General features: G+C 37.7%; 2 protein-coding genes across 2 annotated transcripts; both read left to right on the top strand.

The window, feature by feature from the left end:
- Positions 1-25,466: 25,466 nt before the first annotated feature.
- On the top strand, positions 25,467-30,393 carry LOC127872170 (sodium-dependent phosphate transport protein 2B-like). Its single transcript, XM_052415503.1, has 7 exons — positions 25,467-25,590; positions 25,962-26,093; positions 26,470-26,616; positions 27,014-27,223; positions 27,654-27,772; positions 28,127-28,208; positions 28,833-30,393. Exons 1-7 carry the CDS (start codon positions 25,467-25,469, stop codon positions 29,819-29,821), a joined length of 1,803 nt encoding a protein of 600 aa, XP_052271463.1. The 3' UTR covers positions 29,822-30,393.
- A 6,780-nt stretch (positions 30,394-37,173) lies between these two features.
- On the top strand, positions 37,174-63,322 carry LOC127873857 (sodium-dependent phosphate transport protein 2B-like). Its single transcript, XM_052417912.1, has 8 exons — positions 37,174-37,237; positions 58,335-58,422; positions 58,802-58,933; positions 59,341-59,487; positions 59,917-60,126; positions 60,559-60,677; positions 61,045-61,126; positions 61,735-63,322. Exons 1-8 carry the CDS (start codon positions 37,214-37,216, stop codon positions 62,721-62,723), a joined length of 1,791 nt encoding a protein of 596 aa, XP_052273872.1. The 5' UTR covers positions 37,174-37,213; the 3' UTR covers positions 62,724-63,322.
- The last annotated feature ends 424 nt before the right edge of the window (positions 63,323-63,746 follow it).

The following is a 63,746-nucleotide window of genomic DNA, read 5'->3' as shown; positions in this document are numbered from 1 at the left end:
GAAACCATTTTGTCTGTTTCCAACCTCCGCGCAGAGATTTGACTAGAACCAGCATGACTTCCGCCTCAAAGTATCCAGGAATACCCATTCCCCCTCCTTGCTCAGGTGAAACCCGTCACGTACCCAATGACCCTCCTCTTTGACATGAAACATGTAAGCCAGTGAGAATTTCTTGGCAACAAATTTGTGTATGGACGCTGCCACGTTGGCAAACTACGTAGCGTCCAGAGCCGCCTCTCTAAATTCCCACCACCTGCAAATGCCTGCAACCACAATGTGAGGCACGCCCCGATCTCTAATTTGCCGACATAACTGGACAATGTTCCTAGCTATCTTCTTTGGTCTCTTCGTTTTTGGGATGTCATCCCCCCCCCCCCCCCCCCAAAAAAAAAACCACCACAACCACTATCTCCGGTGCCCACTGAATCATTTCTTCCAGTAAGTTTTCTCTCACCCGCATCCCTACCTTCCCGAAAAAAAAACGATAACACCCGGGCATCTACAATACGATAAAAGTAAAAATAAGTGGGCCAGTGGTCTCACTAGAATTTTAAAACAGATGTCCTAGGATGGCAAGTAAGAGAAGTGCAGTGACTAAGAACCATAACTCTATCTTCCTTAGTTTTTTAATTATCTCCCATTATTTAATTTCAAAGTAAATTTTTGTCCGGAGCATAACTCTAAATATACTGAAGGGATTTACTTGAAATTTAAAATATAAACAAATGGCAAGCAGAAGAAGTGCAGCGACTAAGAACCATAGCTCTATCTACCTTAGTTGTTGAATTATCTTATTCAAGATATGTTTTAATAAAACTTATATTAGGTTATGATTCAATTGAATAACTTTAACATGTAACTTCGATAAAACACTTATCACATGGTCAAAAACAAAAAGCTGTGTCATAAACAAACTATGTTTAAAGTAGGTAACAGGTTCTTATTGCCATGTGTTGTCATAGTGTCAATTGCAAGAAACATGCATATATACTCAACTGTATTCATAAACCGCTAAAAACAATGACTTATAGCATTGGAGTGCTCAGGAAAGTGCTTAATATAATTACATACACACTACGACCAACCCTAACAAATACATTCTTATTCTTTTTTATTGAATTACTTTTTTCTTTGAAAAATTACAACAAGTACCTTGCAATCATATTTTCAGTTGAATCACAAATCAAACCAGTTAAATACAATGTACACACGTCAATTGCTACATTTTTTCTGTAGGGGGAAGTCATATAATCAATGTGAGTCACTTAAAGCCACGCACCTTGCCTCTGACTTTGAAATGATATACATGTTAATAAAAACATATAGATTCAATTTGAAAGTGTGCATAATTGTCATTAAATCTATAGCCTAGTTAGCAAGTAATTTATTACTTTTTAAACGGTGCCGCTTTTAAAACCGAAAGTAGGATTTCTAGACGTAAACGTCCATTCATTTCGACAAACGCGATTATTTTTTAATTTTAAAGCGTAAAAAAGAAGGATTTCTAACGTGTAACCACAAGATATATTCTAATTGACATAGTTTAAATTAAATCTCTAGTATAATTAGCAAGTAATTTATTATTTTTCAAAATGCTACCGCTTTTAAAACCAAACGTAAGATTTCTACACGTATACCTACATTCATTTCGACAAACACGATTATTTTTAAGTATTAAAGCGCAAAAAGACGGATTTCTACCTTGTTATCACCAGATATATTCAAAAATTGACTGCCTCGTAAGTTGTTTATTCTATTCTGGTGACATTATGTGACTATATAAAAACAATGGACAAATGTACACAGCTGAGTCTATACATTTTTAATCTAAACATCACCAGAACTTTTATCTAGCAGTGAATTTGAATACTTTGTATTTTTCATCTTTTTTTCTAAAAAAAGGCGCCATTTTGTCTCTTTGTTATGACATTTGTTAAATGACGTCATGTATCGTTCTAATTTCTTGGTCATTATTTTTGGTCAGTCTCGTGACTGACCAATTTTGGCCATTGGTGCCCAGAATTCTGGTCATTAATGACCAGAATCTTGGTTGCTGCCCAGAATCTTGGTCACTGACCAATTTTGGTCATCAGTATTGAACAATAAGTCAAAATAGTTGACAGGGTAGCTTACATGTAAGTCAAGATCTAGGATAGACGTAATTCTTGTCGAGAGACAGTTATTCATTTTTCAAAGTAAATACCTTTAAGTCGTAATCACATAAGTTTGATATTAATAATTCATTGATATGAAGATTGTTTACATTAAGTAACACTGCTTTTGGAAGCGTTTTTAACACTTTTATTGTATTATTTACATGATTTCTGAACGAACGCAGAACTGACTGATTGCGCGTCACATGTGAAAATCCTTGTAAACACTACCCTAGTATAATTACCGGGAAGCTGGCGGTTAGGAATAACTTACATTGTGTCGCTCTCTAACGGGTTGTTTATTGCGGTTATTGTCTTCGCACGAATAAATTATCGTTTTTAGCATTTTTTCGACTTTTTGTGTCGTATTTTGAAAACGGATGGAACTATCGTAACACTTTATTAACAGCTACTTGAAAGCTAAAAGTAATCAAGTATTTCAAACGGTATACCTCAAAGGAGAGGTCCGTAACAATATAATTAGGTAAATAACTGTAGCTTTCTGTCTACTGAGTAATTCCACATTGTTGTCGGATACGTGACAGAACTAGTTGTTAGTAAGGGCTTATCTGCTGAGTAAACCTTGGTGGAAAAGCGACAGTCTATATCTAACGCTAACAGTTTAAGCTTTTACGTTCGTCTAAGCCAATAGGTTCAGACTACGCTCATCCATAGTCTCAGACCAGGCTCATCCATAGTTTCAGACTAGGCTCATCCATAGTCTCAGACCAGGCTTATCCATAGTTTCAGACTAGGCTCATCCATAGTCTCAGACCAGGCTCATCCATAGTTTCAGACTAGGCTCATCCATAGTCTCAGACCAGGCTCATCCATAGTTTCAGACTAGGCTCATCCATAGTCTCAGACCAGGCTCATCCATAGTTTCAGACTAGGCTCATCCATAGTCTCAGACCAGGCTCATCCATAGTTTCAGACTAGGCTCATCCATAGTCTCAGACCAGGCTCATCCATAGTTTCAAACTAGGCTCATACATAGTCTCAGACCAGGCTCATCCATAGTTTCAGACTAGGCTCATCCATAGTTCAGACCAGGCTCATCCAAAGTCTTAGACCTGGCTCGTCCGTTGTTCTTGTTGATAAATGTGTTACATTGACCCGGTTTTATTGATTTCTACTGTGTTTAAGTATATTCACCAATCCTCTTTTCCAAATCCTTTGTTTCTAATCACACTGGGAAAGCAGCCAGACAAAAATATTATATATCCTTAGCCAGCGTGAATCCCAGTCTGGTTAAAGTCACCTTTGCACGTTACAAAATTTATGAATGTTTTAAAGTAACGCATACAAATACAAAAATAACACGAATCAACACATCTTATGGAGGATAAGGGGTTGAGATTAGTGTTAATTTTGACACAATAAGTTGTTTTAACAATCCGATCAACAATCGCCAATATGTTTTTGATCGGACAGAACAGCTCATGTGATCCTTAACTCTAAAATAATTGGACACTTTTTTTTTTCATGTTTAAACAGAAAAAAATACATGTTATGGTACCATAACAGAACATTAATAATTTAGAAACCGTACTTTGACATGTAAAATATTCTAGGTGGTAATGAAAAGATCATACACAGGACGGACTCGTATGCCGTGAAGTAAAGATCAAATACATTATTAATATTATATTATTGATTGAAATAGGCATTTATTACAAAATGCATTAAAGTAGATAAAATGGAAAATATTCTTTCCTGAATGGCATAATGGGTGGTAAAATGCACACCACAAAGGGAACCGGAACTGCAAGCCAGCAGCCCATATCACGTGTAAAGGAATCAGGCCCGTACGCACGGGGAAGGGGGAGCATGGGGACCGGCCCCCACCCCCAGCTGGCTTTCAAGTTAGGATTATTTTTATAATAAGTTCAGTGCAATTTTACTCTCATGAAAGGGCACTCTTCCCCTCAATACAAAAGAGGAGATTTGTTTTATTGTCCCTGATTACCAAGGGCATTAGCGTGGACATAAGCCCATATGCCATGTTTTTTTATGGCCTTGTACATAAATCTCTTATTAGTCAATTCCCCCTTGTGATCATGAATGCTTCATCTATCGATAGTTGATGTAACACTTTTTTGATTGGCTAAGGAAAGAGAAGAAGCGAATGGAAGCAAACAATACAGGAGGTCGTAGGCCTAAATATTGCTGACGTTTATAATTTGTGACAAAACAAATGATGTTGGAAGCAATTAGAGAAGTGATATGGAAAATTATTCATTACTTTGAACCAACAAGTTTCTTTATCAAAATCCAAGGCCCATAGCTTCGCTAAAAATGGACCGGAACGAAAGTCATACTTCATCCGAAAGTCTTGTAGGTAGACTCACACACCAAATCGGGTCAATATCTTAAAGCGTTTTGAAAAAAAGTCTGGATTATGAAATGCCGAGAGACGGACGGCCAGTCCAACTGCCATATGCCACCCTACCGGAGGCATAATAATCAGCTTAATATCTGAAAGAGTTGCGAAAAAAACTCAGGAAAACGGTTATTTTAGTGAAAGTCCGAAGCCCATAACTTCCCAAATATCAATAGGCCGGAACGAATTTCACACTTTATCTTTGGGTCATGTAGGTAGACTCGCGTACCAAAAATCAGTTCAATATCTGATATAGTTCCGTGAAAACAAAATACGGAAAACAATTATAATAAATAAGGTTCAAGGTCCAATCTAATCTCACAGTTGTTGACAATTTTGATGGTTTGTTCATGTTGTTCACACCAATAATTAAAGCTTTATACTTTAGAAAGGTGCTGATTTACTTGTTATATTCCATACATTAATATTACGTGTACAATGTTTTTTGTTAAGCATTGAAACTCACCTTGAAAAGTGCAAAATTAACAAGGGAAGACCCCTCCCGCACACTCTCTGGTTGGGCCCCAGTAAAAAAATTACTGCGTACGGCCCTGGGAATATCAGAGAAAACTGCGTTTATACTAAAAAATATAGACATAATCCGGGTCTCGCAGCCGTATAGTAGCTTGGAGACTACGAAGTACATGTAGAGCCTGTCTCCGGTGGGGAAGCTGATGGAACTGCTTGTCCACAACCAGCTAGGTCAGGCCATCGCTGTGGTCGTCTTGTCAATTATTATTTGGTTCTCAGCGGTACTAGTACGATTAGATTAGCCTGTGAAGTCCCAACAGGCTAATCAGGGACGGCACTTTCAGCTTTTATTATACTTTTCGTTTAAAGAAAGTCTCTTTGTAGCAAAAGTCTAGTTTAAGCGGAAAGTGTCGTCCCTGTTCAGCCTATGCGGACTATACAGGCGAATATGGGACGACACTTTGCGCACATACATTAAACCCCCTTTTCAAAGAGCACGGCTCATATGAAAGTGTCAAAATCAGTGGAAAATACACATCCATCAGCAAAACTGAATATTCAAAACAATACATACGCAAACCTCTTGAGTCTTTTCCAGCATTCGATTAACACTTAAGAAGAAAATCCACCAAAAGAAAATACGTTTTAAAACATCTGATTAAACTACAAATATGATTTGTGTAAGGATAGGTACCAAGAAGATCATAAAATCCCATTTAAATTATAATATACAGGAAAACATCTGCACACAGGACTATTTAGCCTTCCATAAGATTTATGCCAGACTTGTATTAAATACAATGGAAAGAAGGAAACTAAATTAATACTCTGCTGAAGATGACGAAAACATTCATTCAAGGTTCCATATTTGTCACAACATTTATTTGATACCTGTTTATTTCTTCCACATGTACAATGCTATATTTTGGATGAAATGCACGGACAGCGTTTTTGACGATGCTGTTTCAGCATCGTCTTAGTTATGATACCATGAAAAAAAAACTTCACAATGGCAACCTATGTAAAAGACCGTGCCAGTCCGATTGAGATAATGCTCGGTTCGAGAAATACCGAAATCCCCGTAATTACCGAAATTATATATTTTAGTTTTTCACTATCAAACTTGGATAAAAACAATGTTTCATAAGTGATTTTATTGTATTTTACAATATTCTATATTAATATCCGCAGTATTTTGATAAATAATCAATATTAAGGGGGATTTCGGAAGATATCTGGGGTTTTCGGGGGATTTCGGTAATTACGGGGATTTCGGTATTTCTACACACACCTCAAGGTCATACAACAATGGCGGCGCCCATGAATTTTCACACTCGTGTCAAAACTTTCTTACAGCATACATCGGCTTGTTTGGCTATTTAGAAACTGTCATTTAGGATATATGAGTTACTATTAACTAAATCTCCGCTAATGTCAACAATGGATTGAATTCGAAGTGTTGTAGATACTGTGATTTGACTTCCGCGTACTAATATAACACACAGATCAAGATATACCCGGTAACAATACTTTAATAATTATAATGCAACAGCTAATTTAAATGAATGTTCTTTCGTGGCGTCCCATCCCGGTCTGCACATTCTCCTTCCCGCGCTTCCGGTAGGTCACACACCACACTCCAGGTCAGCCACAACACTCCCCCGTCTTTATCGTTCTGGACCGCTCCCTGGAACCACCGCCGGAAACGATAAACTGCAAATTGTCGGAATATGGTTCCTCGTGTCCATCCTAGATTGCCAAACTGGCATACATAGGGGGCCATCCATTACCTCAGTCAATCTACAGGGCAACCTGCCCCATAGGGATCGCACAAAACAGGTTAAAGGCGTTCCTTGTGGTGATCTCAAGAATGTGCCGCGTTGTCACCTTCTCTTAAGTTCCGCCAACAACGCAGCCACACCCTTAACTTCCGATGGCGCCGAAAACAACCGAGAGAACGGCTCGGCCCCCGTGATCCCAGGGATATGAATCGAGCTGACCAGCCACGGTCTGGGGACAAGAAAACTGCTCAATCCAATAGCTTCGATATATGGGTTTCAGTAAGGCCGCCAACAGGTACAGGACTCTCCAATGTAACAGTCCTGCGACACTGTTTACGGGCGCTATTTTAAACTCCGCATGGTCTGGTTCCTTCGAGTATCTGCAAAACTCTTCCAAGGAAAACCAAGAGGATGACCTCGGATGAACCGTCTCGTAAGACTCCGCCCAGCAACCTGCCACGGTCTCCGATTCTCTGGATTTACTGAGCGACCCTTTCGGCTTACCCAACTCCACCTGGCAACCTGCCATGGTCTCCGGTTCTCTGGTCGACCTTTTCGGCCAAACCGACTCCACCTGGCAACCTGCCACGGTCTCCGGTTCTCTGGATTTACTGGTCGACCCAGCACAGGACATTCCCAACGGATTTCTATTATATTCCGCTGTTGAGCAGTGGTCCACCCCAGCTACGGTTTGTACCTTGATGCCATCACCTAACGTCACTCGGATATCGCCTCCCTGAAGAACCTCTTCAAATTCATAGGCGTTACCCACTACCACGTTTTTTTGATAGTCTTAAACTAGTCAGATGGGTTCACCAAACACACCACTGGAACTTCATTAGCTTCCCGAATAACTTTTGGCATCAATACCTTCAAGTTATTCACTGGTTCCATGTAATGTGCCCCTAACCTTCCTTCCAATGTACAGGGGACTCTTACAACCGAATTTGGAGGTACCACTGTCCTTGCAACCACCGGTTTGTCTCTGAATGTCGTATTCAAAGGTATACTTTTGCCATTGACCAATAGGCAGTCTGAGTGCAAATCAATCAATGCCTTGAAGTGACACAGCAGGTCATGTCCAAGCAACATCTCATCGCTGATTGGCGCAACGCATATCCCTTCCCTGGAAGATTGTTTTCCCAGCTGTACATGGATAGGCTGTGTCACAAATCCCTTCAGAATAGAATTCTTATCAGCAAGCTGCATGTTGATCTCCTTGACCTTGCCTGGTTTCCGCTTTAACCGGTCATAAACTTCTGAAGACAGTATGGATATATCCGCTCGAGAGTCTACCCGAGCCCTAACCTGCCGGTCTCCCACCAACATATTCACATAAGACGACCCTGCCGTCACGACCTTGACTGGTATCATCTCCCCTCCACTTGCTGACACGGATTTGCCCTCTTCTATTTCCGCCACCAATCGAGATGAAGTATCCTGTCGCATATCAACCGGCGCTAACAAATGACCTCTATCTATATCGGGCTGCGGTGCCTGGCCTACACCACCGGCCCCTTGGAGTTTAAAGGCTTCTGTGGACTCCTTTCAACCACTTGACCTCCAGACTTTTGTTTAAGGGATTCCTGATACTCCCTACAGTCTCTTTTCATATGGCCCCTGCCATTACAATGAAAACATCTAAAGGTCTTCTGTGGGAACTTCATGTCCTTGTTATTTGTTGAACTGTTACTGGTCTCGGGTAGTTCCTTGGAACCAAAGCGCCCTTCCATCTTTCTCATAATGTCGCGGAAAGAAAAACTTTCCCCCATGCGGGTCTCGATGGTAAAGTAGTCCAGAGCCTTTCCTTCTAAACACCAGTTGAGGTAATCCCGGCACTCATGGTCGGACCATTTGTACACCTTTCTGTAGCTGTCAAACTTCTGTTTGAATGACAGCCAACTGGTACGTCCATCATAACGTAGTTTCTTCGGCATCTTCTTGGGATCACCATGGACTTAAAAGTGGTAATCATCCTACCAGATTCTGAACTCGACCGATAGTAGAACCTGGATCCTGATGACCTTGACCTACGGCGACCATGCCCATGACGATGACTCCTCCTTGCTTTACCACCGTGTCTCGACCCCGATCTTGAACTTGAGTCGCTGGAGTGGATCCTGCGCTTTGACCTTCCACCCGACGGAGCATGACTATGGCGGGTATGTTTGCGAACCGACCGTCTGTCATCGCAGTTGCTGTCGTCGTCTTCCCTTGATAAACTATCATGGGAACGGCGACGCCTTAAATGACCAGATGTCCTGGATTGTTTACCTTTGGGCTGCCTTTCATTGCGCATGCGTAATAACCGTTTGTCATCACAGTCATTTCCGGAGCCGCTGCTGTCGTCTTCCCTTGATAAACTATCATGGGAACGACGACGCCTTAAATGGCCAGATGTCCTGGATTTTTTTCCTTTGGACTGTCTTTCATTGCGCTTGCGTAATGACCGTTTGTCATCACAGTCATTTCCGGAGCCGCTTCTGTCGTCTTCCCTTGATAAACTATCATGGGAACGACGACGCCTTAAATGGCCAGATGTCCTAGATTTTTCACCTTTATGCCATTTCTCTGCTCGCACCGTTGAATGACCCTCGGAGTCACTAATCTCGTGTTTCTTGTGTCGTGCACCGCTTTGTCGCTCCAAGGGCTTACAGGGTTTTTCATCTTTTTTCGGCTGCAAAAGCTCAATATTTTTCAGATTAGGCTTCTGTTCGACTTGCTGCTGGCCTTTCTCTAATTTGGCTGCAGCGAATGTGCTTTTAAGCCTTGCTGCAACATCCAGCTTTGCTGTACCTGGGGACTGGACCTGTACGCCTGCTGGTAGTGAGAGAACAAACTGCTCAACCTCTGCAAACTGCTCGCTAAGGTCATCTGAAACGACTAAATTAAGATCCTGCTCTGCCTCTGGAAACTCCACTAGGTCCAGCACATGCCTGGGGACGGTTCTTCCAAATGCTAACGACAATAACTCTGGTGTCATAGTCCCATGTTTTTCCCTTAATCGAACAATAACCTTCGCCGTCTTTTGTCCCTACCCCGGAACTGCACGTAACTCTGCCTCTGATGCAGTATTAACTTGAACAACCATTGTTATTTATTTTATGAACTAAATGAAACAAACACAGGTGTGTTGCAAGTCTATTTAAACTATATATAGTTGTGTTATGTATATATTGTACTCTTTAGTTTCAATCTGAAATTACCAAAATAGTCTACCGGTAAACAGTGTATTAAAACCAAGTTTTTTTTTATAACGATGGTAACAAATGTTCACTTAATTAATTGCAACAAAGGCCCACCATACTATACATACCAACCAAACTGGTTAGAAGTATGCGAGCAGCGAAGTTCCAAGCACCTCCCTCCTTCTTATCACTGCAGTAGAGCCCCTGGTTGCAAACTGCAACACCTCTGTGCACCTCCGCAGCCTGCGATTGCTAGAAGATTCCTTGCACAAACTGCGCTGCACCCCTGTGTACCACCGCAAACTGCGATAGTTCTAGTGCACCTGAATAGATACGCATAAACACGTGACGTCACAGCAACAATCGTTATTTTCAAGAAAAAACCGTCTCAAACAAATTTATTATGCCAAACTGGCTCAAATTTGCCTAAAACTAGTTGCAACTGATCGTTCTCCACCGACAAATGTACTCTAGAGGACCCACGCAGTGAAACCCACGTTTGCAAAAACTGGCAAAAGTTAAAAGTCGTTGTTTACCCTGAATTCTGGTGTTTGCCGCAATTTTCCTCGTCGCCAATGTTGTAGATACTGTGATTTGACTTCCGCGTACTAATTAAACACACAGACCAAGATATAACAATACTTTAATAATTATAATGCAACAGCTAATTTCAATGAATGTTCTTTCGCGGCGTCCCATCTCGGTCTGCGCATGCTCCTTCCCGCGCTTCCGGTAGGTCACACACCACACTCGAGGTCAGCCACAACAGAAGGATACATTCGATGTGAATGCAGGACTTCCTGGATCTTAAGACTTGACAGCTTGACTTGTATTTTTAGTTATTAATTTAAATACATTTTGCTTTGGAAATTGTATTCGAGCATTTTGCGACTTATTGAATGATTATGATACCCTATATCAACATATACATGGGATTTGTAGATCACCAAGATGTCCTGAAAACATTGATTACTAAGTGAGTAAGTCTTTGCTCATATTACGGGTTTGTATTATTTCTTCTTTCTATTTTAGTACAGTCGATTGGTGTATAGCAGATTTAAGTGAGTAACGGATAGGTTAAAAGTTTTTTGCTAAATACTTTTATTTTTATGTAAAGATTTATAGTGAATACAAAATGCCTATCATTGTTCAGTCGATTCATGTTTTAGTTGACGTGTATCAATGTTTAACTTGCAATTGTTTCTTTTTTCGAAAGCAAAACAACGTCATGTTATGTACCCACCATTTTTGTGACGAAAGGAAATGTGAAGACGTATGATTTCCTGAATTGTGCAGATTTTGTTTGGTAAACAGTATGCATTAATGTGATATTGTAGTATAATGTGTCCTTTCTAACAGTAAGAATGCTCATAAACCAAATTGATGCGTACCACATAAAATAAGCATGAGAGCTGCAACTCGTGATTAAGGGAATAATGGACATGTGTCGACACATATTCGGGAATGTGGGGATTGTCTCAAACTAAATGAAAACTCAATTGAAGTTGTCCAATACACATGTTGGCTGGCGCGTGGCTATGATATTTATTTGTAAAAACATCATTTTGAATGAAAAATAATACAATTATAACAGGTTTTTTTTATCTGATTTTGAGAAAGGACCATTGTCTTTTTTTTTGGGGGGGGGGGGGGGGGGGAAATCGCGCGAAATGCCGGATTTTGGGGGAAAAAACACGCGAAACGCCGGATTTTGGGGAAAATAACGAATGTTTTAAATAATCAATTCAACATATTTGGCTGTTTTTAAAACAAACTCAAGGCAACAGATAATTTAATTATGCAGTATGTTATATTCTCTACACTGGATCAGGTTAACTTATGTATTTAAAGTTTTTAAAAAAAGTATTTTTTTTAGGGGAAAAAATGAAGTCTGGGGAAAAAATTTACCTGCTGAGGGGAAAAACAATCCGAAAGAAAGGGCCGATTATCGGCGGGTCTCAAACAAGGAAAAAAGCCCTGTATAACAAAAAATCAATTTCTCTGAAAACATAGTTTTCACTATCAAATCTATATATATAACAAGGTATTCAACTCAAAACGACCCGACTACAGGGTGCATAGCTTTGAACAGCCATTACTTCTTCAATTGTGCAGCAATTTCCATGAACTCGGTCTTATTAAACGCAGACATGAAGTTCCTTTTCTGGAAATGTACATATCTTGCAATATATTTTACAAAAACTGGGTAAAATTTCAAGAATTAACACGATACACATGTAATCCGATAAAAACCTAAGCGATCCGGTAATTGCTGAATCAGTTTACCCGGAAATTTGCGCTGTAAACAAAAAAATATTTGGCGGAATGTTAAAACCGCTGGCATGTTTCAATAGAAAAGACATTTGTCTTTCGAGGTTTAAAGGTTTGATTACTGAATGCATGGTGTTTACGTTGAAATGAGTTTCGAAGTCCTTAGCTATCAGTTATACACCAATCGACTGTATTAAATATCATGTTTAAGTCAAATGAACTGTGTCACAGTAAAAGAGACATTAAGGCGATTGTGGCCAGTTTGGATCCAGATCAGCCTGCAGTTGCTTGAAAGCTGTTTGCTTAAAAGCGGTTTTCTGACAATAACAAAAAGTTTAATTGGATACTGATTAGACTGCCCTTTCCCTTTGACCTGGCTCAAATAATAGTATTGTCATTAATCAAATGATTTTATTTCGAACATTAATCAAGTGTTTATTTTTAGCTCCACTGGCCAGAGGCCAGCGGGGCTTATGTCATGGTCCTGTGTCCGTCGTGCGTGCGTCCGTGCGTTAACTTTTTAAAAACATATTCTTCTCCTAAACAACAAGTCCAATTCTAATAAAACTTCTCACAAATGTTCCTGTGGTCAACCTCTTTCAAATTTGTTCAAATTATGCCCCTGGGATCAAATTTGGCCCTGCCCCGGGGGTCACAAAAGTGAACATATGCTTATATAAAGCCTATTTTATGCAAACTTTAAAAACCTTCTTGTCCATAACCGTAGGGCCTAGGGCTACCAAATTCGGTATCTAGTGACATCTAAGAGTTTTCTACTTAGTTTGTTCAAATTATGCCCCTGAGGTCAAATTTGACTCTGCCCCGGGGGTCACAAAAATGAACATACGCTTAAATAAGGCCTATTTTGTGCAAACTTTAAAAACCTTATTGTCCATAACCGTATGGCATAGGGCTACCAAATTTGGTATGTAGTGACATCTAATAGTCCTCTACCAAATTTGTTCAAATTATGCCTCTGGGGTCAAATTTGACCCTGCCCCGGGTGTCACAAAAATGCACATATGCTTATATAAAGCCTATTTTGTGCAAACTTTAAAAACCTTCTTGTCCATAACCGTAGGGCCTAGGGCTACCAATTCAGTATGTAGTGACATCTAATAGTCCTCTCCCAAGTTTGTTCAAATTAAGCCCCTTGGATCAAATTTGATCGTTCCCCAGTGGTCACAATATTGAACATATGCTTACAAAATGGGCCTATTTTGTGCAAACTTTAAAATCTACTTGTCCATAACCATTAGGCCTATTTCTACCAAATTTGGTATGTATTAAAATCTTAAAGTTCTCTACCAAGTTTTTTCAAATTATGCCGCTAGGGTCAAATTTGATCCTGCCCCGGGGGTCACAAAAAAGAACATATGCTTAAATAAGGCCTATTTTGTGCAAACTTTAAAAATCTTTTTGTTCATAATTATAGAGCCTAGGGCTACTAAATTTGGTATGTAGTGACATCTAATAGTCCTCTACCAAATGTGTTCAAATTATTCCCCTGGGCTCAAATTTGACCCTTCCCCCGGGGGTCACAAAACTGAACATATGCTTATATAAAGCCTCTTTTGTGCAAACTTTAAAAATCTTCCTGTCCATAACCATTGGGCCTATGGCTACCAAATTTGGTATGTAGTGACGTCTTATAGTTTTATACCAAGTTTGTTCAAATATGCCCTTGGGGCCAAATTTATATATAAAAATGCTCACCCTTCCAACTTTAAGCGTCCAGTGGGACGAGGGATAGAAAGAGAAAGTCACATGCTTGAGTACATTTTAACCCATGCGCATTGCACGCTTTTTATGCCCCCCCCCTTCGAAGAAGAGGGGGTATATTGTTTTGCTCATGTCGATATGTCCGTCCATCCGTATGCCGTATGTCCGTCCACCAGATGGTTTCCGGATGATTACTCAAGAACGCTTAGGCCTAGGATCATGAAACTTCATAGGTACATTGATCATGACCCGCAGATGACCCCAATTGATTTTGAGGTCACTAGGTCACAGGTCAAGGTCACGGTGACCCGAAATAGTAAAATGGTTTCCGGATGATAACTCAAGAACGCTTATGCCTAGGATCATGAAACCTCATAGGTTCATTGATTATGACTCGCAGATGACCCCTATTGATTTTCAGATCACTAGGTCAAAGGTCAAGGTCACGGTGATCCGAAATAGTAAAATGGTTTCCGGATAATAACTCGAGAACGCTTAGGCCTAGGATCATGAAACTTCATAGGTACATTGATTATGACTCGCAGATGACCCCTATTGATTTTCAGGTCGCTAGGTCAAAGTCACGGTGCCCCGAAATAGTAAAAAGGTTTCCGGATGATAACTCAAGAACGCTTATGCCTAGGATCATGAAACTTCATAGGTACATTGATCATGACTCGCAGATGACCCCTAATGCTTTTCATGTCACTAGGTCAAAGGTCAAGGTCATGGTGACCCGAAATAGTAAAATGGTTATCGGATGATAACTCAAGAACGCTTATGCCTAGGACCATGAAACTTCATAGGTACATTGATCATGACTCGCAGATGACCCCTATTGATTTTCAGATCACTAGGTCACAGGTCAAAGTCACGTTGACCCGAAAAAGTAAATGGTTTCAGGATGATAACTCAAGAACGCTTAGGCCTAGGATCATGAAACTTCATAGGCACATTGATCATGACTCGCAGATGACCCCTATTGATTTTCAGGTCACTAGGTCGAAGGTCAAGGTAACGGTGACATGAAATAGTAAAATCGTTTCCGGATGATAACTCAAGAACGCGTATGCATAGGATCATGAAACTGTATAGGTACATTGATCATGACTCGCAGATGACCCGTTTAGAATTTCAGGTCACTAGGTCGAAGGTAAAGGTCACGGTGCCCCGAAATAGTAAAATGGTTTCCGGATGATAACTCAAGAATGCTTATGCCTAGGATCATGAAACTTCATAGGTACATTGATCATAACTCGCAGATGACCCATATTGATTTTCAGGTCACTAGGTCAAAGGTCAAGGTCACGGTGACTCAACTTAGAAAAATGGTTTCCGGATGATTACTCAAGAACGCTGACGCCTAGGATCATGAAGCTTCATAGGTGCATTGATCATGACTCGTAGATGATCCCTATCGACTTTCAGGTCTCTAGGTCAAAGGTCAAGGTCACGGTGACTTGACACAGTAAAATTGTGTTAAGATGATAACTCAAGAACGCTTACGCCTAGGATCATGAAACTTCATAGGTACATTGATCATGACTCGCAGATGACCACTATTGATTTTCAGGTCACTATGTCAAAGGTCAAGGTCACATTGCCAAAAAACGTATTCACACAATGGCTGCTACTACAACTGACGGTCCATATGGGGGGCATGCATGTTTTACAAACAGCCTTTGTTTCACATAAAAAAAACGGTGGAGCGATACAGGGCCATCATGGCCCTCTTGTTTCTGGTCCCTCGGGATCAATGACTCCAGCATTTTCTTATTGAGAATTGAATACCGGTACTGCTTAAGGCGATGCTAGGGGCGTGAGAGATATTGCATCTTCCATTATCTCTCATGAACTGACTCAATAATACAGAGTCAGCAATATGTGACTTAACTTTTGGTTTGGTTGCTCTGACGAGGGACCGAAACATTTCAGAATCTTCCTAAAAGCCTAGTGGTAGAGTGTCGTCTTTGATTGCAGGAGGATGTGCTGCGGGTTTGATCCCCAGAAGAGACATTGAAAACTAGCCAACTTATTATCTAAAACGCTGCTAAATCTGATATACATGTACTAAGATAATGTGAGTTTTCTCTCACATGATGATCATCAGTTATACTATATAAAAACTCACAGCAGTAGTAAACAATGGGACAATAATTAATGAACGCATCTTTCATTTGACTTTGACACTTTAAGTTTGACATGGCCTAGATTGAAATATGTGACTTGACTTTGGGTCAAGTTCTCCAGGGTATTTACTTCCCCGTACCCCCATTTTTTTCCGTACCAAAGTTGTTTCGTACCCAATTTTTTTCGTACCCAATTTTCATTTTGTTGCATACAATTTTTTATACCCAATTTTTTTCGTACCCAATTTTTTTCGTAACCAAATTTTTTTTTGGCATAATTTTTTTCGTTCCCAAAATTTGTGTACCAACATTTTTTTCGTACCCACATACACAATTGTGATGATGTAGATCAACTTAAATTGATGCTTGTATATATCCATCCTCTTCAAAAGCATCGTCACACCAGTACTGTCAGTACTTTGAATTTTTTCGTGTTTGTTATTAGTCTTGTTTAGTTTTTAGGACTAAAACGTAACAAAAAATGGACATACAATGGTAATGTTATTGAAGTTGTTGACAACTTTAATTAATTAGGCACAGTGTTTAATTATACTGGGAGTTTTAAACTAGTAACACAGGAGCGTTTGGTTGGTAAAGCCCTTAAAGCCATGAATACATTATTGTTTAAGTGCAATGAATTTGACATAAAACCAAAAATATTTTGTCAGTTGTTTAACTCATTTGTGGGTTCTATATTAAATTATGCTTCAGAAGTTTGGGGCTTCACGAAGTCGGATGATATAGAACGCATACATTTAAAATTTTGCAAACGATTGCTGCAGGTGAAAATAAATACATTTAATGTTGCTGTTTATGAAGAATTAGGAAGATACCCATTGTATGTAAACAGATTTGTTAAAATTATTAGATATTGGTTTTATATGTATATGCCGTTGTTGCACATATTTAAGAAAAAAATATATACCGGTAAATCGTATAGATTATATTAACCCATCAGTATATACATTCCAAAAGTTATTAATTTCATGTGAAAAATCAGTTATTTACAATGTATGTAAATATATCAAAGAAGCTCTTGTTATTAGAAATACGATTTTTAATAATACTGTTGAATAAATGTCATTACCGCCTTGATAGTTTATTAGTACTTGTACTCGTAAATGTGTATTTTATGTTATTTAATGTTATGTTGTTATACCTAGTTACGTGACAGAAAATAATGTGTATCCTTATGTATGAAGACGTTGTACTTGTGTACAAGTCTGAATAAACTTTATGTCTGTCTATCTGTCTGTCTTGCTTTGATGAAATGTTTAGCTTTACTTGAACTTCGCTCTGTGAAAAGAGGGTCTAATGCATGAGCGTAAAGTGTCGTTCCAGATGAGTCTTTTCAGTCCGCACAGGCTTGTCAGGAACGAGACTTTCCGCTTTATGATTCGTTAAAAAAGTCTCTTCTCAGAAAAAATATAGTTTGGGCGGAAAGTGTCGTTCCTGATTAGCCTGTGTGGACTACAAAGGCTAATCTGGGACGACACTTAACACACCTGCATTAAACCCCCTTTTATCAGATCTCTGCTCATTTAATTGAAATCCTAATGTTACATTTTTATTCTACCAAAAGGGCTCATTAGATTAATGTCCTTGTATGACCTTACTTGTAATAGTTTTCAATAGCTTTTAATGCATATACATAAAACTTGCAAATAAAACAAATATTTAACAATTGTATCTCTGTGCAAAATATTTCATCATTACTTTCAAAAGTGGATGTTCGGAAAGCATCTAAACTTAAGGACCCCTTTTCTCAATTCTTGTTGTTGAGCCCTTTTGTCATTTTATGTCATTTTGCCACGCTCAAGTTTTCAGTGTCATAATCATACGACCGACAATTGTTTTGCATGTTTCACGGTACGTTATGTTTTCATTCCTTTCAAATCAGGTTCACTTCGTTTCACATTAATCATTTTATTTCGGTAGTTGAGTCACAAACAGGAGGATAAAACACAATTGGCGTAGTTGATGCAAATATTTTTTAAACGAATTATTTCGGTAAATAAAAATCAAACATATATTAAGTAACTTTGTCGATAGGTTATGAAAAGGGGTTCGTAAATACAAAATTGGGCTGTGGTCTGTGAAAAGGGCGTTTAATGCATGTGCGTAAAGTGTCGTCCCAGATTAGCCTGTGCAGTCCGCACAGGCTAATCAGGGACGAAACTTTTCGCCTACACGGGACTTGTGCTAAGAAGATTCTATCTATAAACGAAAAATACAATAAAAGCGGAAAGTGTCGTCCCTTATTAGGGCAGTTCGCACAGGCTAATCTGAGACGACACTTAACGCACATGTATGCATTAAATTCCCTTTTCACAGAGCATAGCCCAAATAATGAACATAAAGACATTTCTAAAATGTACATCACGCGATTTTATTTTACAGTTTGATTGAACTTCGACATGACCCACACTCCGCTTCAAACAGGAATTAATGTTTGTGTGGATGTTTATTAATGTTTTTGTCGATGTTTGTGATTCGCTGAAAAGCGAATTGCCTTGTCATTTACTCACTTTTCGTAACGTTAAATCAGCATAGTAATAAATAAGTGACGAAATCATTGATTGCGATGTGCATATAATACTTGAAGACTGTATACTTTATAGATGATGGATATCAAAGAACTTGAGGTACGATTTATTAGAAAAATATAGTTTAGTAGATAGACATAACAACAGCGGTAAAACTGTAAAGAATTAATACAAAAAAGCTGTTTTGACATACAACAAATTTGAAACGATATAAGAAGTGTAAACATAAGAACAATTTAAGCAAAGAACGGGACACTATTAAGATGTTGTATGGCCATATGTTAAAGATTGTTATCCCATTTTTTGTTAAAGATAATGTTCTTCAAATGTGTGCCTGGACATTGGAATGTTAGTTTTTATACAGAACATTCAGTTTTATTTTCGACAGTTTCTGTGAAGTTAAGAGTAATTGTAAGCTATGCTATGAAGTTTGGGGTAATTGTTAGCTTTGCTATGAAGTTTCGGGTCATTGTTTGTTAAGCAGTCAAGTTTTGTGTCACTGTTAACTATGCTAAGTTTGGGTTATTGTTAGTTACCGGTATGCTTTGAAATTTGGGGTCATTGTTAGCTATGCTATAAAGTTTGAGGGGGTGGTCATTGTTAGCTATGCTGTGACGTTTGTGGTCATTGTTAGCTATGCTATGGCGTTTGGGGGTAATTGTTCGCTATGCTGTGAAGTTTGGGTTCATTGTTAGCTATGCTATGAAGTTTGTGTAATTGTTAGCTATGCTATGAAATCATACCATTCATTACGCACAGTCTGTTTGATGACATTTTATTATTTTACAGCTAAAATGTAACTTATCAAAACCATATATTTCCAATTATGTTAAAACGATATTTAGTAGCCGATATTTGAACCAAACATTTTATCTTATAAAAAAGCGAACATCGCCCGAGCGGGGGGTTGGGAGGGCGTGGTTTACCGTGGTGTTTATGAAATAATTGGAGACCTTTACCAAACATGTGCGTTTGGTTTCGTTTCGCTGCATAAATTTGCCGCTTCTGTATTCATCTCTTGTATATTCTGAATATCAAACTCCAATACTGTTCCTCCAAACTGGATATTTTTCCCTCACTGGCAACATAAGAACCCGGCTTTAATGCGGTTGTGGCATTTTAACTTGTAAGAAAACGTTCGCTTTAAGATGGCTAAACGCATTGCCCTATAATTGTATTTCAAAATATTTTTAAAGTTTGAAAGTCGAACTGATTAACATGAAAACAAAGTTAATAAAGGCTTTTGAAAGTTTTATTTTTGTTCGTGTCAGGTAGATGAATTTAAGAGCCTGTGTGCGAGGTTATTATTGAATGCCATGGTCACCATGGTGAAAATATTGCTAAATACCAATGATTTAATCAGAAGTTTGAGAGAATATGTTAAAAAGCTTGCTATGTTAAAAAATATAATAAATGGAAATAAACATAACTAACATAAGCGGGAGTTTTTGTTAACCGGATACCGGTGTTTTTCAAGAATCAGTTTGCACGAATATTACATGAGTGTTATCATATTTTTTTTTTATGAAAATAATTAGATCACATATCAATACGAAGCATATGACCAACACATGTTTAAGTGTACAAGTTTTATAGTAACTAACATATAACAATATAGTCACCGGTTCATAAAATTCGTTTGGGGGTAAGGAAGTACTAACAATGAACAAACAGCTTAGAATTACATGCATGGAAACTGATGTTTAGATAATTAACTAGCGCTTGATATTGATTTTCTTAATCTATCGCATTGAAACTAAAGTAAAAAAGTTTGGATTTCCTAATGGAGATCTACATAAACAAAGTACACAATCATGACAAGGCGTTCATCACACGACGATTATTTCAACTGATTTTTCAGTCTGATGTTTCGAAACGTACAAGCTGTCAGAAATGCGTACAGCCTCAGATAAAAAATAGTGTGAAAATTCATTAAGGCGCCCGTCCCTTAGAGAAAAAAGTCGATATTTGACTTGTTAATTGTTTCAAGAACAGAAATTCAATAACGAAATAGTAGTTCAGAAACGAAGCACGAAACAAACTAGAAATATGTAACATACACTGATGCCCATGCAACACGTGTTTGGATACAGACAAAGCCACTATATATTCTGAACGAGCATAAATCAGCTTAAACTAGTCGCAATCCAAAGTCCCTTCGTATTAATCATTTAAATATTAAGGTTATTAAATTGTGAAAGTTGGGGCGAGAGTCATACACTTGTTAAACAATTTTGGCACTTTCAACGATTCCATTCGTTGATAAAAGCAGGCACATGACAATAATATATATACTAAAACTCATCGCAGTCAACACATCTTTCTTCAAGATTATCTACACATCACGGTCATGTACATGCAAACTTTAGGCAAGGTCCAATCCCTGTTGTTAAATAGGAGTTTAAGACACACAAAGATTAGGCTGTATATTAAATACTGGATAAACAGAAGAAGAGTTAGACTTCTGCCGAAACTCTTGCAGCAAAATTCCTTTCTATAAGCTCATCTACAAATAAAGATTATTCATCTGTGAAAATTGGATGTATCAAGTATTTAATAGAAGTTGAAATTTCGTAAACTTAAGTGTATTGAATACACTACGTCTGACTTTGTGGTCTTGTTTTATCCAGACGCAGTGGTCCAACGACAAATGTATGCAAATACACGAACATGCAAAATGTCAGGAAAATGCGCGTCCAAACGAATCACTAGAGCTGTAGACACGCATAACTACGCAATTACGACTGACAGTGATGCATCGAGCGAAATATTTACATATGTGCGTCTACTTGCTTAATCTAGTGGATTTATCTATATTTGGTTGATGGTGCAACTCACAAAGCCGGATGTATTTGATTTCAAAAACATAAAAATTTAGAACATGTCATTTCATTTTAATTTAAAATGGTAATTTATGCAGTTGAATCGGTGAACTTATGTTTGATCTGAAATTAATTTTAATGAAACGTGCACATATGCATAAACGAGACGACCATGATGTGCCTTCGAAGTTCATCAAGACTGAATCATATATGTTGCCTGTAGAGCACTTGATCGAAATTGTATTTTTCAGAGAAGTTGAGTTTTCGTTATAATTTCACTATTTCTCATTAAAAATGAATTTTTTACTTATTAATATCATGGCCACACACTAACTACCTGTGCTGTAGAGGGTCAGCAATTTCTACGATTATACCTGGTGACCAAGTTTTTGGACGGACATTCCCTACTTCCAAGTTTAATCGAGCTTAAGTCATAAATGTTGCCCCGAGAGTGGTCAGGAATACTTTCAAGGATTTATCGAGGTGACATAGTTTCTACACGCATGTGTTCAAGAATCAAACTTACAATTTAAATGGTCAAGATAAACATTCTTATCAAATTTCACTAAGCGTGTCATGAATGTGGCCTCTAGAGCGGTAACAAGATTGTTCTAAGACCTGGAACCTATTGCGACCAAGTTTCATTAAGATAAGAGAAGGAAATTAATTTGACTAAGATTTACACTGATGTCCTTGTTTTGAAAGCACGTGAACCAGCTTCGACCTCGACATAGATATTGTATAGACAAACATCGTGACAAGGTTTCATCAAGATAGATTATTAATTATTGTCACTATTGTTAAATAGGGCTTGATATTCCGCCCGCTTCATTGTTACATGTTATATAGGGCTTGATATTCTGTCTGATGTAATGGTACATGTTATATAGGGTTTGACATTCCGCCTGCTTCATTCTTACATGTTAAATATAGCTTGAATTTCCGCCTGCTTTATTGGGTCACGTTAGATAGGGCTTGATATTCCGTCTGATGTAATGTTACATGTTACATAGGGCTTGATATTCCGCCTGCTTCATTCTTACACGTAAAAAATGGTTTGATATTCCGCCTGACTCATTGTTACATGTTAAATAGGGATTGATATTCAGCCTGCTTCGTTGTAACATGTTAGATAAGGCTTGATATTCCGAAAGCTTTATTGTTACGTGTAAGATAGGGCTTGATTCTCCGTGTGCTGCCTTGTTACAGGTTAGATAGAGCTTGTTATTCCGTCTGTTTACTTGTAACACGTTAGATAAGGGTTGATAATCCGCCTATTTCATTGTTACACGTTAGATAAGGCTTTTTATTCCGAATGCTTAATTGTTACACGTTAGATAAGGCTTTATATTTAATTTAATTCCTTGTTAAACGTTAAATAGGACTTGCTATTCCTAGATATTCCCCTGCTTTATTGTTACATGTTAGATCGGGCTTGATAATCAGCCTGTTTCATTGTTACACGTTTGATAGGGTTTGATTTTCCGCCTGCTAGCTTCTTACACGTTAGAAAGGGATTGATATTCCACCTGCTTGCTTGTTGAATGTTAGAAAGAGCTTGATATTCCACTTGCTTCCTTGTTTCATGTTAGATAGCAGATGATATTCTGCCTGCGTCCTTGCTGCATGTTAGATATGGCTTGATAGTCCACCTGCTTTCTTGTTACACGTTCGATAGGGCTTAATATTCTGCCTGCTTCATTGTAACACGTTAGAAAGGGCTTGATATTCCGCCTGCTTCCGTGTTGCTTGTATGATAGTGCTTGGTATTCCGCCTAATTGCTTATTACATGTTAAATAGAGCTTGATATTCCGTCTGCTTCATTGTAACATGTTAGATAGGGCTTGATATTACGTCTTCTTCCTTGTTACATGTCAGATAGGGCTTGATGGTCCGCCTGCCTAATTATTACGTGTTACAATGGACTTGATATTACGCCTGCTTCCTTGTTGCATGTTAGAAAGGGCTTGATATTCCGCCTGCTTCCCTTTTACATGTTGGAAAAGGCTTGATATTTAGTCTTCTTCCTTGTAACATGTTAGATAGGACTTAATATTTTGCCTGCTTCGTTGTTACACGTAAGAATTGGCTTGATATTCCGACTGCTTCATTCTTACATGATGTATAGGGCTTGATCTTTCGCGCCCTATGTTGTTAGTAACTTGTTACACGTTATAAAGGGCTTCATATTTCGCCTGCTTCCTTGTTTCACGTTATTAAGGGCTTCATATTTCGCCTGCTTCCTTGTAACACGTTATAAAGGGCTTCATATTTCGCCTGCTTCCTTGTAACACGTTATAAAGAGCTTCATATTTCACCTGCTTCCTTGTTACACGTTATAAAGGGCTTCATTTTTCGCCTGCTTCCTTTTAACACGTTAGACAGGGCTTCATACTCCGCCTGCTTCATTGTAACACGTTAGATAGGGCTTCATACTCCGCCTGCTTAATTTTTACACGTTAGATAGGGCTTCATACATCGACTGCTTCGTTTTTACATGTTTGATATGGTTCATACTCCGCCTGCTTCGTTTATATACGTTAGATAGGGCTTCATACTCCGCCTTCTTCGTTTTTACATGTTATATAGGGCTTCATACTCCGCCTGCCTCGTTTTTACATGTTAGATAGGGCTTCATACTCCACCTGCTTGATTATTACACGTTAGATAAGGCTTCATACTCCGCCTGCTTCATCATAACACGTTAGATAGGGCTTCATACTCCGCCTGCTTCATTGTAACACGTTAGATAGGGCTTCATAATCCGCCTGCTTAATTGTTACACGTTAGATAGGCCTTCATACATCGCCTGCTTTGTTTTTACATGTTAGATAGGGCTTCATACTCCGCCTGCTTCGTTTTTACACGTTAGATAGGGCTTCATACTCCGCCTACTTGTTTTTACATGTTAAATAGGGCTTCATACTCCGCCTTATTCGTTTTTATATGTTAGATAGGGCTTCATACTCCGCCTACTTTGTTTTTACATGTTAGATAGGGCTTCATATTCCGCCTGCTTCGCTTTTACACGTTAGATAGGGCTTCATACTCCGCCTGTTTCATTATTACACGTTAGATAGGGCTTCATATTCCGCCTGCTTCATTCTTACATGATATATAGGGCTTGATATTTCGCGTGCTTTGTTGTTAGTAACTTGTTACACGTTATAAAGGGCTTCAAATTTAGCCTGCTTCCTTGTAACACGTTATAAAGGGCTTCATACTACGTTTGCTTCCTTGTAACACGTTATAAAGGGCTTCATATTTCACCTGCTTCCTAGTTACACGTTATAAAGGGCTTCATATTTCGCCTGCTTCATTGTAACACGTTAGATAGGGCTTCATACTCCGCCTGCTTCATTGTAACATGTTAGATAGGGCTTGATATTCCGCATGCTTCGTTTTTACATGTTAGATTGGTGCTTGATGTTCAGCCTGCTTCATTGTTACACGTTATATAGGGCTTGATATACCGCCTGCTTCATTGTAACACGTTAGATAGGGCTTCATACTCCGCCTGATTCATTGTAACACGTTAGATTGGGCTTGATATTCCGCGTTGATTTTAATGTAAGATTGGGCTTGATGTTCAGCCTGCTTCATTCTTACATGTTAAGTAGGGTTTAATATTCCGTCTGCTTCATTGTTACACGTTAGATAAGGCTCGATATTTCCTATAATTTATTGTGACATGTTAGATAGGGCTTGATATTCCGTCTGTTTCGTTGTTACACATTAGTTAGGGCTTGATATCCCGCCCGCTTCATTGCTACACGTTAAATAGGGCTTGGTGTTCCGCCTGTTTCATTGTTTCATGTTAGATATGGATTGATGTTCCGTCTGCTTTATTCTTACACGTTATATAGGGCTTGATATTCCATCTGCTTTATTGTGGTTTGCAATTACATTGTAGTCTCATCATAGGCGCATGTCCACATGTGTCATCATAACAGACGGTCAGTGTATAAGACCAGACACTGTGTTAAAAAAACTAGTAGGATGTGTTCCTCACATGTCTTTGCCACGTGTGTTCAGGAGAGGTCGGCGGCTGTAGCAGTCAGTGAGGAGGAAGAGGACCCGTTCGCGCTTCCGGAACTCCGTGTCGACTACACGCCTTGGTCCGGTGAGTGGCACACGGTTCACATGCAGCAATTAAAATTAAGCAACAGCATCATTTCCGTGATGAGTATTTGAAACCGCAAAGTTTAAGTAAAATGTCCACTGGTATAAGCGACTTTAAAACTATCATTTGTTAATAAGTTTATATTAATACTTACATATATTGTTCAACCTCAGCCATTATGGCTACAGCGTACATCCTGGTGTTTTACGTGTAATTATTAATGACTGGTATTAGCATATTGTCATCGGTTCGGCATTCGATATCCATGAATAGCGATGATAACTTGATGATCTACTTTAAAGATATATATTCGTAACAACGTAAACCGGTAGGCGAGACCTGTTCATGTACCTGCTTGTTACGTATTATAGAGCTGACGGTGTGCGGCAAGCTCCGGCGCGTGCTTCTGCACTACATCCTTAAGATTCTCCTGCTCCTGGGCGGCCTCTACATCTTCGTGTGCTCTCTCAGCTTCCTCGGCGACGCCTTTCAGCTGCTTGGAGGTCGGTGCGAGCTGGTGATTAAGGGAGGGGCCACATAGTTGGTCACTTTCATGTATGTAATTACAGATAATCGGAGAAAGCGCACAGATAAACTGAACGTCCATAACTTTTTTACGCAGCACTTCACAAGCAAAAAGTATGAAATTTGCACAGACTGATTGATGCGCAGATTGTTTACAGAATATTGAAACGCGCATGTATCTTTTGTACATAAAATGTATGTGTGTGCGTGCGTGTTCGTATGAACGTGCGTTTTTATTGTTCGTTTTGTTGCTGCTTCTGATGTTGTCGCGTTTTGTTGTCCATTTCGTTCATTTTGTTGTTATTGTTGCAGTGTCGCGTTACATGTAACACTTGTTTATGCAAAATAATGCAGGCAAGGTAGCTGGAAAGGCATTCGCCAACAACGAGATCCTGGCGAACCCCGTGGCGGGCCTGATGATAGGCGTGCTGGCCACGGTGCTACTTCAGAGCTCCTCCACCACCACCTCCATCATCGTCAGCATGGTCGGCAGCGGCGAACGTACGATATTTATGGGCCGCGCTCTGTGAAAAAGGGGATTAATGCGTGTGCGTAAAGTGTCGTCCCAGATTAGCATGTGCAGTGCGCACAAGCTAATCAGGGACGTCACTTTCCTCTTTTATAATATTTTTCGTTTCAAGAAAGTTCCTTCTTAGCAAAAATCCTGTTTAGGCGGAAAGTGTCGTCCCTGGAGGACACATTACGCATATGCATTTGACCCCTTTTTCACAGAGCACGGCTCATATTTATTTATTACATATCTATTATAACCACGCTTGCATCTAATGAACAAGATTTAAACTCAAGAAAATTTCTGAGTGTTACAAAGTCAGTGTTAGTTAGTCGAAACCACTTGCGAAGATGTCTACTTGTGCAAAAACAATATGGATTGTTCCAGTTCTGACAGTTTCGCAAGCAATTCCAATTGTGATGGGCGCCAATATCGGGACGTCTGTCACTAACACAATCGTCGCCATGGGGCAGATCACTAACAAAGCGGACTTCAGGAGAGCGTTCGCTGGTGCTACTGTCCACGACATGTTCAACTGGATGACTGTTCTCGTACTGCTTCCGGTAGAAGTCATCGTGAAGGCAGCCGCGGGACAAGGTGAGATACATTCAAATTACGTCGTGCTGCAATTAAATGGTTTGTCGAAATGTTCGGACATGATTCTTTTAGCCACGGGGAACATATATCTGCCCAAAGCTCGCAGTGCTACCACCTCTTAGGGTTGAACAGCAGAGAATGCATTCACAATTTAAAACCGTCTAGATCTGGATATATTTTTAAGATTTACTTTTTTTGTATATGCATATGCAAACTAGTGTTATTTTCTACATTATTGAACTGTGTATACATAGGATAAAGCGAAACTTCCAAAAAAATGGTTATGACTTTAAATCGAATCAAACCCATACTATTTAACCCGACCATCATCACGTGCTGTGTGGTGGCTCTAGATTGGGGTGGGGGTGGTAGAGCTAAGCTCGGAAAAAGATATATCTCTGAGGTTGATATATATAATGGTTCCTACCAGGCTGGCTGGAGTGGATGAGCGGGAAGCTGGTGGTCGCCATGGCCCCCGAGCAGGACAAAACGCAAGACCGGAACTACCTAAAGGTCATAACGGACCCATTCACCAAGCTCATTATCCAGGTAAGGCGCAAGTAAGGGCGCATCCCTCGCCAGCCGGAGAAAAACACCAAACCAGCGTACACAATTGAAAACATTTTCAATAAAATCGTGCATTCGTTAGACGATCAGTCGTCTTGTAGAATCGTGTAATTATTTGCTTAAAACATTAGCTGCAAACAAGTCTCCCATTTAAAGTGAGTAACTAATTATCGGTAATACACGATTTTTTATTGCAAATACAAAGTATAATAAGACAGAATGTAATAATAAGGTATTGTTAATGTTCTTATCAATCACTTTAGCATTTGTTAAAAAAGATACCGTTAACGTAACCGGTGAGACTGGTGTGGGACACTTTACAATGTGTTGTTTCAGATTGACAAAAAGGTGATCAACGACATTGCACAAGGAAATGACGTCACGAACAAGTCCATCATCCTGCACAAGTGCGATAAATGTATGTTGTATGAATATAAGCCGTGTTCTGTGAAAAGGGGGCTTAATTAATGTGCGTAAAGTGTTGTTCCAGATTAGCCTGTGCAGTCCGCACAGACTAATCAAGGACGACACTTTCCGCCTAATCTGAATTTTTGCTAAGAAGAGTCTCTCTGTACACGAATAATATAATACAAGAGGAAAGTGTCGTCTCCGATAAGCTTGTGCGGACTGCACAGGCTAATCTTGGATTGCACTTTACGCACATGCATTAAACCCATTTTTCACAAAGCATGGCTCATATATGTTGATAGTTTTGTTATCTACCAGTACGGATGGAATTACAAATGGCATTTCTAGCCGTCACAGTTATGAGCATAATCTATGTACGTTAGTAAAATTGCTAAGACATTTTAAATTTACTTGTCCATAGATTTGTTTACTTGTATACGTTCGATAAACAAATATAGGATTTACTGCGGCGAGCTACCGCCATGACGATAGTTCATAAACTTAAAGAGTTAAATCGGATTATTATGACACCTTGTGATATGTGGGCATAATATCTTGGCCAAGTACCCCGGCCGATGTATTACCCCGAGCGATTAAAAAAAAATAATATGGCATACGTTAAATAACGTTCCAGGTTTCATGTTCGAGTACGCGACCAACCCATCCCGTGGCGACAGCCGCCTGAGCGATACGGCGGTGGGCGTTATACTGCTTATCATCTCACTCGTGCTACTGTGCGCCTGCCTCGTGCTCATCGTCAAGCTGCTCTCCTCCCTGCTCCGGGGCCAGATCGCGCTGGTCCTCCGCAAGTTCATCAACGCCGATTTTCCCGGCCACTTCAAGTACTTTACCGGATACGTTGCTATCCTTATCGGCGCCGGGCTCACCGTCCTGGTTCAGTCGAGCTCCATCTTCACGTCGTCTCTCACACCTTTGGTGGGAATGGGGGTCCTCAGCCTGGACCGCATGTACCCGCTCACGTTGGGCTCAAATATCGGAACCACTGCCACAGGAATCCTCGCAGCATTTGCACAGGATTCGAACAGAATTCACTTGGCAGTCCAGATCGCCCTCTGCCACCTGTTCTTTAATGTTTGCGGCATTGTTATATTCTATCCTCTTCCATTCTTCCGACCGCCTATCGCGGCGGCCAAATTTCTTGGCTTGCGGACCTCCAAGTACCGATGGTGTTCCATTTTGTACCTCCTCTTCTCGTTTGGGGCATTTCCTGCCTTGATTTTCGGGCTTTCCATCGCGAGTTGGATAGCGCTTGCAGTCGTCATGATACCCATCGCGCTGCTAATTATCTGTGTTTTCTTTATCAAGCTCATGCAAACAAGATGCCCTGCGGCCCTTCCTAAAATACTGAAAAACTGGAAATTTCTGCCCCCCCTATGTCGGTCTTTGGAGCCATATGATCGAGCTCTGATTTTCGTGACGTGTAACTGCTGCTGCTGCAGACGAGTGGGGTGTTGCAAGAGTATCACAGACGACCAGGACAGCAGACGACAAAATGGACATGCATCAATCAAGGAAACCATTTCAAACGATGTAAATAATGGACACGTTGGTGATAAAGACGCAACAACCGTGGACGAAGGACACATAGACACGTGGCTATAAAAAGGGCGAGACGCGATAATGACGGGATAGAGTGGATAAGATATCCATGTATATCTAACTTAAAAATTGATACCACTTAACGAAAAAACGGTGTATCGAAACAGGCAATTTTACGGATGTATTGACTTGCCCCTTCGTAAAATTACCATTTAAAAGTCTCGATATTGCGAAAAGGTTTGCAACCATGACTTTTCACACCCTGCCAAGAAGACATTCACACCAATCCATAATTTTTGGAACGTTAAACCGTTTATTTACGCTTATAATTTGATATCATAATACGCTTTTAACTTCAGTTTACCGGTATAACCGTGATAAGATCGTGGGTTGTCTTTAAATTTGTATATGCATGTTACATGTTTATAAAACACTTACATTCTATATGTATATGTTGTTTCAAAATGCTTTTAATACGAAACAATCTTACTTATTTTATACTTATACATATATGTATTTTTCACAGTTATTAACCCTACAAAACATGCATAAGCTGCGTCACACCTTAGTAGCAATATTGCTACATTCAGAAAACCATGCTTCAAAGATATTATGAACACTCCGTACCCCTCCCCCCCCCCCCCCCCCCTAAACTATTTGTTGCATCCCGTCTCGACTGTACTATTCATGCGAGAGGTATTCATATTGATACCTCAGCATCAGTTCTTTGCACCATACACACGATCGCAGTTAAAGTAGCAGATCGCAATGATATCAAGACTCTGTATAAAGCAATCCTTTAAGAATTACATGCTTCATTGACAGAGCACTTTCTAGAGCCAAGTACCCTGGTATATAATGTCAACTTTAAATGGAGCACTCCGTAGAATCTCTGCCACTTCATCAGGTGTATATTAGGTTACATGATCAGCAGGGTTGACACACGGCTGGACAGAACATAAAAGCACCGTTAAGAACTTTCTTTTTGCAAATATCTCAAGTTATTGAAATACATGTACAAAACATTTAAGTGCATATCAGACAGTTTTTCTTACATTTTGTGCCGACATCTTAAGATTTTATAATAAATCATGGAATACGTCTGAAATCGGTGCCAAAATTTCACGTTGCGTGCAGCATTACCGTAAATATGATTGCATTACTTATCGATGTTTTGGCCAAGATCACAGGCTTATTAAATAAAGTAATTCTGATGTATTTCACGTTGCCATTAGCAGCATAAAAACTGTCTTTTATGCACTAGTTGAAATTTTTAAGAAAAATAGTTTTAAAGTTATTCGGAAAAAAAGCACATACCGGTGTATTAACATCCGTTAACGTTCAATTGTGAACCCCACAAAGTCACGTGATCATACACCCTGATATTGTAACCAAACCTTATGTAACTATCAAACCTTATGTAACTATCATACGTATGTGCTGGATTCATGTATGCGATAATGCTGCAAAACCCATGTCGTCTCACATGGAAATACCATTTTTATTTTTTACTTCATGTACCAGAGTTACAGTAAACATACCTTTGACAACTGATATTTGTACAATACCATTACGAAGTTTGATGTGAACTATGGTTGTGTGATACAAATACAAATATATACGTATTTAAATTATAAGGCGACAACACATATAACCATATGTACGCACGTATATGATATATAGATATTAATATAACAGGTATTATCATTTCAAATAAAATTAAAATGTTGTGGGTTTTTTTAATTAAAAGTTACAAAATATAAACGCAGCGATTACATTTTATAATAATTGTATCTACATTATACGTAATACATGTAGGTTAAATACTTAAATAACGCGAAACATCATACTTCTATTCATCCTGTAATCGTATTTAGATTATGTGAATGTAACATGATAGCGCTGAACAAATAACTCTAATAAAATTAATAAAATCTCTCTAGGACCGTCAAACTAACTGACATACGTAAATACACATACCCGGACGTCATTTTTGAGACACACCTAAGGCATAGATGCTTACAAGTCCGGTTGTAAATGACAGAACTAGAGGACATCAAAAAGCAGCATATCGCCCCATTGGTGCATAAAGGTACCATGTTCCGTCTAATGTTAATGTCATAGGGTACCTTTTTGCACCCAGTGTTCGATATTATGTAATGCTAAGTTTACCTCTGGCCACGATCTCCCCGATTAGCTAGTGGCTAAAAAATCGGGGAGCTCTACGATTAAATGGTATACTCCACGTTCTGTTACGCTTCCTTACGAAATCAGCACGTTTTGTTGCTACGATCGAGCCCACGATTTGCATCAGGTTCTGTTACGCTTTGTTGCGATCAACACGATTGGCTTCCACGCTCCACCACGTTCCGTTACGTCCAGTTAAGATCTCCCATAATGCTAGGTTTACATCTGGCCACGATTACCACGATGTCCCCGATTCCAGAGCATCGTGGCGAACGTAACAGAGCGTGGAGTCGAATCGGGGTGATCGTGGGGGAGCGTAACGGAACGTGGTTGAATCGGGGACATCGTGGGCATCGGGACAGATTTTAAATCAAACTTAAATTTTACCACGATTGCCCCGATTCATTTTCTAATCTCAAATCGTAGGTCAAATCGCAGGAGATCGCAACAAAGCGGTTTTGTCGTGGGAGATCTTAACAGGACGTAACGGAACGTGGTGGAGCGTGGAAGCCAATCGTGTTGATCGCAATAAAGCGTAACAGAACGTGATGCAAATCGTGGGCTCGATCGTAGCAACAAAACGTGCTGATTTCGTAAGGAAGCGTAACAGAACGTGGAGTATACCATTTAATCGTAGAGCTCCCCGATTTTTTAGCCTCTGGCTAATCGGGGAGATCGTGGTCAGATGTAAACTTAGCATGACACGATGCAAAGACTGAAATGTATCTGATATTGAACAGGTCGTTTGAGCTAATGAAACATATACAATTGGCTTCAAATGCCATATTATAAATGCATAAAGTTCCGAAGCAGTTTTCCATAAAAACATTAAAGACATAAAAAAACAGCTCTTTAAAAAGGGGGTTTAATGCATGTGCGTAAAGTTTCGTCCCAGATTAGCCTGTGCAATCTGCACCGACTAATCAGGGTTAACACTTTCCGCTTTTATGGTATTTTTCGTTAAAAAGACTGTTCTAAGCAAAAATCCTGTTTAGGTGGAAAGTGTTGTCCCTGATTAGCCTGTGCAAACTGCACAGGCTAATCTGGGATGACACTTTATGCGCATGCATTAACCCCCCTGTTCACAGAGCTCGGCCCATATTTGTAATTGCATCCAATATTTGTGGGAATTTATAGTTACTGGACAGTATATAAAATAGAATGAACCAGTACAAGGTGCTCTTTTAAAGCAAAAAAAATGCAACGCAGCAATGAAATCATAAAAATTTAGTTCATGCTACAGGAAAACAATTATTATCTTGAGTGTCTTACTTCGCTCAAAGGTTACCTATTCTGGTCCATATAATGTTCATGGAAAACAAACAAACTATTCTTTGAAGTTGGGATAAGACAACACAACATAATTTAAAAACCCTGTTGAACACTAAAAGTGACTGCTTATTTGCATTCTTTTATCTCCAAAAAAAACCCTCCGTTTGAATATGAACTCGCTTTAAGAATACTAATAATAAATGATATAGACACTTTTTTTATGTATTGTCCTAGGTGGTAATGAAAAAGTCATAGACCGGACGGACTCGTAGGTTGTGGCGGAAAGAACAAACAATATTGTTTAATTTAAAAGGGCATTTGCTATAAATTGCCATAAAGTATAAAAACTAGCTAGAACAGATTCTTTTCTGAATTCCATAATGAGCGGTAAAATACGCCAACATATTATATTTGTATATCACAAAGAAGATACACTTATAAGAAAACTTCCAATCTATACTTACAAGTATAATTGGTGTACATGACGTAATCACATTTGTATTACATTTGCTTTACATTTCCATTACATTTGTATTACATCAACCACAACATTTATTGAAATACATTAACACGTGTACTTATATACAAACAGGAATGTGAATTTGAAGTTGCCACTTTTTTCCTGAATGGCATGATGAGCGGAAAAAAACATTTTCCAAAAAGGTATACAAAACAGGTATATTAAAACACCTACGCATTGCTTTATCAAAAAATGCGCTATAACAATGAAATATGATAAATTATTTTAAGTAACGCATACAAATATAGAAAGTACACGCGTCAACACACCATATGGAGGAGAAGGGGTTAAGGTTGGTGTTAATTTTAACCACGATAAATAGTTATAAATTGATAAGAATTCGATCAACAATCGCCAATATCTTTTTTGATTGAACAAAACAGCTCATGTGACCCTATACCCTAATATGATTGGACAATAACAATTTTAATATGTTTAAACACAAGTAATTTCATGTTATGTTACCATAACAGAAAATTTATAATTTAGAAGGCATCTTTGACATAAAAAATACTCTAGATGGTAATGAAAAGATCATATACAGGACGGACTCGTATGTCATGAAGGAAAGAAAAAATACAATATTAATGATTGAAAGGGGCATTTATTATGAAATGTCATAAAGTACATAAAACAGAAAAGATTTGTTCCTAAATGGCATAATGGGTGGTAAAAAGCACGCCACAATTTGAACCGGAACGGCAACTCTGCCGCCCGTATCACGTTTAAAGGAAGGTCAGAGAAAACTGCTTTTATACTAAAAATATTAACAGAATCCATGTCTCGCAGCCGTACAGTAGGATGGAGACAACGAAGGACTTGTAGAGCCTGTCTCCGGTGGGGAAGCTGATGGAACTGATTGCTTGTCCACAACCAGCTCAGTCAGGCCATCGCTGTGGTCGCCTTGGCAATTCTTATTTGGTTTTCAGCGGTACTGGTACAATCATTGGACAGATTTGCTCCCAAGAACTTGAAGTTTGTAACTTTTCTAGCTTCTCGCAGTTCATGGTGAATTATGCCCTGGTGTTGGTGTGCTGTTCATCACGATCTTCGAGTTCTCCGTGCTGACATCCATTCCGTATGTTCCGTCTGTTTTATAGAGTCTGTTTGTGAGCTCTTGAAATCCAGATATAAGGAAACTAAATAAAAACTAAGCATATAGGCCAAAGTAGTAAAAAACTTCGGTCGATATGGACTAATCAATATTTCTAGATAGTGTGTGACATGCCAATATTTGATACATGCTGTAATGTGTACAGTCTTTGGAGAGATGTTTCTATTAAGAACCAACTTGGACTAGTTTTATAGCTTTATTTCTAGTTCACTTCTCAAATGCATTGCTATGATAGAGACATGCAGTGTACCACACTTAGATTACTTATTCATTGGGCCATTCAGTGGGCATGGCTTATTAGCCATTAGCTGACAATTACTAATACTGTGATAGAAATCAGAACATGAACGACGAAAAGATATTTCAGTATATTAACGTCAATCCTACATGCAAAAAGTACGGACAGACTTACAAACAAAACAGCATATATGTATTGCCTTCTGAAAAGGGGCGTGTTCGCCTATATAAAAATAATTTTGAGTACATCAAGTGTTGGAGGCAAGCTATTAAGTTATACGATGAGAAAACAACAACATAGTCAATATGCGCCTCGCTCTGTGAAAATGGGGTTTAATGCATATTCGTAAAGTGTCGTCCCAGATTAGCCAGTGCAGTCCGCACAGGCTATTCATGGGACGACACTTTCCGCTTGTATGATATTTTTCGTTTAAAGAAAGTCTCTTCTTAGCAAAAGTCTAGTTTAAGCGGAAATGGTCGTCCCTGATTAGCCTGTGAGGACTGCAAAGGCTAATCTGGGACGACGCTTGACGCACCTGCACTAAACCCACTTTCCACAGAGCTAGGCTCATATAATTATAATTCTCATGATATATTTTATTCTACCAAAAGGGCTCATCAGGAAAATGTCATTTTATGACATAACTTGTTATACTTTTCAATAGGTTTTAATGCATATATACATACAACTTGAAAATAAAACAAATATGTAATAATTAAATTTGTGTGCACAATATTTCATCATTACCTTCAAAAGTGGATGTTCGGAAAGCATCTAAACTTAAGGACCCCTTTTCTCAATTCTTGTTGTTGAGCCCTTTTGTCATTTTGTGTCATTTTGCCACGCTCTAGTTTTCAGTGTCATAATCATACGACCGACAATTGTTTTGCATGTTTCACGGTACGTTATATGTTTTCATTCCTTTCAAATCAGGTTCACTTCGTTTCCCATTTATCATTTAATTCGGTTATTGTGTCACAAACAGGATGACAAAACATAATTGGCTTTGTTGATGAATTGTGTCGGTAAATAAAATAAAAAAATATGTTACGTAAAATTGTCGATAAGTAATTATAACAAGCTCGTAAATACAACATTGGGCCGTGCTCTGTGAAAAGGGGGTTTAATGCATGTGCGTAATGTGTACTCTCAGATTAGCCTGTGCAGTCCGCACAGGCTAATCAGGGACGACACATTTCGCCTAAACGGGATAAGTGCTAAGATGATTTTTATCTTTAAACTAAAAATACAATAAAGGCGGAAAGTGTCGTTCCTGATTAGCCTGTGCGGACTTCACATGCTTATCTGGGACCACACTTAACGCACATGCATTAAACCCAATTTCACAGAGCACGGCCCAAATAATGAACATAAAGACATTTCTAAAATATAAATCACGCGACTTTATTTTACAGTTTGATTAAACTTCAACAGAAACCATTCTTCGCTTCAAACAGGAGTTAATGTTTTTGTCGATGTTTGTTATTCGCCGAGAAGTGACATGCGTTGTCGTTTACTCACGGTTCATAATGTTAAAGGGGCCTTTCCGGTTTGGTAAATTGACCAAACTGCAAAAAAAATTGTTTCAGATTCGCAAATCAGATTCATTGTTGTTATGATATTTTCGAGGAAATAGTAATTCATAACATTTATTATGCTCCAAAAATATCCATTATATGCATCTTTTGATGATTTAAAAACCTGAAAATTATAAAGCGTTGCAACGCGAAACGATTAAATACTTTGGAGCGTTCTGTTGCTGTCGTTATATTTTGTGAAACTACGAGGATTGCTTATATAAAGTATAAAATACATCATATTCTATATGAGCCGGGATGGCTGAGTGGTCTTAGGCTTTTTAAGCGTTAAACTTTTGCTACCGGGGTCAGTGGTTCGAGCCGTGTTGAGGGTAACTTTTTCTTTTTTTTAATTAATTGTATCCTTGTTTTTTAATGGAGCTTTTTAGATCCAATGTTTACATTTATCAATATAAAGCATTTACTGATAAACTTGAATACATGCCAAATTCTGTGAAAGGTCCCTTTAAATCAGTCTTGTAATAAAACAGTTACGAAATCATTGATTGCGATGTGAATATAATGCTGGAAGACTGCATACTTCTAGATGATGGATATCAAAGAACTTGAGGTACGATTTATAAGGAAAATATAATTTAGTAGATATAAATGTTTTAAAATAATACTACAAACCATGAGCATGCACTATTGTAAAGCAACAGCGGGAACACTTAAAATAATTAATACAAAAAGGCTGTTTTGAGACAGACAAATTCGAAATGAAATAAGACGAACACAAATAATTTATAGAAACTAAGTGTAAACATCAGAACAATTGAAGCTGAGCCTTCGTAAAAGAACGGGAAACTATTAAGATGTTGTATGGCCCTATGTTTAAGATTGCATACCCATTTTCTTTTTTTTAAAGATAAAATTCGTCACTTGTGTGTGTGGACATTGAAATGTTAGTTTTGATACAGAATATTTTGTTTTATTTTCGACATCTATGCTATTATGTTTGGGGGTCATTGTTAGCTATGCTATGAAGTTTGTTGTCATTGTTAGCTATGCTATGAAGTTTGATGTCAGTGTTAGCTAGACGATGATGTTTTAGGTCATTGTTAGCTATGCTATTAAGTTTGGGGTCGTTGTTAGCTTTGCTTTGAAGTTTTGGGTCATAGTTAGCTTTGCTTCGAAGATTGGGTCATTGTTAGCGACGCTATGAAGTTTTGGGTCATAGTTAGCTATGCTATGCAGTTTTTAGGTCATTAAAAGCAATGCTGTGAAGTTTGGAGTCATCGTTAGCTAAGCTATGAAGTTTTGGGTCATTGTTAGCTATGCTTTGAAGTTTGGGGTCATATTTAGTTATGCTATGAAGTTTGGGCCGTTGTTAGCGAAGCTTTGAAGTTTGGGGTCATTGTTAGCTATGCTATGAAATTTTGGGTCATTGTTAGCTATGCTATGAAGTTTATGGCCATTGTTAGCTATGCTATGAAGTTTGGGGCCATTGTAAGCTAAGCTATGAAATCATACCATTCCTTAGGCACAGTCTGTTACAGGACATTTTCTTATTTTACAGCTAAAACCACATCTTCCCAATAAGTTGAAAAATATTTATAAGCCGATATTTGAACCAAACATCTTAGCGTATATAATATTGAACATCGCCCGAGCGGGCGGTTGGGAGGGTGGGGTGTTATACTGTGGTCTATTTGCAGGCCTTTACCGAACATGTGCGTATGGTTCCGTTTCGCTGCACAAATTGGCATCTGTATTTATCCCATGTATATACTGAATATCAAACATCCCTCCAAACTGGAGATTTTTCCCTCAATGGCAACATAAAAACCCGGCTTTAATGCGGTTGTCGACTTTTCCTTTTGTAAGAATGCGTTCGCTTTAAGATGGCTTATACGCAATAACGTATTATTTTATTTAAGAAATAATTCGTGTACGTTATAGTTTGTTGTTAGATGCGTAGTGATTAAATCACGAGTGCAAAGCACGAGTTATTTGAAACCACGCATCTAAACTTCCGGCCGTGGGTTATTCGACCACAAACTATAACGTAAAGGAATTATTTCGATTCTAACACGGTTTTTACTTAAGATTTATTCAATGTATGTTATTTTTCTTGTGTACTATTTTATGTGAAGTTCTCTCATAAATACGCACATAGTTTGTTGTCGAATAACCCACGGCCGAATATGAAATTTATATGAAATATGGCACGTGTCATGTTATAATAAACATATTTTTAAAGTTTGAAAGTCGAACTGATTAAAATGTAAAGTAGTTAGTAAAGACTATTGTAAGTTGTTGTTTTTTTCTGTTCGTGTAAAGTAGACGAATTTAAGAACCTCTGTGCGAGTATATTATTGAATGCCATGGTCACCATGGTGACAATATTGCTAAATACCAATGATCAAATCAGCAATTTGAGAGAACATGTTGAAAGGTTTGCTCTGTTAAAAAATAGAATAAAAGGAAATATACATATTAAACATGATCGGGAGTTTATGTTGATTTTTTACAAAGATTTCAGCGTCGTTTTGGTGTTTTTCTTGAGTATTAATTTACAGTTAGAAAAAATAAATACAAATCAGGGATACTGGTGTTTTTCAAGAATCAGATTGCACTAAAATTACATGAGTGTTATCATATAATTTTCGGGGTGAAAATAACTAGATCACATATCAATACGAAACATATTACCAACACATGTTAAAGTGTACAATTAATATAGTAACTAACATAAAACAACATAGTCATACGTACATACAAATTCTTTGGGGGGTAAGGAAGTACTTACAATGAACAAACAGGTTAACATTACATGCATGAAAACTCTTGTTTAGATAATTAACTAGCGTTTATTAATCATTTTCGTAATCCATCACATTGAAACTAAAGTAAAATCCCCGTTATTTACACAATCATGACAAGACGTTTATCACACGACGATAATTTCAACTGATGTTTTTGCATTTCCTTTTTCCAGTGTGATGTTTCGAAACGTAAAACAAGTTGACAGAATGCGTTATACCTCAGAACAAATATTGTAAAAAGTCATTGAGACGCCCGTCCCTTCGAGAAAAAAGTCGATATTTGACTTGTTTATTGTTTTAAGAACAGAAATAAAAAAACAAAATAGTAGTTCAGAAACGAAGCACGAAAAAGACTAGAAATATGTCACATACACTGATGTCCATGCAACACATGTTTGGATACATACAAAGCCACTATATGAGCCGTGCTCTGTGAAAAGGGGGTTTAATACATGTGCGTAAAGTGTCGTCCCAGATTAGCCTGTGCAGTGCGAACAGGCTTATCAGGGACGACACTTTCCGCTTAAACTGGATTTTTGCTAAGAAGAGACTTTTTGCAAACGAAAAATACCATAAAGCGGAAAACGTCGTCACTGATTAGCCTGTGCGGACGGCACAGGCTAATCTGGGACGACACTCTACTACGCACATGCATAAAACCCCATTTTCACAGAGCACGGCTCATATATTCAAACGGCCGTAAATTCCATTCTATCTAATCCTATAAACATTTAGGTTATTAAATTGTGAAAGTTTGAGCGAGAGTCATCCACTGGTTAAACAATTTCGGGCCTGTCAACGATTCCATCGTTGATAAAAGCAGACACATGGCAATATATACACTAAAACTCATCGCAGCCAACATATCTTTTTTCAATATTATCTACACATTAAGTTCATTTATCTGCAAACTTTAGAAAATGTACAACCTCTGTAGTTAAAGAGTAGTTGAAGTAAAAAAAAGGTTTGGACTTTATATTTAATACTGGAAAAAAGATGAAGGGCTATAATTTTGTCGAAACTTTCTGCAGCAAAATTCCTATCTATAAGCTCATCCACAGATAAATACTATTCATCTGTTAAAGTTTGATGTATCAAGTATTTAAAAAGATGTTGACAATTCGTATGCTTAAGTTTATTGAATACAATACGTCTGAGTTTGTGGTCTTGCTTAAGCCAGACGCATTGGTCTAACGACAAATGTATGAAAATACATGCACATGCAACATATCAGGAAAATGCATATCCTAGCGAATCACGAGAGTTGCATTCGCACATACTGGCGCAATTAAGAATGAAAGCGATGCATTCAGCGAAATGTTTACATATGTCGTCTACTTTCTAAATCTAATTGATTTATCTATATTTGGTTGATGTTGCAACCCACAAAGCCGGATGTATTTGATTTCAAAAACATAAATTTTAAGAACATGTCATTTCATTTTAATCTACGAGTATTTAAACTGGTAATTTATGCAGTTGAATCGGGGATCTTGTGCTTGATATGCAATTAATTTTAATGAAAATTGCGCATATGCATAAACAAGACGGTCACGATGTGCCTTCTTAGTTTCGTCAAGACTGAGTCATAGAGTTTATAGAGTTTATTTCAACATACATTAGGTTTTAAGCCCTTGAGTACACACATATTACAACAAGGTATATACACAGATGGTCAATGACGTACAGAGAAAGTCTTAATACAAACAATTTGTATACACTTTATAGTTTTTTGTATATTAATATTAAATAGATATATACATGTTAGTACATGGAAAGAAACTATTGATAACATAAGTCAGCTCTCAATTTAAAAGCTTTAAAAACAAAAATAGATAAGATTTCGTACACTTTTCATTGTCATTCTGTAAACGGTCAATAAACTTGATCATGTTTGTGTTCTTCCAATAATATTTATTTACATACTTCTTACGTAAATACATAAACATTGGGCATTCCAGTAAAAAATGAAATTCATATATATTGCCTCTAGATAGTCAGCAATTATTAAGATTTAACATTGTGACCTTATTTTTAGGACGGACTTTTCCTACTTCAAACTTGGCCTTGATATTGAACAGAACAGAACAGAACATATTTTATTCACGTAAAATTAACGTTTTTTTTGTGTTATATATATATGCATACATATGATAGTTAATACAACAGGATTATACAATGAAGTATGGGTCATTAGTTATCACATCTGTTTAACAGGATGAACTTATATACAATCTATATTCATGCTTATTTGGTACTATGATTTATTTTATAAGGTAATAAATATGTAATGTTCGACAAACTTTATATTATAATGAAATCATAATCTTATTTTATAATATCTTAATCTTATATCAAAATATAAAATAATTGAATCTAATCTAATAATCTAATCTTATATCAAAATATCTTATAATCAAATAAATACATTAGTATAATGTATTCTATCAATGATTTGTCTGTTGTCTTGTATAAATTGACCAGTGTTATAAATCTATCAATGCTACATTGCGAACTTTAAAAGCTTCAGATATATATTTACTTAACATAAACAATTCAGATTTGTTGTTTGTATTAAACAGTTGTATCAACTTAAACATACTAGGTCTATTTCTATAATAACTTTTTATATAAATTGGTCTTAAATGAGCATATGCTGTACATTTAAACATCAAATGAAATTCGTCCTCGATCTCATTGGTAGAACAGATTTGACAAAAACGTAATTGTCTATCCAATTGTTCGTATCAACCATTGTGTATTCTCAAGTTATGGGAACATATACGTAATTTCGTAAGTACAACTCTGAGATCTCTCGACACAATTAGATCTAGATAAGATTTAAATCCATGTGCCAGGTTAAGTGTTTATGCAAAGTTAAAACTTCACCATCTGTTACATTTTTTTTGCCATTGTTGCAAATATTCATCAATAAGCCATTGCCGAAATGTACAAATAAACTGGTTGGCATTTATAGGTATGTCACTACACCAAACATAGTAAAAACCGTATCGTGTAAGAAGGTTTTTAACTTTACTAAACCAATTCGTTTTATTACTACTAACATCAAACATGGCATCTTCTACAACTGACTTTGTAATAATGTTATCACTATCTTTTAACTTAAACCAATATTTTATAATACGAACATATCGCTTAATATACAATGGGTATCTACCCAGTTCACCGTATACAGCTACGTTAGCTGTAGATTGTCTAACACCAAGCGTAGCTTTGCAAAATTTCAGATGTAGCCTTTCTAACTGTGATGATTTGGTAAACCCCCATATTTCACACCCATACGTAATAATAGGCGAAACAAAAGCATCAAATAATTGCAGTGCTACTCTTGGTTTACATTCGTATTTTTTCAGATTTGACAATAAATTATGCAATTCTTTTAAACCTTTTCCATATAACGTCTGAGAATTAAAATTAAAATTACCAGTGTAGTTCAATGTAACACCTAAAAAGTTAAAGTCATTTACAACATCCAAGTATTCATCTGTATCCATTTTTCAGTACGTTTTAAACCACCTCGTTTGCGACATACTACAACTTTTGTCTTCGCAGTGTTCACTTCTAATCCCCATGTTTCACAGTAATTATGCAAATGATCTATTGACAATTGTAAGTCTTCTGGTGTTTCACCAATAACAACCATGTAATCTGCGAATAACAAAAGAATCAAACACATATCCTGTATAACTATACCTTTGCTATTTCTATTTTGCAAATACATCTCTAGATCTTATACGAAAATAGAAAACAAGATCGGTGAGAGTATCTCCCCTTGCCTCAAGCCAACTGCTATATCAAAATAATCAGAGTAGTTTTCACAATGCCTAACACATGACTTATCAGATTGATACATGCTGCGTTTTATACGCAACACTTTCCCATCAACGTTAGCTTTATACAATTTTAACCATAGGGCATTGATATATATGGAATCAAAACAACGCTTCATATCGACAAAACAGCAAAACAAACGTGTATTCGAATTAAAATAATTTTCAATAATTCAGTGTAGTACAAATACTGCATCTACTGTCGATCTACCCTTTCTGAAACCAAATTGCGCATCAGAAATAGTGTTATTTTCTGTGCACCATTTTGATATACGTTGGTTCAGTACAAATGTAAATAACTTAGCAAAATTACTTAATAAGGTAATACCTCTAATATTTTTTACATCAGATTTATCGCCCTTTTTGACGATGCTGCGAAGCAGCTCGTCTAAGTTATCATACCATGAAAAAATTCTTCACAATGGCGACCTATGTAAAAGACCGAGCCAGTCCGATTGAGATAGCTCGATTTTTCTTATCGGCATACCTCGCTGACTGTCATTGATAAAGGTATAGGAAGCTCAGCTATAAATAGGACAGCATATTCTGGGAAAACGATTTAATAATAGTTTGAAAACGTTAATTTAAAATCAGTTATATTCAATCCATTATATGTTTATAGATCAATTAAACAACTATGCATTTTCTGTATTGTATTTGACATTTGTCGTGATTCAGTAAATAAATTGCGAATTAAAACGTGTATTAAACGCGATCATGAGTGTAAAGAAAACGAATTATTTTGAACCTGCCATTTGGAAACGTGGTAGCGACTATGGTATATAAACAGCATAATAGCCGTACGACACGCGTGAAACTCGCTCTTAGGCGCGCTTTCTCATTTTGCATATTTAATAAACTTTTCAAACAGAAATTACAGAGCCACATCAGTGCACATACTATGTTTGATAACTCATTTGCTTGTTGGATGTTGTTTGCTGTTTTAAACACATATTAGGTCATATCGCGGAGATTTAGTTAACCTTACCATGTGTTCATGGGCGAACTCACGTATTCAATGCGCTTACGACTATGTGCTCATACCTACTTTCGGGAATCATCATGAAATTATTGCTGTACTTAACGAACAAACATGTCTTAGCTTATTGAATTAGAAAAAAAAAAACAATAATCAAAAGAGAAAAATTATATGTTCATGCACATGTGAAATCACGTCTGTACACAAAGCATCATTAACTTAGGAAAGGAAACAACGAAATATAAAGTTTGGTGTGATATACATGTGAAATTAAAGAGCATGGTGCATGCCAAGTTTCAAATTTATATGCTGAAACATAATGCTTTAACCCACAAACGTTTTACTGTAACAGAATGTTTTTGTAAGATAAGTGGTACAGACAATACACGTCGAATATCTTTTTAAAGATATTTCTTGTTATATTTGATCGAGAATGTAACCCGCCTCCCAGTTTCGCTGAATGGATCAAGTTCCCCACGGGTACTACTTCCCCGTACCCCCATTTTTTTTGTACCTTACATTTTTCGTACCCATTTTTTTTCGTACCCACAAAAATTTTTGCTCGTACCCAAAACAAATTTCGTACCTAATTTTTTTTCCTACCCAATTTGTTTTTCGTAACCAAATCTTTTTTCGTACCCAATTTTTTTTTGGCATATATTTTGTACCCAAAATTTTCGTACGCATTTTTTTCCTACCCAAAATTGTTGTACCCACATACACAATTGTGGTGATGTAGATAAACTTAAATAGATGCTTTTATGTCAATCCTCTTCAAAAGCATCGTCACACCAGTACTGTCAGTACTTTGATTATGTAAGGGGACAATAATACCCTTGGTCTATGCAACTGGGAAATTTCCCGTATTCAAAATAATATTGAATATCACTGTAATATGACCAGCTAAAATATCACAAGCTTCTATGAAATATTCATTTAATAATTTATCTGTACCTGGCGATTTCCTTGTTTTAAGTAACTTGATAGCTTTACAAACTTTGTCATATGTGAATGGATTATCTAGCTCTCCAGATGTATGACAAAAATCATTAAAATCGTAATTACTATTGAAATCCTCAGCTTCAACATTTGAAGCCTTGTTTATATCAGCAAACATTTGTTCAAAATGGTTCTTAAAATCTTCAAGACGTATGTTATTATTGTTATTATTTGCTTTTTTATTATTTGAAATATTTCCAGAAATCTTTTGGTCTACTATTTTTCAAATTTTCAAATTCTTTACAACGTTTAAATTTAAAAGCTCTGCGTTTCTTTGAAACAATTGTTTTATACAGACATTTTAATCTACATACTTCAACTCTATCTACATCACTATGCGAATTATTATATACGTATAAGGCATTTTTATACAAAAGCTTAGCCTCTCGACATTCATGGTCGAACCATTCATCCGAGTCAGATATAATACATTTTTGAAACTGTGGGTACTTCACAGTGTGCTTAACGAATAATGGATCTGCCACCTCACGTACAATTTCAGAAAACCTATTAACGATATAATCAACCTTATTATTGCAATGTTCATCAGCATGTTCAACTATATTGTCAAAATCTGCCATTTTACTTATCAGTCCCTCGCGAAATGTATTTTTTTTCTTCATTACTCCACTTTAAGCGTTCACTTGTATAAAGATCTTCTTTAACAACATGCCTATTACAAACAATATCAAATTACAATGGGGCATGATCACTGAAGTTCATGAAGTCATTAACAGAGAAATTTTGAACAACCTTAAAACTATTCTGACTAAGAATTAAGTAGTCGATCACACTAGATCCATTCCTATTAAAACATGTATATTTACCTAGCCCAAAGTCTGATCCTAGTCGGCCATTTGCAATCCTTAAACTGGTACCTTTACACATATCTAACAACTTATTCCCGTAAGAGTTACTGCCGCTGTCCATCGAATATCTTTGTAATGGGGTGTCAATTATATAGTCTTCAGAATCAATATCAGGTATATATACATTGTAAATCACATATGATACTGTCTGATTTACAAGCAGTTCTAGCATTAAAATCTCCAGCTAACATGACTATGCCTAATGATTGAAAAAGGTTAATATCCTCTTCAAGACTCGTAAATAAGTCTGCATCAAACAAATTAGCAATAGGTGAATTGTCGCTCCACATTTACACTGCTGAAAAATATATGTCGTTATCATTATTACAGAAGTGTTTATCTAACTTAAACCATATAATTGTGTCATATGTATTTTTTATTATCGATATTCCGTCCTTGATGCTATAACGCACATAAAGTACAATTCCACCACTGTTTCGTTTATCATGCCTGTGTCTATATTTTCTATAAAAGTTATGACAGTGATATCCTGAAAGATCAATTTTGCTATTTTTACCAGTCCAAGCTTCAGTTAAAACTATTACATCATACTTTGTTATAAATGAAATAAAATTTGGGTCCTCTCTCTTAGAAGTACTTAAACCATTGCAGTTCCAAACTGAACAATTTAGCCCATCCGGCCCGTCCTAAGCGTCTTTTACGGGTCTGCCCTCGATGTACAGAGTGACGTAAGACACCCACGCTTTTCGTCCGACCTGTTTCTCCTCCTTGACCCTCTGGAATAATCGCCTCCTCTTCGCCACAACTTCCTGTGGGAACTGTTCTGTGGCGTAGAACTGTGAACCTTTCAAGTTCCTGCTGCTACCACGGACCTGCTCCCTATCGCTGAAAAAACAAAACTTGCACACAATGCTGCGGTGGCGCTGGTTATTTCTATCCCCGATGGTACCCCGCCCTGCTGATTGATTTTGCTTCTGGCCCATTCTGTGCACCCTCTCGAAACGCATGCTGTCCAGTTCTTCTTTTGTCACCTTGAGCTTACGTACAATAAATTCTCGCATAATTTGCTCTGCCCTAGCAGGTGTTTCGTCTTGCTCTTCCGGTATATTTCCAAAAATAAAATTGTTCCTCATGCTCTGAGGCTGCACATAATTCATGTCTTCTTTGAGATTATCTTTATCCCGTTCAAGATCCGCTATCCTTTTCCTTGCACCCTCTAACTCTATATCTACTGAGTCCACTTTATGTTCAACTATGTTTACTTTATCACTAATCTCCTTCGTAAACTTGTCAAGATGTAACCATACCTTTTTCAGCCTCTTGTCAAAGTTATCCACTTTTTTCTCCAGTGACTCAATTGACTTCAAACTTTTATCCATATCCTTAAGTTTTAAATCAATTCTCCCCAACATTGCTATAATGTCCGAGTTTGTTGGTTCGTTATGGACGAACGCCCTTCCATAGTTATGACTGGGTCAGGGTTAGTATCGCTCACGTTATCGCTCACGTTATCAAGTTGCTCGAATATGTTGCTGATTGACACGTTAATCCCCTCGTCGTACAAACTGAATTCGCCTCGCTGAGCACCTGGCTAATTGAATTGAATCCCTCGGGCGTTTTTAGAACATTCAAGCGCTTATTTTCACCTGAATCCACATCACTTTCACTCCTTTTCTTCTGTTCTCTTCTTTTTCTACCAGTCATTTTATTTCCATTTTATGTCACAATAATGATCATTAAATTCGCTGTTTTTTTATATAAAAATATGTTTTTTTTTGGTAAATCCAATGTTTTGATATCTTAAATTTAACCCGCTCCCCGAAAACACGTCTGACAACCACAAAGTATAATCCTCTTCTCTATTGCAAGGATTAACATGGTGACAAAGTTTAATCGAGCTTATGTAATACCGTTGCCCCTAGAGTGGAAAGGACTACTTTCAAAGATTTGACGCGGTGACATAGGTTCTACACGCAAGTGTTCAAGATTCGAACTTAATATTTAAATGGTCAAGATAAACATTCTTACCAAGTTTCACTAAGCGTGTCATGAATGTGGCCTCTAGAGCGGTAACAAGATTGTTCCAAGACCTGGTGACCTAGATTTTGATGCAAGTGACCCAGATTCAAATTCATTCGAGATATTGTCAATGAACATATTATGCCCAAGTTACATTAAGATAAGAAAATTAAATTGATTTGACTAGGATTTGCACTGGTAACCTTGTTTTGAACGCAACTGAACCATCTTCGACCTCGACGTAGATATTGTAGAGATTAACATTTTGACCAACATTCTAGAGCGGTAACCATTTTTTAAAATAAAATTTGACCTGGTGAACTAGTTTTTCTAAAAACAATAAAAAAATAACCTTGTTACCAAGTTTCATTACGATTGAAAATAATAAAGTTCACAGGACTCCGAACAACGCCGGACGCCGGACACGTCGTGCGTAGGTAAGATAACATGCCAATTTATAGTTTTTCATTTTTAAACTGTAATTGCCTGCAACCAAGACACACACACGGAAAATATTTTTTTTCTTACGATCATAAAATGTTTTTGAAAATTATAATATTATAGGTTTGTGCATATCAGTCGATGATATTATGATATCAATGGGGTCTAGAGAGGATTTGATGAAAAATGAATGAATTTTTCGAAACAGCATACGAACAAAGTGAACACTGGTCTGGATATTCTTTTACCATCTGCAGTTAGCTCCAACAAGATGGTCACTTGCATATTTGCCAAAGTAATAATGTCTTAATTGTCACTGTCAAATTATAATTGCCTTAAGCAATATCATTTCCATCGGTTAGGTCAAGTATTTCATAAAACCTGCAATATATATATATATATATATATATATATATATATATATATATATATATATATATATATATATATATATATATTCATTTTTTTAAGATATTACAGACATACATACAAGCATACATTATTATTATTATATAGTATTTTGAGGTATCAGATGGGTACATAAACTTAGTTATCATTTCCGAATTTTCAGTACAGCTATTTGAATAGAGCACACAAACAATTATAAAACATACATTCATATTCAATTTATATGGTTTAACTCATTTATGCCTAGCGTCTAGAAAAAAAGGCCTTGGCAAACAGCGTAGACCCAGATGAGGGTCTGCGCTGTTTGCTTAAAGGAATTTCTGTAAGAAATATTCTAAATATAGAAATAAGTATACTAGACATCCCTAATTTTGGAAATAAATTGATCCAATTTAGAAGGATAGGAGAGTCCACTAGGCATAAATGGGTTAATATTTTCAAGAACAATACCAACTAGCTTGCTCATGCATAATATAAGGCTTAAGTTGCAAGTAAGTGTTTGTTATATATTACACACTCGAAAGGTAAATTAAGTGCTGAATTGCATTTTGTAACCTACATTAATAATTCAGACTTTACAAAATAATTGGTGATTAAACAATATCTATAAGTATCTATATTATGTGATATGTATGATTAGAGTTGTCATTATGGGAGATGTTAACAAATATGTTTACAAGGGACCAGTCTCGTAATTCATCATCTCGTTTAATTTTGGTTTTATACATTTCAAAATTGTGTTTTATGCGACTTACAAGTCCAAAATTTGAAGGGATTCTTTTTTTTCTTCTGACAATAACTCATTTATCGTTAAATTTCTCGACCCACAACGTTTAAATCATTCTTTCTTTGGCTCGTGATTTCACGTATTAGATCCTGACGTGCAATATGAATAGTTAAGCTTGGTTTTCTTCTATTAATAGTCTCAACAACAAATACAACAAATTCTTGGGAATATGGACAGTACCAGAACAAGTGAATAATATTTACTACTTCATTATTACAAAATGTAAATACATCATTTGCCACAATTTTCATTTTGAACACACACGATTTTATTCCTAAGATTCTGTGGACTATTCCTCACTGGAGCCGTGTAATAAAGGTATCTTTAGTAAGGTTGAACACGAGTTCGTGTACGTTTTTCAAGTCAATATATTGTTTTTCTGAATTATATTTTGTTTGATAGGCTGGGATGTCATTGATTTGGATTAATAATTAACAAATGTGGCAGTGGCTGGGAAATGTGTCGTATGGCTCAAAAATCAAATTTTCATGTTTTTATATATTTAATTTCCACTTTCTTTAAGAAACAAAACGGAAAAAAAGGTTTCTATCATTTTTAGTTTTCGAGATATTGACCTTTAGGTAATACCACTGTTTAGTGTAAAAAGACTCATATTTCGCAAATATGCTTGCGATAAATTAACATAATACATTCACTAGTAGATGATCAATATACAGCAATATTTTTCTACTTTATTCCATAAGTGCATTTTACACTTAATTCGACACGTACAGACATTTTGTTTGTGTCCTCTGATATCATTTTTAAATATGATTTCCTTGGTTACAGAATTTTAAATTAGATTTTTTTTCAATACAATGATTTTTCTGTAGCTATTAAATTTACCATACAAAGATAAAAATTGCATATGTAAATTGTATACATTTTTTGTAAATATTTATATTTAAGTTGTACCATCTGAAACTATTAGTAAAGCATTGATTATAATACTACAGCATTTTTTGTGTAGACAGTAAATGCACAAACATACCATGCTCACTTAAGGTGTTTGATTTCCCTTTTCATCATATGCGTAATATGTGAACAATTGTCATTGCAAATTGAGCTGAACATGTCCCACATTTGTATTAAGACAATAAACATGTAACACCATTTTATATGCATATTATTGAAAAAACGTATTGTTGGTTGCCATGAAAACAAATGAATAATAATACAGACCATAGAACACTAGTTTGGTCTTTTCACGAATACTTTTTTTTTACAAATACAATACGTACATTGTAATGTTTATAATTATGCAATTGTAATGTTTATAATTTTGCATATGAAAATACAATACAGATCTTATTGATTTACAGCCTTTGTAGTCAAAATTTACCAAGCAAAATTATAAAATAATTACAAAAGAAACAAAGGCAAAATATACTCTTTTTTTGGACACAACCACGCTCATTTCATTGTGTACGTCTTATACCGTCGAGGCTTTCCATAAGAGTTGATTTGTAATTAAATGTGCTTCCGTGAAATAAGTTAGATAGGGCTTGATATTACGTTAGATTAAAAGTTGCATGTTAGATAGGGCTTGATATTCCGCCTGCTTCTTTGTAACACGTTAGAAAGGGCTCGATATTCCGCCTGCTAGCTTGTTTCATGTTAGATAGGGCTAAATATTCCGCATGCTATATTGTTATATGTTAGATAGGGCGTGATATTCCTCTGCTTCCTTGTTACATGTTGAATAGGGCTTGTTATTCCGCCTAATTTAGTGCTACATGTTAAACAGGGCTTGATATTCCGCCTAATTCAGTGCCACATGTTAAACAGGGATTGATATTCCGGCTGCTTTCTTGTTACATGTTAGATAGGGCTTGAATTTTCGTCTGCTTCATTGTTACACGTTAGATCGGGATTGATATTTTGTATGCATTCTTGTAACATGATAAATAGAGGTTGATATTTCGCCTGTTTTATTGTTACATGTTAGATAGGGCCTGATATTCCGTCACATTCCTTGTGACATGTTAGATAGGGCTTGATGTTCCGTCTTCTTTAATGGAACATGTAAGAAAGGGGTTGATATTGGGCCTGCTTGATTGTTACACGTTAGATAGGGTTTGATATTCCGTCTGCTTCCTTGTTACACGTTAGATAGGGCTTAATATTCCGCCTGCTTCATTGTTACACGATAGATAGGTCTTAATATTACGTCTGCTTCCTCGCTACACGTTAGATAAGGCTTACTATTCCGCCTGCTTGCTTGATACACTCTCAATAAGCGTAATGTTCCGCCATCTTCCTTGTTACACGTCAGATAGGGCTTGATATTCCGCCTGCTTCATCGTTATATGTTAGATAGGGCTTAATATTGCGTCTGCTTCCTTGTTACACGTTACAGAGGGCGTGATACTCCGCGTGCTTCGTTTTTACATGTTATATAGGGATTGATGTTCAGCCTGCTTACTTGATACATGTTCGATAGGGATTGATATGCTGCCTGCTTCATTAATACACATTAGATAGGGCTTGATATTCCGTCTGATTCCTTGTTACACGTTACGTAGGGCTTTATATTCCGTCTGCTTCCTCGTTACACTTTAGATATGGCTTGATATTCCGCCTGATTCCTTGTTACACGATAGATAGGGCTAAATATTCCGCCTGCTTCCTTTTACATGTTGTGTAGAGCTTGATATTCCGTTTGTTTGCTTGTTACATGTTAGATAGGGCTTGATGTTCCGCCTGGTTCTTTGTGACACTTCATATAGGGCTTGATATTTCATCTAATTCCTTGTTACACGTTAGATAGCGATTGATATTCCGCCTGCTTTTTTGTTACATGTTTGACAGGGCTTGATGTTCTGCCTGCTTTATTGTTACACTTAAGATAGGGCTGGATGTTCCGTCTGCTTTTTTTGTTACACGTTAGACAGGGCTTGATATCCCATCTGCTTTAATGTTACACGTTAGACAGGGCTTGATATTCCATCTGCTTTTTTTGTTACACGTTAGACAGGGCTTGATATTCCATCTGCTTTATTGTTACACGTTAGACAGGGCTTAATAGTCCATCTGCTTTATTGTTACACGTTAGACAGGGCTTGATATTCCATCTGCTTTATTGTTACACGTTAGACAGGGCTTGATATTCCATCTGCTTTATTGTTACACGTTAGACAGGGCTTGATATTCCATCTGCTTTATTGTTGCACGTTAGACAGGGCTTGATATTCCATCTGCTTTATTGTTACACGTTAGACAGGGCTTGATATTCCATCTGCTTTATTGCTACACGTTAGACAGGGCTTGATATTCCATCTGCTTTATTGTTACACGTTAGATAGGGCTTGATATTCCATCAGCTTTATTGTAACACGTTAGACAGGGCTTGATATTCCATCTGCTTTATTGTTACACGTTAGATAGGGCTTGATATTCCATCTGCTTTATTGTTACACGTTAGACAGGGCTTGATATTCCATCTGCTTTATTGTTACACGTTAGACAGGGCTTGATATTCCCTCTGCTTTATTGTTACACGCTAGATAGGGCTGGATGTTCCGTCTGTTGTTTTTTTTGTTACACGTTCGACAGGGCTTGATATTCCATCTGCTATTTGTTACACGTTAGACGGGGCTTGATATTCCATCTGTATTTTGTTACACGTTAGAGAGGGCTTAATGTTCCATCTGCTTTTTTTGTTACACGTTAGACAGGGCTTCATATTCCATCTGCTTTATTGTTACACGTTAGATAGGGCTTGATATTCCATCTGCTTTTCTGTTACACGTTTGATAGGGCTTGACATTCCATCTGCTTTATTGTTACACGTTAAACAGGGCTTGATATTCCATCTGCTTTATTGTTACACGTTAGACAGGGCTTGATATTCCATCTGCTTTATTGTTACACGTTAGACAGGGCTTGATATTCCATCTGCTTTATTGTTACACGTTAGACAGGGCTTGATATTCCATCTGCTTTATTGTTGCACGTTATATTCCATCTGCTTTATTGTTACACGTTAGACAGGGCTTGATATTCCATCTGCTTTATTGTTACACGTTAGACAGGGCTTGATATTCCATCTGCTTTATTGTTGCACGTTAGACAGGGCTTGATATTCCATCTGCTTTATTGTTACACGTTAGACAGGGCTTGATATTCCATCTGCTTTATTGCTACACGTTAGACAGGGCTTGATATTCCATCTGCTTTATTGTTACACGTTAGATAGGGCTTGATATTCCATCAGCTTTATTGTAACACGTTAGACAGGGCTTGATATTCCATCTGCTTTATTGTTACACGTTAGATAGGGCTTGATATTCCATCTGCTTTATTGTTACACGTTAGACAGGGCTTGATATTCCATCTGCTTTATTGTTACACGTTAGACAGGGCTTGATATTCCCTCTGCTTTATTGTTACACGCTAGATAGGGCTGGATGTTCCGTCTGTTGTTTTTTTTGTTACACGTTCGGCAGGGCTTGATATTCCATCTGCTATTTGTTACACGTTAGACGGGGCTTGATATTCCATCTGTATTTTGTTACACGTTAGAGAGGGCTTGATGTTCCATCTGCTTTTTTGTTACACGTTAGACAGGGCTTCATATTCCATCTGCTTTATTGTTACACGTTAGATAGGGCTTGATATTCCATCTGCTTTTCTGTTACACGTTTGATAGGGCTTGACATTCCATCTGCTTTATTGTTACACGTTAAACAGGGCTTGATATTCCATCTGCTTTATTGTTACACGTTAGACAGGGCTTGATATTCCATCTGCTTTATTGTTACACGTTAGACAGGGCTTGATATTCCATCTGCTTTATTGTTACACGTTAGACAGGGCTTGATATTCCATCTGCTTTATTGTTGCACGTTATATTCCATCTGCTTTATTGTTACACGTTAGACAGGGCTTGATATTCCATCTGCTTTATTGTTACACGTTAGACAGGGCTTGATATTCCATCTGCTTTATTGTTACACGTTAGATGTGGTTTGTAATCATATCTGCTTCTTTGCGACACGTTAGGCAGTGCTCTTTGTTCTTGATGTTTCCTTGTTTCATGTGTCTCGTTATTCTTATTAAATGTTAGACTGTACTCGTAATCCTTATGTGACACATAAGGTTACCATGTGTTAAGTTAATGCTCGTGTACCTTCAACTGTTTTTGTAAATGAAACAGTGCCTGATTTGGTTGATCCACTCGTAATTAATTATTTAACCATAATAATACACCCGTAAATGAGTCTATAGAGGAGACATATTTGAGATACTATCTTGGTATGTCCCTTTTTTCCGCATATTATCTTATTAGTTTGTCGGGAAAATAACGTCCTTATTTCTCAAGCAATTAAATCAAATCTAAAAGTGTGAAATCACCACGAACAGCAAATGAGTAGATGTGCAAACACTTTTTCCTTGCCCAGTTATTCACATGTTTCTGAGTTATGTGCCTTTAAACTTAGCCATGAGCATGTCACTTTAATATAACTGTATATGTTTCAAGAGCGAAATTCTATATTTCTTAAACAATTAAACTGGAAAATAAAAAAGTAACCCCATGAAGTGTTGATATACGAAAGACATTTTATTTAATGACACTTTCTTGAGTTATATGCGATCGAACTAAACCATGTGTATTTAAGTAGCAAATAATGATATATTTTTGGAGCGAACTACGTCCACATAATTATGGCAAATGATAATATCGAAACTTCAAAAAAATCATAACTGTGAAATGCAGATCTGCAAGATATTTTATGCCGTATAATCCGGACCTTTCTAATATATATGCGCCTGAACTAAACCAAGATCATAGTTGAAAGATAACAAGTTTGTGGATCACCGGGGAAGAAAACATGTAAATTGACCATCTACTATTTGCGCTGACAACATAACTACTAGTATTTATGGACTGCGTACGTGCCATATGTCTTTAAACATCATGTATGGAGTGCATTGAAGACATACAAAAATACATCTTACACATCATCAAGTTCATGGCTGGGAATGTTTGTATATTCGTACCAAAAATAGTGTTTGAGTAGTAATGTTGTTCAATTTATAGTCCTTCATAAACGCATGTCCACATGTATCATCAGAACAGACGGTCAGTGTATAAGACCTGTGTTCACAAAACTAGCAGTATGTGCTCCTTACAATACAATAAAGCGAAAGTGTCGTCATTGATTAGCCTGTGCGGACTTCACATGCTTATCTGGGACGACACTTAAAGCACATGCATTAAACCCAATTTTACAGAGCACGGCCCAAATAATGAACATAAAGACATTTCTAAAATATAAATCACGCGACTTTATATATCCGCTTAAAACACGAATTAATAATGTTTTTGTCGATGTTTGGTATTCGCCGAGAAGCGAATTGCGTTGTCGTTGACTCAGCCGTCACGGTTTATAATGTTAAAGGGGCCTTTTCACGTTTGGTAAATTGACAAAATTGAAAAAAAAACATCAGATTCGCAAATTGTCGTTGTTGTTGTGATATTTGTAAGGAAAACATGCCAAAATCTGTAAAGAAACCTCCCTTTAAATCAGTGTGGTAATACATCAGTTACGAAATCATTGATTGCAGGGCTTGATATTCCTCATGCTTTCATGTTTCGTGTTAGATAGGGCTTGGTATTCCGTCTGCTTCGTTGTAACATGGGCTGGATAGTCCGTCTGCTTCGTTGTTACATGTTTGATAGGGCTTGAAATTTTGTCTACTTCGTTGTTACATGTTAGATAGGTTTTGATATTTCGTCTGCTTCCTAGTTACATTTAAGATAGGGCTTGATATTCCGCCTGCTTTATTGTTACATGTTAGATAGGTTTTGATATTTCGTCTGCTTCCTAGTTACATTTAAGATAGGGCTTGATATTCCGCCTGTTTTATTGTAACATGTTTGATAGGGTTTGATAGCCCGCCTGCTTTATTGTCACATGTTTGATATGGTTTGATATTCCGCCTGCTTTATTGTTACATGTTAGAAAGGCCTTGATATTCTGTCTGCTTGGTTGTTAAAAGCGGGATAGGGCTTGATATTCCGTCCGCTTCCTTGTTATATGTTAGAAAGGGCTTGATAGTCCGCCGGTCTGATTGTTGCAGCTTAGATAAGGCTTGATATTCCGTCCGCTTCCTAGTTACATTTTATATAGGGCTTGATATTCTGTCTGCTTCGTTGTTGAATAATAGAAAGTGCTTGATATTTCGTCTGCTTCGTTGTGACATATTAGATAGGGCTTGATATTTCGTCTGCTTCCTTGTTACATGTTAGATAGGGTTTGATATTTCGTCTTATACGTTGTTATATGTTAGATAGTGCTTGATATTTCGTCTGCTTCGTTGTAATATGTTATATAGTACTTGATATTTCGTCTGCTTTGTTGTTTCGTGTTAGATTTGGTTTGACTGCTTCCTGGTTACATGTAAGATAGGGCTTGATATTCTGCCTGCTTCCTTGTTACAAGTTAGATACGTCTTCATATTCCGTCTGCTTCATTGTTAAATGTAAAATATTGCTTGATACTGCGCCTGCTTCCGTGTTACATGTTTGATATGGTTGGATTTTACGTCTTCTTCCTTGTCACATGTTAGATAGGACTTGATATTTCGTCTGCTTAATAATTACACGTTGCATAGAGCTTGGTTATCCTGCTGCTTTCTTGTTGCACGTAAGATAGAACTTGATATTTCACCTGCTTCGTTGTAACATGTTAGATAGAGCTTGATATTCCGTCTGCTTTGTTGTTACATGTTAGAAAGTGCTTGATATTTCGTTATATGGTATATATTTGAGTTACTATCTTGGTTCGGCTGTTGGTTTTATCCGCTTATAATTTAATTAGTTTGTCGAACGAATAACTTCCTTATTGCTCAAGCAATTGAATCAAAACTTATGTGAAATCACCACGAAGAGCAAATGAGTAGATGTGCAAACACTTGTTTCTTGCCCAGTGATTCACATATTCCTGAGTTATGTGCCTTTAAACTTATCCACGAGCATGTCAGTTACGTATACTTGTATATGTTTCAATAGCGAACTTCTTCTACATTTCTTTAAGAATTCAACTAAAAAATAAATAGGTCATACAATGATATAACTTTTGGAGCGAACTACGTCCACATATGGCAAATGATAATATCGAAACTAAAAAAAAAAAAATCTTCACTGTGAAATAGAGATCTGCAAGATATTTTGATGCCGTATAATCCAGACCTCTCTAATCTATATGCCCATGTACTAAGCCGCATGGTTGAAACATAACAAGTTTGTGGATCACCGAGGAAGAAATATGTAAATTGAACATCTACTATTTGAGCTGACAACATAACTATTTATGGACTGCGGGCCTTACGTCTTTACAAATCATGTATGGAGTGCATGAAAGCCATACAGAGATACATCTTACACATCACCTAGTTCATAACTGGGCAATTTTGCATATTGTTCATACTAAAAATAGTGTCTGAGTAGTAGCAGTGTTGTTCAGATTATAGTTGCATCATGCCCACATGTATCATCAGAACAGACGGTCAGTGTATCAGACCTGTGTTGACAAAACTAGTAGTATGTGTTCCTCACATGTCTATGCCACGTGTGTTCAGGAGAGGTCGGCGGCTGCAGCAGTTAGTGAGGAGGAAGAGGACCCGTTCGCGCTTCCGGAACTCCGGGTCGACTACACTCCCTGGTCCGGTGAGTGGCACACGGTTCTCAAGCAGCAATCAATAATAACCAACAGTATTATTGTCCGTGATAAAAATTGGACATCGCAAAGCTGAAGTTGATTGCCAATGTCATATGAAATGAGGGACATTAATTATATCATTTGTTTACATGTTCATTTTACTACTTACATTTTGTTGCCAATTTCAGCCATTATGGCTACCATGCACATCTTGTTGCTCTACGTGTAATTATTAAAGAATTGTATTAGCTTATTGTCAAAGTTTCACCATTCGATAACCATAAATGGCGATGATAACATTCTGATCTCCTTTAAAGATAGATTGTCGTTAAAATGGTATGCCGGTATGTTAGAGGTGTTCATGTTAATGCTTGTTACGTATTCTAGAGCTGACGGTGTGCGGCAAGCTCCGGCGCGTGCTTCTGCACTTCATCCTTAAGATCCTCTTGCTGCTAGGTGGCCTCTACATCTTCGTGTGCTCTCTCAGCTTCCTCGGCGATGCCTTTCAGCTGCTTGGAGGTCGGTATATATATACTTAAAGTCCAGTACCTTTTAACACAGCACATTAAAGATATATAAGATATTTACAAATAGCAACATGGTATTGTTTCTCTTCAGTCTACGCATTTCACATGCAATATATCGAATTATTAGTATGGTGTTTGTACAGACTTATTGATACAATGATTGTTTGAAAAAAAGATACACTCAGATGGGATTTGTACATAAAGCACGTTTATGCTTGAGTGCGAGCAAATCTGCGTGTGTGCGTGCGCGTGTACGGTTGTGTTTGTGTTTACATGTACATTGTATGTGGATGTACGTGCGTGCGTTCGTTGTTGTTTTCCGTTTCGTTATTTTTGTGCTGTGATTGTTGTTGTAAGTGTCGCGATACATATAACACTTGTTTATGCGAAATAATGCAGGCAAGGTAGCTGGTAAGGCATTCGCCAACAACGAGATCCTGGCGAACCCCGTGGCGGGCCTGATGATAGGCGTGCTGGCCACGGTGCTACTTCAGAGCTCCTCCACCACCACCTCCATCATCGTCAGCATGGTCGGCAGCGGCGAACGTACGATATTTATGGGCCGCGCTCTGTGAAAAAGGGGATTAATGCGTGTGCGTAAAGTGTCGTCCCAGATTAGCCCGTGCAGTGCGCACGAGCTAATTAGGGACGACACTTTCTCTTTTATGATGTGTTTCGTTTTAAGAAAGTTCCTTCTTAGCAAAAATCCAGTTTAGGCGGCAAGTGTCGTCCCTGATTAGCCTGTGCGAACAGCACAGGCTAATATGTGAGGACACATTATGCAAATGTATTAGACCCATTTTTCACAGACAACGGCTCATATATATTTATTACATATCTATTATAACCACGCTTGAATCTAATGAACAAGATCTTAACTGAAGAAAATTTCTCAGTGTTAAAAGGTCAGTGTTAGCTAGTCGAAACCACGTGCGAAGATGTCTATTTGTGAAAACACAATATTGATTGTTCCAGTTCTGACAGTATCGCAAGCAATTCCAATTGTGATGGGCGCCAATATCGGGACGTCTGTCACTAACACAATCGTCGCCATGGGACAGATCACTAACAAAGCGGACTTCAGGAGAGCGTTTGCTGGCGCAACTGTCCACGACATGTTCAACTGGATGACTGTTCTCGTACTGCTTCCGGTAGAGGTCATCGTGAAGGCAGCCGCGGGACAAGGTAAGATACATTCAAATTACGTCGTGCTGCAATAAGGTGGTTTGTCGAGATGTTCGGACATGATTCTTCTAGCCACGGAGAACATCTGCCCAAAGCCCTCGCAGTGCTACCGACCCTTAGGGTTGAACAGTAGAGAATGCATTTACAATTAAAAACCGGCTAGATCTGGATATATTTTATATAGATTTACCTTTTTCGTATAACATATGCAAACTAGTGCTATTTTCTACATAATTTAACCGTGTATATATATAGTATAAAGCGAAACTTCTAAAAAATGGTTATGACTTTAAATCGTATAAAACCCATACTATTTGACTTGACCATCATCACGTGCTGTGTGGTGGATCTAGAGTGGGGGTGGGGGTGGTAGAGCTTAGCTCGGAAGAAATATATATCTCTGAGGTTGATATATGTTATGGCTCCTACCAGGCTGGCTGGAGTGGATGAGCGGGAAGCTGGTGGTCGCCATGGCCCCCGAGCAGGACAAAACGCAGGACCGGAACTACCTGAAGGTCATCACGGACCCATTCACCAAGCTCATTATCCAGGTACGGTGCCAATAAGGGCGCATCCCTCGCCAGTGTGCGGCCGGAGAAAAAACAACACCAAACCAGCACACACTATTGAAAACATTTTCAATAAAAATCGTGCTTTCGTTAGGCGATCAGTCATCGCGTAAAATCGTGTAATTATTTGCTTAAAACATTAGGTGCAAACAAGTCTCCCATTTAAAGTGAGTAACTAATTACCGGTAATACATGTTTTTTTTATTGTAAATACAAAGTATAATAATACAGAATGTAATTATATGGTATTGGTATTTTTTTTATCAATCACTTTAGCATTTGTTAAAAAAGATACCGTTAACGTAACCGGTGAGACTGTTGTGGACCACTTTACCATGTGTTGTTTCAGATTGACAAAAAGGTGATCAACGACATTGCACACGGAAATGACGTCACGAACAAGTCCACCATCCTGCACAAGTGCCATAAATGTATGCTGTATGAATATGAGCCGCGCTCTGTGAAAAGGGGGCTTAATTAATGTGCGTAAAGTGTTGTTCCAGATTAGCCTGTGCAGTCCGCACAGGCTAATCAAGGACGACACTTTCCGCTTCATTTGAATTTTTGTTAAGAAGAGTCTCTCTGTAAACGAATAATATAATACAAGCGGAAAGTGTCGTCCCTGACTGCACAGGCTAATCTTGGACGGCACTTTACGCACATGCATTAAACCCCTTTTTCACAAAGCACGGCTCATATATGTTGATAGTTTTGGTATCTACCAGTAGAGATGGAATTACAAATGACATTTCTAGCAGTCATAGTTATGAGCATAATCTATGTACGTTAGTAAAATTGTTAAGACATTTTGAAATTACTTGTCCAATGATTTGTTTAATTGTATACGTCCGTTAAACAAATTTAGGATTAACTGCTGCGGGAGGCCGCCTTGACGATAGTTCATAAACTTAAAGAGTTAAATCGGATTATCATGACACCTTGTGATATGTGGGCAAAATATTTTGGCCAAGTACCCCGGCCGATGAATTACCTATGGCGATTTAACAAAAATATGACATACGTTAAATAACTGTTCCAGGTTTCATGTTCGAGTACGCGACCAACCCATCCCGTGGCGACAGCCGCCTGAGCGATACGGCGGTGGGCGTCATCCTGCTCATCATCTCACTCGTGCTACTGTGCGCCTGCCTTGTGCTCATCGTCAAGCTGCTCTCCTCCCTGCTCCGGGGCCAGATCGCGCAGATCCTCCGCAAGTTCATCAACGCCGACTTTCCCGGCCACTTCAAGTACTTTACCGGATACCTTGCTATCCTTATCGGCGCCGGGCTCACCGTCCTGGTTCAGTCGAGCTCCATCTTCACGTCGTCTCTCACACCATTGGTGGGAATGGGAGTCCTCAGCCTGGACCGCATGTATCCGCTCACGTTGGGCTCAAATATCGGAACCACCGCCACAGGAATCCTCGCAGCATTTGCTCAGGATTCGAATAGAATTCACTTGGCAGTTCAGATCGCCCTCTGCCACCTGTTCTTTAATGTGTGCGGCATTGTAATATTCTATCCTCTTCCATTCTTCCGACCACCTATCGCGGCAGCCAAGTTTCTTGGCTTGCGGACCTCCAAGTACCGATGGTGTTCCATTTTGTACATCCTCTTCTCGTTTGGGGCTTTTCCAGCCTTGATTTTCGGGCTTTCCATCGCGAGTTGGATAGCGCTTGCAGTCGTCCTGATACCTGTCGCGCTGCTCATTATTTGTGTTTTCTTTATCAATCTCGCTCAATCGCGATGCCCTGCGGCCCTTCCGAAAATACTGAATAATTGGAAATTTCTGCCTACCCCGTGTCGTTCTTTGGAACCATATGATCGAGCTCTGATATTCGTGACGTGTAACTGCTGCTGCTGCAGACGAGTGGGGTGTTGCAAGAGTATTACAGACGACCAGGACAGCAGACGACAAAATAGACATGCATCAATCAAGGAAACCATTTCAAACGATGTAACTAATGGACATGTAGGTGAGACAGACGCGAAAACCGTGGACGAAGGACACATAGAAACCCGGCTATAAATACAGGTGAAACGCGATGCAATAAAATAATGGGATAGAGATGATAAGGATGCAGTCCCCTCTGATATATATGTATATCTAACTTACAAAATTGATACGACTTTACGAAAAAGCGATGTAGCGAAACAGGCAATTTTACGGATGTATTGACTTGTCCTTTCGTAAAATTACCAATTAAAAGTTGCGATATTACGAAAAGGTTTGCAACCATGACTTGTCACACCCTAACGAAAAGACATTCACACCTGATCCAGCCATCATTTTTGACGTTGCTGCGAAGCTGCTCGTCTAAGTTATCATACCATGAAAAAATTCTTCCATATGGCGACCTATGTAAAAGACCGAACGAGTCCGATTGAGATAGCTCGATTTTTCTAATCGGCATACCTCGCTGATTATCATTGATAAAGATATAGGAAGCTCAGCTATAAATAGGACAGCATATTAAGGGGAAAATATTTAATAATAGTTTGAAAACGTTAATTTTAAATCAGTTATATTCAATCCATTATATGTTTATAGATCAATGAAACAACTATGCATTTTCTGTATTGTATTTGACATTTGTCGTGATTCAGTAAATAAATTGCGAATTAAAACGTGTATAATTAACTTTCAACGCGATCATGAGTGTAAAGAAAACGAATTATTTCGAACCTGCCATTTGTAAACGTTGTAGCGACTATGGTATATAAACAGCATAATACCCGTATGTTATCTGTAAAACTCGCTCATGTGCGTGCTTTCTCATTGTGCATATTTAATAAACTTTTCAAACAGAAATTACAGAGCCACATCAGTGCACATACTATGTTTGATAATTCATTCGTTTGTTGAATATCGTGTGCTGTTTTAAACACATATTAGGTCATATCGCGGAGATTTAGTTAACCTTACCATGTGTTCATGGGCGAACTCACGTATTCAAGTGCTCTTACGACTATGTGCTCGTACCTACTTTCGGGATTCATCATGTAATTATTGCCGTACTTATACCCCCGTCACACTAGGCCACGATCCTAG

The sequence above is a fragment of the Dreissena polymorpha genome, chromosome 3, assembly GCF_020536995.1.
Source record: "Dreissena polymorpha isolate Duluth1 chromosome 3, UMN_Dpol_1.0, whole genome shotgun sequence".
Taxonomy (NCBI): domain Eukaryota; kingdom Metazoa; phylum Mollusca; class Bivalvia; order Myida; family Dreissenidae; genus Dreissena; species Dreissena polymorpha.
The sequence above is the reverse complement of the archived record's forward strand: the minus strand, read 5'-3'. Positions and strand labels throughout refer to the sequence as shown.

Coding starts and splice junctions, on each gene's coding strand:
- LOC127873857 (XM_052417912.1), top strand. CDS start 37,214: ATGATGGATATCAAAGAACTTGAG. Junction 58,423..58,801: donor CGACTACACTCCCTGGTCCG/GTGAGTGGCACA, acceptor TACGTATTCTAG/AGCTGACGGTGTGCGGCAAG. Junction 60,127..60,558: donor GAAGGCAGCCGCGGGACAAG/GTAAGATACATT, acceptor GGCTCCTACCAG/GCTGGCTGGAGTGGATGAGC.
- LOC127872170 (XM_052415503.1), top strand. CDS start 25,467: ATGTGTTCCTCACATGTCTTTGCCACGTGTGTTCAGGAGAGGTCGGCG. Junction 25,591..25,961: donor CGACTACACGCCTTGGTCCG/GTGAGTGGCACA, acceptor TACGTATTATAG/AGCTGACGGTGTGCGGCAAG. Junction 26,617..27,013: donor CATGGTCGGCAGCGGCGAAC/GTACGATATTTA, acceptor GGATTGTTCCAG/TTCTGACAGTTTCGCAAGCA.